Source organism: Gopherus evgoodei, chromosome 3 (assembly GCF_007399415.2).
Source record: "Gopherus evgoodei ecotype Sinaloan lineage chromosome 3, rGopEvg1_v1.p, whole genome shotgun sequence".
In the NCBI taxonomy this organism is placed as follows: domain Eukaryota; kingdom Metazoa; phylum Chordata; order Testudines; family Testudinidae; genus Gopherus; species Gopherus evgoodei.
In genome coordinates this window covers 37,016,843-37,088,931 of record NC_044324.1, presented here as the reverse complement: position 1 = coordinate 37,088,931, position 72,089 = coordinate 37,016,843, and the positions used below count along the sequence as shown (strand labels likewise).

At 42.3% G+C, this 72,089-nt stretch overlaps 1 protein-coding gene across 1 annotated transcript; it reads left to right on the top strand.

Moving 5' to 3' along the window:
* Positions 1-41,933: 41,933 nt before the first annotated feature.
* Positions 41,934-63,603, top strand: TRIB2 (tribbles pseudokinase 2). The gene is made up of 3 exons (XM_030555401.1): positions 41,934-43,514; positions 47,793-48,085; positions 62,050-63,603. Exons 1-3 carry the CDS (start codon positions 43,245-43,247, stop codon positions 62,516-62,518), a joined length of 1,032 nt encoding a protein of 343 aa, XP_030411261.1. The 5' UTR covers positions 41,934-43,244; the 3' UTR covers positions 62,519-63,603.
* Positions 63,604-72,089: the final 8,486 nt, after the last annotated feature.

The following is a 72,089-nucleotide window of genomic DNA, read 5'->3' as shown; positions in this document are numbered from 1 at the left end:
AGAAGTCTGAAGGAATGTCTAGTACAGTGAATGCTTACGGGAAGAGGGTAGGTTTAGAAGATAAAATAAAAAAAGAGCAAGTAAAAAATCACTTAGAAAAGTTAGATGCCTGCAAGTCACCAGGGCCTGATGAAATGCATCCTAGAATACTCAAGGAGTTAATAGAGGAGGTATCTGAGCCTCTAGTTATTATCTTTGGGAAATCACTGGAGATGGGGGATATTCCAGAAGACTGGAAGGGGGCAAATATAGTGCCCATCTATAAAAAGGGAAATAAAAACAACCCAGGAAACTACAGACCAGTTAGTTTAACTTCTGTGCCAGGGAAGATAATGGAGCAGGTAATTAAAGAAATCATCTGCAAACACTTGGAAGGTGGTAAGGTGGTAGGGAATAGCCAGCATGGATTTGTAAAGAACAAATCGTGTCAAACTAATCTGATAACGTTCTTTGATAGGATAACGAGCCTTGTGGATAAGGGAGAAGCGGTGGATGTGATATACCTAGACTTTAGTAAGGCATTTGATACGGTCTCGCATGGTATTCTTATAGATAAACTAGGAAAGTACAATTTAGATGGGGCTACTATAAGGTGGGTGCATAACTGGCTGGATAACCGTACTCAGAGAGTAGTTGTTAATGGCTCCCAATCCTGCTGGAAAGGTATAACAAGTGGAGTTCCGCAGGGGTCTGTTTTGGGACCGGTTCTGTTCAACATCTTCATCAACGATTTAGATGTTGGCATAGAAAGTACGTTTATTAAGTTTGCGGACGATACCAAACTGGGAGGGATTGCAACTGCTTTGGAGGACAGGGTCAAAATTCAAAATGATCTGGACAAATTGGAGAAATGTCTGAGGTAAACAGGATGAAGTTCAATAAAGATAAATGCAAAGTGCTCCACTTAGGAAGGAACAATCGGTTTCACACATACAGAATGGGAAGAGACTGTCTAGGAAGGAGTATGGCAGAAAGAGATCTAGGGGTCATAGTAGACCACAAGCTTAATATGAGTCAACAGTGTGATACTGTTGCAAAAAAAGCAAACGTGATTCTGGGATGCATTAACAGGTGTGTTGTAAACAAGACACGAGAAGTCATTCTTCCGCTTTACTCTGCGCTGGTCAGGCCTCAGCTGGAGTATTGTGTCCAGTTCTGGGCACAGCATTTCAAGAAAGATGTGGAGAAATTGGAGAGGGTCCAGAGAAGAGCAACAAGAATGATTAAAGGTCTTGAGAACATGACCTATGAAGGAAGGCTGAAGGAATTGGGTTTGTTTAGTTTGGAGAAGAGAAGACTGAGAGGGGACATGATAGCAGTTTTCAAGTATCTAAAAGGGTGTCATCAGGAGGAGGGAGAAAACTTGTTCACCCTAGCCTCCAATGATAGAACAAGAAGCAATGGGCTTAAACTGCAGCAAGGGAGATTTAGGTTGGACATTAGGAAAAAGTTCCTAACTGTCAGGGTAGTTAAACACTGGAATAGATTGCCTAGGGAAGTTGTGGAATCTCCATCTCTGGAGATATTTAAGAGGAGATAAATGTCTATTAGGGATGGTCTAGACAATATTTGGTCCTGCCATGAGGGCAGGGAACTGGACTCAATGACCTCTCAAGGTCCCTTCCAGTCCTAGAGTCTATGAATCTATGTACTTTGAGGATCTGGGCTTAATCGCTGTTGAATTATATAGGCTACACCACGGGTTTGGGCCCTGGAAGGTCAACATCAGAACAAATCCATTTGTTCCTATTACAGCTGCACTGAAGAGGGATATTCTAATAATTATTTAAATCCCCTTAAAGTAGCACTACCCACATCCAATCTTGTAGATTCTAAGTTCTAAAATGATTTGGAACAGAATACGGAAAGCAAAGTATAGAAATAGGGCAACAGCTAAAAAGAGTGGCAGTTTTGTAGTATTTTTTGGCATGGGGGTGCTTAAACAGAGGGAGGGAAGCAATAACCTCTATTATGTAGACTTCATTAACAAAGGCAGTCAATTATATTAATAAAACTTAACTCTTATCTAGCACCTCCCACTTCAGATCTCAAGAAATCTCATGTTAAGTATATTTATCTTCATTCTATGCACTGGAAAAATGAAAGGTGAAGTGACTTGCCCATTGTCAAACTGTAGGTCACTAGCAGAACCTGGAATGGACCCCAAATCTCTAAATATTAAAGATAGCAGTAAAGGACTTGTGTGTGTATACACACACTCACACACAAACAAAGCAACATATCAGAACCCCCAATTCATCATGAGCCACCATATAAAGTACCAATGAATGAAAGCAGACAGTCTGACAGAAGTTAAGTGACTTTCCCAGTTGTTTTGTTTTAACTTCAAGCTATTTTCTGTAAAACTTTGTTATTTATTTTTCACGTCATTTTTAGAGTTGGCATAGTAACTGCCTAAAAATGTGCTGCAGACAGTTAAGATCTGAGCTCTTCTTATAGTCTATGTTGCTTAATCAAAAAGTTTATAATACCGCTGCTGTAAATACTGAAGCTAAAAATATTGCTGTCTTTTAGAGCACAAACTGTAGCATGCTTTCAAGCTGAGTCTGTGCTTACAATATAACAGAAAAACCTACATTTGTCCCTGCAGACCAATCTATTTCTGCATTTTAGCAACAGGCAGCAATCCTCATGCTCTTGACTGTTTTGCATTGAGTAACTTTTTTCTTTATCGTAGCGCATACTCTTAAGGCTGAGATACGTATATAGGTTGAATGTGTTTGTTGTCTTTACTTTCTAAAAAAGATGCTCCTTTAAGATCATGATTCTGCAAATACTTAGCACGCAAGTAATTTTACATGAGCGACTAGTACTTTGGAGCTCATGAGGGTAATTTACAGTAGTAGCTACTCATATGCATATGTATTTGTAGAACTGGGCTTTAACCGTCATTATTAACTACATGGCAAAATGTTTTCTTAAATGTTTACATCATTATAGTAAAGATTTTATAGATCTTTTGAGAGATAGTATTGAAACTAGAATATTCAATTATAGCTATAAATTGTACTAATATGGAACATAATCCCACAACCTTTACTTGCTTCAGTAAGATTAGTTACATGAGATAGGGTTGCAGCCTCAAATTCAATGGGTTTTGGATCAGGTTTGTAAAGTGATAATCCTGCCATTTGGCCACCTATCTAAAAAAGAATATCTTAATCTGACTTGCTAATGGATAAACCTGAGCTGTACAGGAATATTTCCTAAACTCAATTTAACGAAATATATTCTGGATTACTTGTTCTTTTCAGCTTGTTGTGAAGTGCAGATTTTTAGCTTCATATTTTCCTGTGCATTTATAGACAAAGAGATTCGGGGTGGATAAAAGTAGCTGTGATGATTATTAAAAGACTGGAACTTCTCTTTGAAAATCAAAAGTCATGAAGATGATGCTGATGATTTAAAAAATGTGGTTCACCTATGTCAATCTCCTCCCCTTCTAGCCATGGCAAATGAATGGGGTTTATTCAAGTGGGTCACACTTTTTCTTTCTAGATCTTTATTTAATAATAATGACATTCAAAAAGAGTAGAAGAAGCCAGTGTGATTTTTGAGGTCCCAGGTCTAGTCTGCAGAGCTGGCAAAGTGAAATAGCAAACATCCTTTGATTTGTAAATTGAGAACATTTAATCTGGAAATCATCTAGACACAATGAACATGGTGGAGTCCCACAATACCATATTCTTAGACTCACTTATTTGAGTACAGCCAAATTTAAGCACATGTGCTTGGATGACCTGCACATTGAATAAAAGTCTTCATTGGTGGAGAGCCCAGGCGAGACACTGTGCATTGTGGAGCCCAAGCAGAATCCATACAAGAGAGGTATGAGTAGGATGCTCAGGTAGTGAGTCCTATCAGTGGGTGAGTTCTGCTCTGGCTCTGAATATGCAAGACTGGCAACATGGCTACTGAATCCACACTTAATCCATATCCAGTGGCCAACAGTGCCCCACTCCCCACATAAGAGCAGAAAGAGGTTGTAGCCCCTATCCCAGTTCAAGGGCTGTGTGTGGATTCCATCCCATCAACTCCTGCCCTATTCCAGGCACAAAGACTGTTTACTTAAGATCTGTTTGTGCAGAGTAGGTGTGAATTTCACCCATAGGGAATAAATTCCTTTCTGGCCGTACTAAAGGTGGAACTGTGCAGCCTGACATTGCACCGCTCCTTTCCCAGAGGCTTACTAGGCAGTCCAAGTTCTTCCCACACAAACATGAGTGACTAAAGTACATCTCTTTGCAAAATCCTTCCACCACTCTGAGTTGGAGCTCATCCACTCAGTTTGAGGCCAGTCTCTACATAAACCCTATCAACTAGGCTAGTACATAAAAGATGCCTTTGGAACTTGTCTTCCTGGTTTCTAAGGTGATATTGTGATGGCTCACCAAGCATTTCTCAGGGCACAGTTAAAATTACACACATGGCAGGGTGTGTTATCTTCCTAAGTCACTGGTCTGTCTTCCTTTTCGTCTCTCTCCTTTCCATAAAGCTGTGCAAACAGGGAGCTTATGCCTATGCTTGGGGCAGCTTCCTGTGGTGGAAGCAGGATCTGGAATTATCACATAAAATTAATTGAATAGAATACATCTTTACAATGCAAAGCAAATGAAACTCATTCCAAGATTGGGCTGTCAATTCACAGTTTCTATATGCATTCCTGCCTGTAAACTCATTCACTAGGATAGCTGCAGAAAGTCTGCACAAAAGGGGCATGCACATGCTTTAAGAATAGGCTTTCAAAAATCCAAAAGTATATTTTGGGGAAAAATATTGTGGTACTGACCCAGTTCAGCTACTCACTAGGTGTGAAATCCACTCCAGTCCAGAGGGAATGAATGAGGCCCAAGTACATCATTTGGGTTTGTAGAGAACCGGATGTCAGATGACAGTTCTATTTCCATCTCTGCCACTGACAGGCTCTGGGACCTTGTTCAAGTTACTTTATAACTTTTATCCATCTTTATTTAGTAAAACATGTTCCACTGTTTGGATGAAGGGTGCTACATAAGTACAAAGAACTATTATATACTTATGCTTGACAGTTGTCTTGGTCACAAAATCCACTATAAGTGATGCAGTGTCGGGGCGGGGATGGAAAGGATGACTGGATGGCTCCTGGAATTGGTGGTAATGTACAGAGATAGTTTTGCTTCTAGATCAGTAATGTGCTGGGCATACTGAATGGGCACAGAAACTAAACTACCCTCTCCAGCCCAGAAGTTTTGTACTGAGAGAGAAGGTGGAGAAGCTTCTACTGTCCTTGTTCACTGAGAGCTAGTTTGTGTATTGTAGAGGGGAAACTCAAAAAAACCATAATGCCTTGAGGGGTCTGCTTGAGGGGTAAGAACAGCAACTGTCCTTGAAGGTCTTTACCTCCATTAAGAGATGCAGCTTAGCTCCCACCATGCAGCAACTGCAAAGGGGCATTGGGCCACACCACCACTTATTCTCCTGTGAAGTTTTTCCTTGCATGGGGAGTTGATCAGTGGAAGACCCTGAACTCAACAGTTGAAATTCTGGATGACCCTTGTTCAGGCCACAAAAGGTGAGAGGGAGCAGTCCTTACTCTCTCCCCATTCCTGAGTAGCCAGATGAATCAGAGCACAACCCAGCCCTGACTGAAGAGAGGTTTTGGATTCCAGTGCTGTCAGTCCAGCACCTTTCATGACTATTTATATCCACCTAAAATACAGAAAAGGTTTTTTTAAAGATCTAGCTATTTATATGCATGAATATTTATCAATAATTTTAGAAATAATTGTACCTATTGTAATTGTAATGAGGTACTCTAGGGAATGTATGCATTGAATATTGCATAAGGGAGCTTGCAGAAATCTACTTCATTTCATTCCTTACTGTGCCCCTTATCTGTAGAAATATTGACTCCATAACCCTCTGTCACATCTCACTGCTTAAATAATTAAGAATTTCAGAAACTTTACTCTGTTAAAGTGCAAATGTGCTATGTTAGTTAACTAAACATGTTTCCTTCGGCAGCCCTAGTTCCTGTGAGAGAACCCAAGACACACACAGGCCCAGATCCTGCAAATGCTTACTGATATGCTCAGTTTGACTCTCACAAGTAGTACCATTCCCATCCATGGGATTATTTAAATTTGCAAGTGTGTTTGCAGACTAAGGGCCATAGTAACATCTGAAAAGGACATTTGCCAAATTCTAATTAAGCAATAAGACAGGGTGTATGCTATTGTGTAATCCTAACTGTATGCCTAGGTGTGTTGCTAGACAAAAGTCTAACAGCCCTGTATTGTCATTCAACAAGGTGAGCTGTCATTGCACAGTAACTCCCTACAGTGTATTACAATGATTATATTGTGCTATTTCCAGTGTATAGAATATATTTTATTTATTCTTCCAACATATGGAGTAGAAATAACTGTTTGTTAAATGTCACATTATAAATACAGTTTATTTTTAGATAGCACCTTTTCTATTATTATTGTTGTCTATTATTTTGCTGGCATTGTAGATGAGTAAGGCTCTCTGACAAGCAAGCATAATATCAAGCACCTGAAGATTCTACAGTGTAAGATCCAGATCCTGCAGTGAGTTCTGGATAGGCAGTCCCACCGAAGTCATGGAGAATGGAAGGATAACAAAACAAAGCACACTGCAAGACCAAGTCAACGCTACGTAAAAGAATGATGCTGCTCCTAGGGAGCACAGTTTCTCATGGGAAGTGGTATGAAAATGTTTTCTGTTTCACAATTATCTTGTTTTCTGTTTTTTGAAAAAACTTTCTCATGAAGATTAATAGATGGGTGATGAGATGATGGTGAATCTAAAGGACAGGAAGCAATGACTACATAAAAACATCTGGATTTTATAATATAAACAATGGCTGAGGGGAGCTGAAGGATATCATTCTGAAAATCTGCCGCACTCTTCTTCCTCTCTCAGAATACCTTCCACTTTGTTCTCCAAAATATTTTGAGAGATTTTAAGGTAAAATCTACAATCTTCTCAACAAGTATTTTCTTCATCATCATGTCAAATTCCACAGGGATATGGCCTCCTTGCAGATCAAGTGCCACCTGGATCAATCTCCTTCAATAGTGGTCTGCCTGAATATTCAGTTTATATCCATCACTGGTAATTTTATTACACCATGGAGGTTTTTTGTGCACGTTTGATTGCCAGCTATGTAGTGGCATTGCTTGGTAAACATGCTTTGGAATTTGTTGGTCTTCCATTTTAATAATATGTGCATGCCAAGAAATTAGCCAAAAGGAAAGTAATGCTGATGGAGGCAGTTGCTGGGGTCAGCTCTGAATATCCTCATTTCTGATCTTGTCCTGCCACATCATATGGAGCAGCTGATGAAGATGACAAGAAATGAAAGCATCAATCTGGTGTTCTTCAGCCTTCCTCAGTGCTCACCTTTTGCTTTCATACAACAGAATTGGTATAGATCTGCAACTTCGTAGCAAGCTTGATGTCCTGATGTCCCCACAGAAGTCACTGAAGGGTCCTAAATATGGCAGTTGCTGCTACTACATGAATATCCATATCTTTTGAGTACCCTCCAGAGTCCAGCAGTGTCTAGGATACTTCCCAAATATTTGTATCAAACAACAAGTACCTTATCACTAGGGAAATCTCTGGTTTAGATTCATTCTTGCGTTGGAACATTTCTCAGCATCCTCTTCTAGTAGCTGACTCAATTTTTGGGAGAGATTATAGCTATAACTTTAAGAGGGCCATTTGTGTAGAACTGCTACAAATATTTCATTTTTCTCCCTTCCCTCCCTTTCAGCTTCTGTTTTCTACTTGTTTTTTTTGTTTGTTTGTTTTTTTCTTGTCACCTCTTCCTGAGATGGTGGCATCTCCTACTGGGGAATAGGTGATAGCATTGTGTGGTATGAAAGTTTTAGCAGCAAGAACTTGGAATGGAAGCATTACTCACAAATGAGTTGGACTGCTCAACCCAAGAATACTTATCTTTATACCAAACCACACTGTCACATATGCTGCATATGCCATACCTGTCTCAGAAACATGAAAGAATATCAAGACACTGTCTCTCACAAAAAGGTCTGTTACTGCAGCTCTGTAGTGGTCCCTTGTGTTCTGGCTCAGAGGGAAGCCACTTGGTGACACTGTGTCAGACAACCAACAGTTGGTTAGCTGTCTATAGCTCAAGCCCTCTGGATGAGGCACTGCCCAGAGTAGGCTTTCACCTAAGCAAGCCAGTAAACAAGCAGTCTGGGGCTCAGGCCCTCAGGCAGGGTGAAGCACCAAACAGTTTAGGGGCTCAGGTTGGGCAGAACACCAAACAGCCTGTCATCTTAGTTCTGGTAGATGGCAGACAAATGCCTCTTGGCCTAAGGTGTGGAGGCTGCCACCCCAGGGGTGGGGTTGACAGAGGGTAGGGGAACCCAGGCCCACCCTACACCACCGCATCCCAGCCCAGGGCCCTAACAGTGGCAGAGTGTTCCACCACTGGGTCAGCAGGGATCTGGCTGAAACACGCTGGCTGACGTTTAGGCAACGACAAAATCAAACTACTGTCTGGTATCCCTCTCTACAAGCTACATTCCCCTTGTGGTGTAACTGTAGTTTGGGGTTGTCTTCCATTTCCCCAGGGCACACAGCTAATGGCAGCCTTAGCAGCTCCTAGGTGTTCCTATTGGCAGGCAGCTCTGGCAGCTCCTCTCGGTCCTCAGTGCTTCAGAGGTCTGTGTTGGGGTTCTGCTCCAGCAGCAGGTGGGAGATGTCTGTCTCCCTCAGCATCTTCAGCCCAAATGAGCAGCAGGGCCTGCCTTTTATACTTCCTGTCATAAGTGCTGAACCCGTGGGTGCTCCAGGTCTGGAGTACACATAGAAAAAAGTTAGTGGGTGCTTAGCACCCACCAGCAGCCAGCTCCACCCCATCCCCTCAGCACCTCTTGCCTGCCAGCAGCCCCACCAATCAACTCCTTCCCCTCTCTCCCAGTGCAGGAGATACTGGGGGGAGGGGGAGGAGCAGGGATGGGGGCTGTCATAAACAGATAGCTAAGGGTTAATGTCTCTTTCACCTGAAGCACCTGACCAGAGGACCAATCAGGAAACCGGATTTTTTTCAACTTTGGGTGGAGGGAAGTTTGTGTCTGAGTCTTTGTTTTCTGTCTGCCTGCTTTCTCTGAGCTTTGGAGAAGTAGTTTCTACTTTCTAGTCTTCTAAGTGTAAGGACAAAGAGATCAGATAGTAAGTTATATGGTTTCTTTTCTTTGGTATTTGCATGAATATAAGTGCTGGAGTGCTTTGATTTGTATTCTTTTTGAATAAGGCTGTTTATTCAATATTATTTTAAGCAATTGACCCTGTATTTCATCACCTTAATACAGAGAGACCATTTGTATGTATTTTTCTTTCTTTTTATATAAAGCTTTCTTTTAAGACCTGTTGGAGTTTTCTTTACTTCAGGGAAATTGAGTCTGTACTCACCAGGGAATTGGTGGGAGGAAGAAATCAGGAGAAATCTGTGTGCGTTGGATTTGCTAGCCTGATTTTGCATTCCCTCTGGGTGAATAGGAAAGTACTTTTTGTTTCCAGGACTGGGAACAGAGAGGGGGAGTCACTCTGTGTAGTTTCACAGAGCTTGTGTCTGTGTATCTCTCCAGGAGCACCTGGAGGGGGGAAGGGAAAAAGGATTATTTCCCTTTGTTGTGAGACTCAAGGGATTTGGGTCTTGGGGTCCCCAGGGAAGGTTTTTCAGGGGGACCAGAGTGCCCCAAAACACTCTAATTTTTTGGGTGGTGGCAGCAAGTACCAGGTCCAAGCTGGAAACTAAGCTTGGAGGTTTTCATGCTAACCCCCATATTTTGGACGCTAAGGTCCAAATCTGGGACTAAGCTTATGACAGGGGCACTCAGGGGAGAGGGTGGAACTGGGCAGAAAGAGGCCGAGTGGGCATGGGAAAAGGTGGGGTGGGAGTGGGGGTGGGGGTGGGGACTTGGAGGAAAGGGCTCGTCAGGTGGTGGTGGGACTAAGACAAAGCGGGGGTTTGAGCACTCCCAGGGCCCAGAGGAAGTCAGCGCCTGCGCTTCTTGTTACACCCTTCTGCTGCCTGCGGAGGATCAGGGCTCCTTCTGCCCCCCCCACCTGGAAGTGTAGTGGTTCCTCCAGTTCTGGCTTGGAAGGAGGCCATTCTGCCTCACTACGAGCTCTTACATTGAAAGTAGCCTCATTGAAATGTAATGAGGTTCCATACATGAGCAAGGATTTATAGGGTTGGACAACAAATCCGAAACCATTTCACTCATCACTAAAATGCAGTCACTGCTTGGGATGCAATTCAGCAGCTGTTTAACAGGGTACAGCAATGTTACCCAATGGTTTCGGCTCAGACATAAAGAGTAGCACCATATTCCATTGAAATTGTGGCCAAGCAGAAAAAACATGAAAGAAGGCATTTCGATATCCTTTTCTGAAAGTAATATTGCCAGTTTCTCTGAAAAATTAGTATAACATCAGATCAAAATTCATTAATTTCTCCATTACTGAAGCTTTTGAGTAGCATCATTAGAACACGGAGTGACCTATTCTAGTCTATTGCTTGCAGTTAATAATGTGAGAGCTAAAATTGAGCTTCACTCAGTTCCCTTGTGAATGTGACATGTAAAATAATGTTCCCTGTTTACTCAAACCCTTTGGAATGAATTTTGTGGTGGTTTGAGGAGCTGATGGCTTACTATGGGACCAGATTCTGATGCCCTTACTCACATTGAGTATAACTTACTCCTCAAATAATTACTTCCAGAGACAGGATGGTCCGTCATAGTGGGAGTCAGCAGAAGAGACTCTGTTCCTGATTCTGTGATCTTGGACAAGTCACTTTACCTCTCTCATTCTTTGTACTTCTGATCCATTTATATTGTAAGCTCTTTGGTGCAGGGACTATAGCTTACTATGTGTTGGTACAACAGCGCCCTGATCAAAGTTAGAGCCTCTAGGCATGACTGTAATATAAGTAATTGCATCCAAAAATACTACATTAAAGGAACATTATGCTTTTTAAGTGACATTTTCAGTTTTTAGGAAATGTCAGAATTAAGGAAGCCTGTTCAACCTTAATTCAGCCCCCTTGAACATATTAACTAAGAACATAAGAGTGGCCATACTGGGTCACACCAATGGTTCCTCTAGCCTAGTGTCCTGTCTTCTGACAGTGTCTGGTGCAAGCTATTTCAGAGGGAGTTAATTAAAGTTGGTAATTTACAGAGGTGGTGAGTTATATGGACCCATGGTGCCTGGGCTCCAGCAAATTCAGGGCATGGAAGGCCTTGCTCCACCAATATTCAGGGATGGGTTTCTCATCTGGCCCCACCTGCCATCACGCACCTCCCTGGAGTGTCCCCCGGCGCCACCTGCTGCGCCACACACCTCTCCCATGTATCCCTGCCTGCTCTGGGCAGCCAGCAACTGCCCCCTGCAGCTCCGTGCTGCTCTCTCTCACCAGCTGTTGCCACTGCTGGTTACAAGGGAGCAGTGCTAGGAGCAGGCTGAGGTGGTTGCTGCACCTGTGGAGGGTAGGAGGAGCATTGCAGTTCCCCCCACAGGCGACTCCAAGTTGACTCTGCGGGGGGTGGGAGGGGGCTTATCCTGGCTGGATCTCCTAAGCAGCAGCCCTGGGGAGCTTGGATAAGTGTCTTGCTGAGGAGGGGAAGGGAAGGGGCCCCCTCTCCCCCAAGATCACTGTTGCTGGCAGGGACAGGGATGGAGGGATTCCTCTTCTCTGGCCCCAAGCCCCGGGGCAGCCTGCCTGCTGCACCCCAAACTCCTCATCCCCAGCCCAGCCCCACACCCCATACTCCCTCCCCCACACCAACCCTCTGTCCCAGCCCTGAGCCCGCACCCAACACCCAAAAGCCCTCCCAGAGCCCACATCCAGCATACAAACTCCCTCCTGCAGCTAGCACCCCAAACCCCCTCCCACACGCCATCTTGAACCCCACCCCACCCAGCCCAGAGCTCGCACCCATCGCCCAAGCTCCCTGCCAGAGCCCACACCCCTCCTGCACCCAAACTCTCTCCCAGAAGCTGCACACCAAACTCTCTCCCATAGCCGGCACCCCCTCCTGCTGTTGGCACTCTGTCATAGCCCTTCTGACTCCAGTTCCATTCATCATGATACAGTGCTGATGGCCTCATATGCTGGTAGGTACTTACAGGCAGGTGGGACTTGGACCTGTTCTGGGCATCACCAAAAATTATACAAACCTGCTACGTCTGGAAAGTTAGAGTGATCCATCTCCTGTCAGCCAGTCCCAGCTTCTAGCAGTCAGAGGGTTAGAGACACCCATAGAATGAGGTTGCATCCCTGACCACTTAGGCTAATGGCCATTGATGGACCTATCCTCCATGAACTTATCTAATTCTTTTTTGAACAGTTATACTTTGGGCCTTCACAATATCCCCTGGCAATGAGATCCACAGGTGCTGACTGTGTATTTTGTGAAATAATATTTCCTTTTGTTAGGCAGATGTTTCCAGAGAACTAGCCAGGGTGACTCCAAGATCTCTTCCTTGAGTGGTAATAGGAAGAGAGCTTGGAAGAGATGGGATCCACCTAATGAAGAGAAAGAAGAGCATCTTCGCAAGCAGGCTGGCTAACCTAGTGAGGAGGGGTTTAAACTAGATTCTCCGGGGGATGGAGACCTAAGCCCTGAGGTAAATGGGGAAGTGGGATACCAGGAGGAAACACAAGGAGGGTGCAACAGAGGAGGCCTCTTGATTCATATTGAGAAAGTAGGGCAATCGGCTAGTTATCTTAGGTGCCTGCACACAAATGCAAGAAGCCTGGGAAACAAGCTGGAAGAATTGGAAGTCCTGGCACAATCAAGGAACTATGATGTGATTGGAATAACAGAGACTTGGTGGGGTAACTCACATGACTGTGGATGGATATACACTGTTCAGGAAGGACAGGTGGGGGAGAAAAGGTGGAGGAGTTGCATTGTATGTTGGAGAGCAGTATAATTGCTCTAAATTCCCATATGAAATAAGAGAAAAGACTGTTGAGAGTCTTTGAGTTAAGTTTAGAGGCAAGAGCAACATGGGTGATGTCATGGTGGGCGTCTGCTATAGACCACAAGACCAGGAGTATGAGGTAGACAAGGCTTTCTTCAGACAACTGACAGAAGTTTCCAGATCACAGGCCATGGGGGACTTAAATCATCCTGACCTCTGTTGAGAGAGCAATACACAGTGCACAGACAATCCAGGAAGTTTTTGGAGAGTGTTAGAGACAACATCCTAGTGCAAGTGCTGGAGGAACCAACTAGGGGTCATGCTCCTCTTGACCTGCTGCTCACAAACAGGAAAGAATTGGTAGGGGAAGTAGAGGTGGGTGGCAACTTCAGCAGCAGTGACCATGAGATGTTCGAGTTCAGGATCCTGACAAAAGGAAGAAAGGAGAGCAGCAGAATATGGACCTTGGATTTCAGAAAAGCAGACTGATTCCCTCAGGGAACTGTTGGGCAGGATCCCCTAGGAGGTTAACATGAAGGGGAAAGAGTCCAGGAGAACTGGCTGTATTTTAAAGAAGCCTTATAGAGAGCACAGGAACAAATCATCCTGATGTGCTGAAAGAATAGCAAATATGGCAGGTGACCAGCTTGGCTTAACAAAGAGCTCTTCAGTGAACTTAAGCACAAAAAAGAAGCTTACAAGAAGTGGAAACTTGGACAGATGACTAGGGAGGAGTATAAAAATATTGCTCAAGCATGCAGGAGTGTAATCAGTAAGGCCAAAGCACAACTGGAGTTGCAGCTAGCAAGGGTTGTGAAGGGTAATAAGAAGAGTTTCTACAGGTATGTTAGCAACAAGAAGGTGGTCAGGGAAAGTGTGGGACCCTTACTGAATGGGGGGAGGCAACCTAGTGACAGATGATGTGGAAAAAGCTGAAGTACTCAATGTTTTCTTTGCCTTGGTCTTCACAGACAAGGACAGCTCCCAGACTGCTGCACTGGGCAGCACAGTATGGGGAGGAGGTGAGCAGCCCTTAGTGGTGAAAGAACAGGTTAAGGACTATTTAGAAACGCTGGACATGCACAAGTCCATGGGGCCATATCTAATTCATCTAAGGGTGTTGAGGGAGTTGGCTGATGTGATTGCAGAGTCATTGGCCATTTTCTTTGAAAACTTGTGGCAATCGGGGGAAGTCCCAGACGTTGGAAAAAGGCAAATATAGTGCCCAGCTTTAAAAAAGAGAAGAAGGAGAATCCTGGGAACTACAGACTGGTCAGCCTCACCTCAGTCCCTGGAAAAATCTTGGAGCAGGTCCTTAACGAATCCATTTTGAAGCACTGGAGGAGAGGAAGATGATCAGAAACAGTCAACATGGATTTACCAAGGGCAAATCATGCCTGACCAACCTGAATGCCTTCTATGATGAGAGAACTGGTTCTGTGGATATGGGAAAGAGGTGGACATGATATACCTTGACTTTAGCAAAGCTTTTGATATAGTCTCCCACAATATACTTGCCAGCAAATTAGAGAAGTATGGATTGGATGAATGGACTATAAAGTGAATAGAGAGCTGGTTAGATCGTTGGGCTCAGTGGGTAGTGATCAATAGATGGATGTCTAGTTGGCAGCCAGTATCAAGCAGAGTGCCCCAAGGGTCGGTCCTGGGGCTGGTTTTGTTCAACATTTTCATTAATGATCTGGATGATGGGATGGATTGCACCCTCAGCAAGTTCGCGGGTGACGCTAAACTGGTGGGAGAGGTAGATATGTTGGAGGGTAGACAGAGGTCACTCTGGACCCTAGACAAATTGGAGGATTGGGCCAAAAGAAATCTGATGAGCTTCAACAAGGACAAGAGCAGAGTCCTGCACTTAGGGGAGAAGAATCCCATGCACTGCTACAGGCTGGGGACTGACTGGCTAAGTGGCAGTTCTGCAGAAAAGGACATAAAAACATAAGAACGGCCGTACCGGGTCAGACCAAAGGTCCATCTAGCCCAGTATCTGTCTACCAACAGTGGCCAATGCCAGGTGCCCCAGAGGAGTGAAGCTAACAGCCAATGATCAAGTGATCTCTCTCCTGCTGTCCATCTCCATCCTCTGATGAACAGAGGCTAGGGACACCATTCTTTACCCTTCCTGGCTAATAGCCATTTGTGGACTTAGCCACCATGAATTTATCCAGTTCCCTTTTAAACATTGTTATAGTCCCAGCTTTCACAACCTCCTCAGGTAAGGAGTTCCACAAGTTGACTGTGCGCTGTGTGAAGAAGAACTTCCTTTTATTTGTTTTAAACCTGCTACCTATGAATTTCATTTGGTGACCCCTAGTTCTTGTATTATGGGAATAAGTAAATAACTTTTCCTTATCCACTTTCTCTACATCACTCATGATTTTATATACCTCTATCATATCCCCCCTTAGTCTCCTCTTTTCTAAGCTGAAGAGGCCTAGCCTCGTTAATCTTTCCTCATATGGGACCCTCTCCAAACCCCTAATCCTTTCAGTTTCCCTTTTCTGAACCTTTTCTAGTGTCAGTATATCTTTTTTGAGGTGAGGAGACCACATCTGTACACAGTATTCGAGATGTGGGTGTACCATGGATTTATATAAGGGCAATAAGATATTCTTAGTCTTATTCTCTATCCCCTTTTTAATGATTCCTAACATCTTTGCTTTTTTGACCGCCTCTGCACACTGGTGGACATCTTCAGAGAACTATCCACGATGACGTCAAGATCTTTTTCCTGATTCGTTGTAGCTAAATTAGCCCCCATCATATTGTATGTATAATTGGGGTTATTTTTTCCAATGGGCATTACTTTACATTTATCCATATTACATTTCATTTGCCATTTGAGAAAGCCCTGGCTGGGATGATTTAGTTGGGGTTGGTCCTGCTTTAAGCAGGGGATTGGACTAGATTTCCTCCTGAGGTCTCTTCCAACCCTAATTTTGTATTATTTGAATAGCTAATTTAGTTTGGGATTGTTTTCCAATGTGTATTACTTTTCACTTATCAACATTATGATATAGTCCAGTGGTTCTCAACCAGGGGACTGGGGGCCATGAGAAGGTTTCAGGGGGTCCACCAAGCAGGGCCAGTGTAGACTTGCTGGGGCCCAGAGTAGAAACCAAAGTCCCACTGCATGGGGCTGAAGCCTGGGGCCCTGAGCAACTTCGACTCATGGTGCCCCCTGTTCATGGGGCCCTGGGCAATTGCCCTGCTTGCCACCCCTTAATGCCAGCCTCAGCTTTTATATGCAGAAAATCAGTTGCTGTGGCACAAGTGGGCTGTGGAGTTTTTATAACATGTTTGGGGGGGCCTCAGAAAGAAAAAGTTTGAGAACCCCAATATAGTATTTAATTACAAGATCATATGCTATTTTTTTCCACAGCACCTCTGCTTCATTCAGTGAATGGGTAGTCACTGTTTCTTTTCAATCTTCCTCATTCAGCACATGTCCCAGGTATCATATAACACACACAATCTAAAGTGAATATAATACTATTCATTTCCTCCTAGAGCTTCTCTCCCTATATTTAAATGCTTTACAAACATTAATGACCTTGTCTTCACAGTGCCCCTGTAAGAGCAGTAGTATTATTCCTCTATTTCCATTTCACTAGAGCCCCTTTAAGACAAAATTTTCCAGTCACCTTCTTAGCCCAAAATCCTTTAATTAAATTTTCATTAAAGCAACAACAGAGCTAGTCCAAAGCAGAACTCAAAGTCTCAAAACAAAGTCTCTCTTCAGTTCCAGCTCAGGCTAGTCTCCTGTACTGGGCCTCCCTAGCTCACTACAAGGCTTCCTGCCTCTGGCAATCACAAATAACTCTCTAAACCATCGACTCCCTTTCTGAAGCTTCCCGCTGCCTTTATACCAGAATCCCTAATTCCTTTCAGGTAGTCTTATCTTGTCATCAGGATTGGCTTAGCTCCATGCTCTCCAGCCCAAGCTCAAACCAGCCTGCACACGGGGCAAATTAAAATGGCACAGGCTATCTTATGTCTGGTATTTCCTAACTCCTGAGTGCTTGACTTTGCAACCCTAATGTTTTTAACATAGCTCTTTTGGATGTAAATTCCTAATTTAAAAAAAAAAAAAGAACTTGTGCTTTCTATCATGGTGATCCATACTGAACCCCAGCTTGGCTCATTGGCAGAGGCTGGACTTTTAGTTCCGCAGCACAGTTAATGGAGTAACTGGTAGCAGCAGGCAGTTATCTTCAGTGTGGCCAGCCACTAAAGGGTGATGAGAGAGACACTTTGTTGGCAGCTTTCACACCTATTTTCAGACAGCAGAGGAATGTCAAGATGGGATTCAGGTTCAGTGTCAGATTCTAGAGGGGAGTACTCTAGTGGTTACAGACATTTATGGCCCCTACCATTCCCCCTGTACTTTTATCAAGCCCCATCCCCTGGCTCCTTCTCTTATCCCCTCCTACAACTATGTACCCCATCTCTACTCCTATGCATCTCCATCATGCCACACACTGGCTCTTGGCCCCCTCTGCATTTGAGTCAGGCAGCTTTCTCAGAGTCCTCCACTCTGCCTCAGCACCACCAGAGAGAGCATAGCAGACATCTTCCTTGCTCTCAGTTCCTGTAACTGGCACCACAGTGGTCCCAGCTGCCAGGAGGAATAATTGCAGGGAAAGTCGGGCTCAGCCCCAGCATCCCTGGGTTGGAAAATGTTTACTGCAGACAGAACCTTCCATGAATTTATCTGCCAAACTCTAACAAGTCCCTGTTGAGCATGTATGAGATTTTTTAGAGGTTTGGTAAATTAGGCCAAATTTTGCCATTCCTGTGAAAAAGGCACATCCCTGACAGCAGAGCAATACCTCTTCCCCTAGTCAAATTTCAAGCCCTTGTTCCAAAGGGGAACTAGTGTGTCTCAAGTATATGGTTGTAAAGGTGGTTGATTGGTTGGGTTTTTTTAACATGGGCAAAAGTATTTTTCATAATCTCATTCTCAGAAATGGTTGAAGCATTTTAGCTGAAACTTTTATAATAATAAATTCAGCTGGAAGCAAATATATTGTAGGGAAAACTTCACCCCAAATGATCAAGTTCTGCAATATTATAAGCAACTGAAAACAGGGTCTTACAATGAAAAACATTTGTTAACCTTAATTATAGTGTACAAGCTCCATTGATAATAATTATAACCAACTATTCAATGTAAGAGTGTCAGAATCCTGCTTATCAGATTCTAGACCATAATGTTAAGTCCAGTTAGGTATCTTGAAACACCTTTACCCTCTTATTTTCTGATTTTGGTAAGAACAACACAAATGTTTTATAAATGAAGACTCATTCATTATATAAAACAGCAGCTGAGAGGTAGGTGGAGGAATAGCTGTTCCTACTTCCAAGCAGCTTTTCATTTTCCATTTTTTTTTCAAGTTGACATTTAGTTCTGATTGCATAGAAGTCATCTACATGGACACTTAAGGGATTGCTTACTGTTTAATCAGAAAAATATCTTGAAAGTTTATCTTTAAAAGCTGATGTGGCCCACTCCAATTGTCTATCACATCCATATTATTCTTTATAATCATTTGCTTTCTTTTTCATTTTCTCTTTAACATGTTGAGATCTTAATTGAAGGCATAATATTCTTAAGGTATTGGCAAGAGCCATACAACTTGATAAAATTAAAACCAGCTTCTAACCAACTACCTCATGCAAAGGACTTCCTGGAGATCCACAGTTGTCACAGCCACAGTATGTTGTTCAATATTATTCATTTGAATTAGCAAGGAAACAGAATTTGAGGTGATGGTGTAGTTATTCAGCTTAGCAAAGGTTTTAAGGAGACTCATACAAATAATGCAGTCTTTTGGCTATTTCAGTGTTTGACAAAGGAGCAAATTGATGTAGATTTGGCTCAGATTTGTGGTGATGATGATACTGATGGACCAGGAAAATATCAGATGAATGAACTTGTACTGAGAATTCATAGACTCATAGTTTAAGGCCAGAAAGGACCATAAGATCATCTGGTCTGACCTCCTTTATATCAAAGGCCATAACTGAGCAAAGTTTAATACTTGTAGTGAGCCCAATAATTTGTGCTGTAGAACAGTGGTTTTCAACCTGTTTTCTGCAGACCCCTGGAGGATCCACAGACTTTGTGTAAGATTTCCAAAAGAGTCCTACCACCATTCAAAATTTTTTAGAGGTCTGCAAATGAAAAAAGATTGAAAATCACTGTTGTAGAATGTCGCTTCTACTGCTGATGTATAACCATCTTCTGACCAAGCTTTCTTTGGCCGGGGAGATGACACAAAACATGAGTTCTCAGATGAGGTGGCCATCTATAGTGCCTGAAGTACCTTTCTGAGGTACATCTTGTTCCAAGCCATTATGATCTGAAGCTAAAGTTACTGTGATTTGCTATCAGTAGAGCTATGTAACAAGCTGGAAGTGTTTGCCTGTGTGATGGCCACCATCTTGATTAACATACTGGGGATTGAACTGGAACTCCATAGCTTTAAAAGTATGAGCTGCCAAAGCTCTAAAGCTAGGGTCTGTAACAACTTCTATCCTCTGTGAATCAGCACAGACGGAGACTTGTAACAGACACTAATCAGAGACTTACACCTGAAACACCCCACCTGTTTGGGAAAAAGTAATTGGACAGAAACATTCTGTCCTCCCCTAGAGTGATGATCTAGGACAGGGATTGGCATTATTTGGCACACGGCCCATCAGGGAAAGCCACTGGTGGGCCGGGATGGTTTGTTTACCTGCAGCATCCACAGGTTTGGCAGATCACAGCTCCCACTGGCCGCGGTTCACTGTTCCAGGCCAATGGGGTCTGCAGGAAGTGATGTGGGCCGAGGGATGTGCTGGCTGCCATTTCGTGCAGCCCACATTGGCCTGGAACAGCGAACCGTGACCAATGGGAGCTGCGATCAACCAAACCTATGGACACTGCAGGTAAACAAACTGTCCTGGCCCACCAATGGCTCTCCCTAATGGGCTGTGTGCCAAAGGTTGCCAATCTCTGATCTAGGATGTGGGCTGAGCAGTCCTGAGGTAGGAGCTATTGAAGTAACTGAGCCTGGAGAAAAGCTCTGAACTGAACATTATTTTAATTGCTGTTCATTTCTGTTTTAATAGAGCCAAACTCCAGAAAGTGGAGAGAGTCTGGATTCTCTGTAGTGTGTAGAGCAGTGGTCCCAACACGGTGCCTATGGGCACCATGGTGCCCCCTGGGGCATCTATCTGCGCCCGTGTACAGGCCGGCAGACAAGCATCCGCCGAAATGCCACCAAAAAGCGGCAAAGTCAAGAGGCGTCACCGCCAAAAAGCAGCAGCATCAAGAAACGTCGCCGCCAAAATGCCGCTGATTTTTGTCGGCATTTCAGCGGTGATGCCTCTTGACATTGCCGCTTCTTGGTGGTATTTCGATGGATGCTTGTCCACCGGCCATGGTCCTCGGTGGCTCGTCATCTGGCACCTGGCAGACGAAAAAGTTTGGGGACCACTGGTGTAGAGTATTTCAAAGCAGGTTGGGAGTGCTACTTGCTTACAGGATACCTTCTGAAAAGGCCTCAAGAACTTTAACTACTGCAAAATACATAGATTCATCTCTTTAATAGGATGAGCCTTTATGCTACACAACCCTTGGTACATACTTGTGTCTATTGGCTTCCACGTTCAGTTGAAGGTGTTGGCCACAACATATAGAGCTATACAGTAGCTGGCAACCGTGCAAAGATTAATCTCTTGCTGTATCCTACAGTGGTGACTGTACTCTGCTAGATCACACGTGTCATTTGCTGGGGTTGAAATCTCCACAAGTGGCAGCACGCCATATTTGGGGACCCCATAATTCTGGAAGTCAGCCAGCATCACACTTTGGCAAGTTTCAGGGAGCAGAGTTACACTCAGCCATTCAGCTAGACTCTTAGGACTTATCTATGTGATGGGGTAATGCAGATTATGGGGATGGTGTGATTTCTAAAGTGACCTAACATTCTGTGCATTGACTGCTCCATTTAGAACCTGCTGGTGCACACTAAAGATTCTCTGCTAAGCAGATAACCTTCAGTGAACACCAGCAGGATCCACATGGATCAATTAGTGCGCAGCATGCTAGTGCGCTTTAGAAATCACATCCCCATAGTCCATAATATCTCACCATGTAGACAGGCACTTACTGACTGTTGCATCATTCTTGCAGCAGGATATTGCAAGCTCTTTAGTTTAATTTATGTACATCTTATTCATTGGTAATGATTTTTCCTGCAGTTTTCTCACATCTATAAATAAAAAACAATATTCTTTCAGCTTCAGCGCACTGTGGAAATTCTCCTCTGGCAACTCTCCTCTCTGATATTCTTATTCCCACCTTACAGATGGGAAAACTGAGGAACAGAAGGCAACATAGCAAGTAAATGTCAGCTGGGACCAGCATGGAGGACTAGGTGACGAAAGTCTTTTTGTAATGTCTGTTTGAGACAGACTAAGTTTTATGTTAACTTTAGAAATGGAGTAGTTTGAGGAAGTGAACTGAAAGGGTTCTTGTAATACACAAGTTATTTTAAGAGCCTGAACTTATAGCTCTAACCTCTTCTCCAAGTGCAAAAAGCCACCTGCTGCAGTATCAGATATATGTGAACTTCAGAATAGATACAAGTAAAAAAAGAATACATTCACTACATTTCAATCTAAAAATTTTTCGTATTTTGTCAAGTCAGAGAAAAGTGCCACAGACTTGTCCAGGATCACAAAGATGCGGGGGTGAGTGTGAAGTCTTGTGTATTTAGTTGTCGACTAACTTCTAAACAAATGTTTATTGTGACCTGACCCCTCCAGTCTGAGAGATGGAGTTAAAATGTCAAAACTACGGTATCTTGATCATATTACAGGCTGTCCAATGCTAGAAACATGGGAACTATCACTGAACATTGTGTTGGAGATCACATTTTAATTGTCTGGCATTCCTCAGCTTATGGCAATAGCTGAATGAAACGTTGCTACTGAAGTTGTCTAAGAGAAAATTGTTACAACTTAAATAAAAAGACTTAATGGGTGAACTATTAAAAAAATTATGGGCAAGTCGATATTTAGAGATCAGACACATAACCACAGGAGTGAAACAACTGCTGTAGATGTGATTAGGAAAGTCTGTAGGGCTGGATGGGAAGAATCTTCTATCCAGGTGGTGGTACTGTGCCTGAGTCACTTTGCTACCAGTAACCTACTACAGCTCAGGACTCCTTAACCTCTCCATCTGCTGCACCCACCCTTCACCTTGACAAAGATATGGGAACCCAACCTGATCCCCTCTGCAACAGTGAAGGAGTCCTTTTAAAGCAATACTTAGCAGCACACAGGACCAAACGCCCTCTGTGCAGGTTTCTTGCATCTACCACAGTGGAATTGCATTGGTTCCACAGCATTTGGAGCCTTTTATGCACATGGTAGGGAAACTGAGTTTGTCTTATCTTTAATATATTCATAAAATAATCTTGTAGGACATTGATTAGCAAGAGAACTGAAGCATATCTTAAACATTCAAACATTTGTTTTATATGGCAATGGTATTAGTAATGTAAGTTTTGTGCACTGTTACTTCCTTTCCCACCCACTGAAAACTGTGAGCCAGCCTGTCAAAATAAGAGACTGTAAATTATAGATCAGCTATACTGTGCGTCAGATAGACAGTGTTCCAGTTTAGATGATACAGGATAGTGTAATCCTGCTTTTCCTATGCATGTAACATTGCAAGCAGGGCCTATGGTTCATTGCAAGCAACCAGGAAACTAGAGCTATTCCTGACATGTTATAAAACCTTGCAGTGATATTTAGCTCTCTCTCTTCCACTCTTGCTCATTCTTTTGGCTTCTCTTGGAGACCCTTTAACAAACACTTGCCAATGAATAAACGAAGAGAACATAAGAAGGGGAAATAGAAGAGAAGAAAGGAAAGCCAGGATAAAGCAGCCTCCCACAGAGCCGTGGGTTGTAGTCAGACTAGATGATCACAATGGTCTCTTCTGGCCTTGGAATCTATTAAATGAATGGATTGGTGAAATCTTGAGCCACCTATGCTACCTCAGATAAACTGGTGATAGCACAAGCAGATAGTTTAATCTGTTTTGCTGATGCATGAACACACATCACTGCAAAAAAAGTGCTTCTAGACCTGCTCCATATAGACAGTAAGCTGTGGTCCACAAACACTCCTATATATGCTACCAAAACACTGATGCTGGAGTGGAGGAAAAGCAATAAATCTTTTGTTTTATTTGAAAAGTAGGCCGTATATATTATTAGAAGATGGATGTGATGTTTATAATGCACCTCTACCCCGATATAACGCTCTCCTCAGGAGCCAAAAAATCTTACCGCATTATAGGTGGATTATATTGAACTTGCTTTGATTCGCTGGAGCGCGCAGCCCTGCCCCCCCAGAGTGCTGCTTTACTGCATTATAGCAGAATTCATGTTATATCAGGTCGTGTTATATCAGGGTAGAGGTGTATATAAAAAATCTATTTCAGTGCTATGTAGTAACAGTCCATAGTGGTGGGCTGTAATGGCAGAAGCTGTAAGTTCTCATGCTGGTAATGGGTTCTAACCTACAGGTGAAAGCCTCAGATGATCAAACTCAGCCCATGCCACCAATTAAGAAAAACTACCTGTTCTATTGAAATTAAAGATTCTAGTCACCAGTGCTCTACCCTGACATCTGGTGGTGAATTATGGAGAGTGTGGAAAGGAATTTCAGGTATTTGCATTGGCACACCCACCCCACATAGGATAGTCCATGGCAGCCTGGGATGGTTATTTTGACACCTCTGGGATCCCCAATTTCTTTGTTATTGGGGCAGGAGGAATAAAGTGTTGTCACCCTGATTATGTGAATGAGGAACTATGAGACTGCTTTATGACAGAGAGTCTCACCATCACTTAAGTAGCACTCGCTAGACAAGGGACATGGGTGCCAAAACTCAGTGAATTAAGAGAGATTGGAGTGTGTACCTGATGATATGTGTCCCTTTTGAGGGCCTGGCTCACCAATTGCACATCCTCCTCTCTCCACTGTTAAAGAGCAGAGCTAATTTTGATTCCATTAGGTGTCCATCTAGAGGCTGCTGAGCGGAATTCAATTTGGGCCAATGCTCCCCTATCAAACTGAAATCACTGAAAGAGCTAAAATCACTAGAAGAGCTAAGCTTGCTGAGATCACTGAGTGCTGTGTTAACTAGTGTGGGGGGCCTGAAGATCTATAGCTAAGTGGCTGGCAGAGTGGAGCAATTTGCAGCATGTTGGAGCAGCCCATGGAACAGTGAGCAGAGCAGAGCGGTTTGCAGGAACGGCTGTAGCGGCTCACGGGTCGGCTGGAGGAACGGCACAGCTGGTGGAATGGAGCTGGTCGTGGTGAAGGCTGCAGCAGAACTCCATGGAGAGGTGGAGCAATCAGCCCTGGCCCAAGTAAGATGCCCCTTAACACTCTGTGTGTGCTGCCCCCTGCTCCCATTTCCACCCAGGCTGGGGGTGTAAAACTCTGCAGATAAACTTTTGAACTCTGGGTGGCACTGACGAGAGGCAGAGACTTTTGGGTTGTTGGACTTTGGGGTGATTGCACTTAAGACCCTAAGGGGAAAAGAACATTGCCAAAACTTACTTGGCGGGTCTTTTGCTCATGTTTACATTATGAATCCTGTTTGTGGTGTTTCCCTAATATGATGCTGCATTGTTTCCCTCCTTTATTAAAAGGATTTTGCTACACTCAGACTCTGTGCTTGCGAGAGGGGAAGTATTGCCTCCTAGAGGCGCCAAGGGGGTGGTATGTAATTGTCCCAGGTCACTGGGTGGGGGCTTAAGCTGGTTTTGCATTTGCGTTATTGAAATGGAACTCCTAGATACTGAACCCGGCCCTTGTTGCTGCCAACTCAGAGGGGCAGAAGGTTTACATTAGCAATGAGACAGATGCTGAATGCAGGTTGAGTTCAAGAAGAGGAACTATGTTAAACTCTGTGCATGGTTCTGGCTGAGTTGCTTCCAGCCTAACTCCCTACATTTCCTGTTCTGGTGGTGTCTTGTCTGTAACAGTCTCTCCAGGAAACATTGGCCTTCTGACTCCATTTTCATCGATCATGATAGAGCTTCCCTATTTTACACATATTTTAATATAAATGTTAAAAATAAATAATTGACACCCAAAGCACCCCTACCGGTTGCTAGCACATAGCAAGAGGGAGTCTCATCTTTATCCCAAAGACTGTGTCAACAGGAGACCACACTGGAAGTGAACTACCTCTGTCTCCCTGTCACCTGACTCTGTGAAATATCCTCTCTCCCTGTAGAGTTGGCCTCCAGATGGTTCTCTGTCTCTCCGGTCTGAAAGGATCTATGTAGGTCTTTGCTGGGTGTTGTGCTTACTGGGTTATAAGTGTCTCCTGTTCCTCTGGATGAGTGTCCAGTGAAAAACCTCTGTCGCATCATAGTTTTGTTCTGCTTCAGGAAGCAATAGGTCCCCAAGGCTCCTAGGATCTCTAAGAGACTTGAGGCAGTGTTGAGCTTCATAGTAGTGCAGATCTCTGCTTTGCTCCCCAATAAAATAAAATAATAATTTTACTTTCCTGCAGTTCTCATCCTCCTGCATGTCCAGGTCTGTATACAGCTCACAGTCCTTCCTCTGGGTCTATATCGCTGGGCTAGATTTGAGTCTACAGAATCCAGAGCTCTGGAGGGCTTCAGACTGAGTTCCATGGCTCAGAGCTGTTGAACACCAGATGACTCAAAGCTCAGATGCTGTCCCCATGTTTTGTTCTGAAAAAGAGGGATGCTGAATGCAGGTTAAATTGAAAAAGTGAACATCTATGTCCATGTGGCTAAGCTGCTTCCAGCCTAACTCCTCACATTCCTTGTTCCATTGGTGACCCATCAATAACAGTCCCTCTAGGCATAGGCACTGACTTCATGGGTGCTCCAGGCTGGAGTACCCACAGAAAAAAATTAGTGGGTGCTTAACACCCACTGGCAGCCTGCTCCCCCCACCAGTGACTCCCACCCACCAGCAGTCCCACTGATCAACTCCTCCCTTTCCCTCCCTCCTAGCACCTCCCACAATAAGATGTTCCACAGCAGGCAGGAGGTGCTGGGGTGAGGGGGAGGAGCAGAGGCAGGACATACTCAGTAGAGTGGGCAGAACTGGGATGGAAGAGGTGGGGGGGCAGAACAGGGACAGAAAGAGGCAGGGTGTGGGTGCAGCCTTGGGGGAATGGGTGGAGTGGGGGCAGAGCCTAGGGTGGCGCAGGGATTGAGCACCTCTAAAGCAAAGAGGAAGCAGCTGCCTGTGCCCCTAGGGAACATTGGTCTGGTCACAGGGCTCTCTCTCAGCTACCCAGCATGCCACAATGTCTGGCCCATTTCTGTCACCTCATGGTCATAAACACACCCAGACTGCTCTCTTTTCACCATGTGTATCTTTTACTCCTCCGCACTTCTATGCACAGAATGTAACACAAGCATCTTGTAACAGCAACTTTCCACAGCCTCCCTCCTCAGCACTACTTATTTTCTAAGCTTACCACCTTACTCCCTGTTCCTCCTACTTATAGCCTCCCAATTACATCATTTGTTCAACAATTGCCACACAGGTGCTCATCATCCCCCAACAGAAAGTGCCACCAGCTGGGCTCTTCATGCTGGAGTAATGTCAGTGAATATGTCCCTGCTGCTAGCACTCTGTCATAGGCCCTCTGACTCCAGTTCCATTCATCATGATACAGTGCTGATGGCCTCATATGCTAGTAGGTACTTACAGGGGTTAATATAAGGTAAATGCTTTGTCTCAAACAATGGTGGAAGTGGTTCAGATGGTCAACACTGACTGCTTCTGGGTGTGGTGTAACTTTCCAGATTAGCCCTTTGAAAGCCTTTCACTACATCTGACACCTTCAAACTGAGCAACATATGCTGGGGTTCTTCTGCAACCAGTACCAGTACTTGACAGATAAAGAGGAACTGAGCACAAAACTAAAAGTTACTGGTTCCTTAGATGCAAATGATCAGAACTTGATTACATTTGTTTTGTGCAACGGAATAGAGTCCAAACCAGTAATATATATTCTTGGTGCTTTGAAAGGGTCAGTTTCACAATGCTGAAAACAGCTATGGGCCAGATCAGCCAGGAGAAAGAATTTAAACAAAAACATGTGAATGATAATCAGGAATTGTTCAAGAATATTATATTAGATCCCTCGAAAGCCACAACTGAGAGAGAAGGCTACTCTGATCTAAAAAACAAATAAACAAAACAGCTTTGAGGGAAAGTGAAAGTAGCAATAAAAATAATTTTAAAATATTGGGTGGGGGAAAGGTAAGTTAATAGCAATGAATATAAATTAGAAGCAAAACGCTGTAGAAAACTCATAAAGGAAGCAAAAGGACACAAGGAGAGCAGAGTGGCCAGCAGAGTTAAAGATAATAAGAAGGAGATTTTGAGTATACAGGGAACACTAAAATTTGTATTGGTCAATTACTAGACAGAAATGGTAAAATGATCAATAGTGGAGAAAAGGCAGAAGTGTCCAACAAATATTTCTGTTCTTTATTGGGAAAAAGCCAGATGATATATTTGTCATATACAATAATTAAATACTTTACATTCTACCAGTGACAGAGAAAGATATTAAACAGCAAGCACCGAAGTTAGACATTTTTAAGACCCCCAAAAAGCTACAAACAAAGATGAACAGCTTGGCAAAATAGCAAGCCAATCAGGGCTCAAAATCAGTTACACCAAAATAAACACCCTTGAAACCCAGACATAAAGCATTTACATTATGTTAGACAGTAAAAACATCAAGAAAATGTATGTGGGCAGCACCATATCCAGCCAACTGATACTTCAAGACAGAAGTGACGTCAAGGACAAAGGTAATAATGTTGATATATACTTAGGCTTTATTTACATATATCACATGACATTTTGATTAAGAAACTAAACGATAAAAAATCAACATGATGCACATTAAATGGCTAAAATCTGGGTAACTGTAATTTGGGAATTGTTCAATGAACAGGTGTGTTTCCAGTGGGGTCATGTAGGGATATTGGGGAAGAGCCAACACCGCTTTTTGTAAAGGGAAATCATGTCTCACTAATCTATTAGAAGTCTTTGAGAGAGTCAGCAAATATGTGGATTGAGTGGAACAGTGTACTTAGTCTTTCAGAAAGCCTTTGACAAGATCTCATACCAATGTCTCTTAAGCAAAGTAAGCAGTCATGAGATAAGAGGGAAGATCCTCTCATGAATCTGCACCTGGTTAAAAGACAGGAAAAATTGGTCAGTTTTCACAGTGGAGAGAAGTAAATGGCGGGGTCCCCCAAGGATCTGTACTGGGACTAGTGCTGTTCGATGTATTCAGAAATGATCTGGAAAAAGGAGTAAAACGTGAGTTGGCACAGTTTGCAGATTAAACTAAATTACTTCAAATAGTTAGGTCCAAGGCAGACAAAGCAGAGTTAGGAAGGGATCTTGCAAAACTGGGTTACTGGTCAACAAAATGGCAGATGAAATTCAGTGTTGATAAATGCAAAGTAATGCACATTGGAAAACAATCTCAACTGTACATACAAAATGACGGGGTCTCAATTAGCTATTACACTGAAGAAAGAGATCTTTGATTCCTTGTGAACAGTTCTCTGAACACATCTGTTCAATGTGCAGCAGCAGTCACAAAGATAACAGAATGTTATGAGCAATTAGGAAAGAGATAGATAATAAGACAGTAAATATCATAATGCCACTATAAAAAATCCCTGGTATGCCCATACCTGGAATACTGCATGAAGTCCTGGTTGCCTCATCTCAAAAAGAGATATATTATAATTGGAAAAGGTACAAAGAAAGGCAACAAAAATGATTAGGGGTATGGAATAGCTATCATATGAGAAGAGATTATAAAGATTGGGACTATTCATATTGAAAAAGAGACAACTGAGGGGAGATATGATAGAGGTCTTTAAAATCATGAATGGTGCGGAGAAAATAAATAAAGAAGTGTTATTTACTCTTTCACAAACCAGGGATCACCAAATGAAGTTAATAGGCAGCAGATTTAAAACAAACAAAAGGAAGTATTTCTTCACACAATGCATAGTCAACCTGTGCAACTCATTGGTAAGGAATGGTGTGAAGGCCAAAATTATAACTGGATTAAAAAAAGAATTAGGTAAATTCATGGAGGACCGTTCCATCAATGACAATTAGCCAAGTTGGTCAGGGATTCAACCCCATTCTCTTTGTGTCCCTAAACATCTGACTGCCAGATGCTGGGACTGCACAACAGGGAATGGATCACTGGATAATTGCCCTGTTCTGTTCATTCCTTCTGAATCATCTGGTATTGGCCACTATCAGAAGACAACATACTGGGCTAGATGGACCATTGGTTTGACCCAGTTATGGCCATTCATATGTTCTTGTGTTCGTAGGGATTGCCTTTTGCCTTGATCCTTTGCTATTTAACATTTTTATCAATGATCTGGAAGAAAATGTAAAATTGTTTCTGATAAAGTTTGAAGATGACACAGTTTGGAGGAATGGTAATTAATGAAGGGGATAGGTCACTGACACAGAGTGATCTGGATCACTTGGTAAATTGAGTGCAAGCAAACATTATGTGCTTTAATACGGCCAAATGCATGTCTACCTACAAAGAATGCAGGCCCTACTTACAGTTTGGGGGACTCTATCCTGGAAAGCAATGACTCTGAAAAAGACGTGGAGTCATGGTAGGTAGTCAGCTGAACACGAGCGCTGAGTGTGATGCTGTAGCTAAAGGGCTAATAGGATCCTGAGATGCATAAGCAGGGGAATATTGAGTAGAGAGGTTATGTTACCTCTGCATTTGGCACTAGTACAACTGCTACGGGAATATAGTGTCCACTCTTGATGATCATGTGACTCATTGGGCTTCACCCAGGCCAGTAAGAGGTTCAGTTATCACCTGCTTTGCAGCTCTGGGTACTTAGAATGCTATGCTACTATGGCTCACAGTCCAGACAGCAACAGTCAGCCTGCAAGCCTGGAGTTCTCATCCAGGCTTCCACCACCCAGTGTCTCCTTGTAGAGGGATCTCAACAACCCTTCCACCCCGAGTTCTCCCCAGAAATGTGTTTCTGCCATGTTCAGTCCCTCTGACTACAGAACCCACAAAACCTTATCAAGTTTGCTGCCCCTTTAAAGAGTCCATACCCAGCACCTTATTAACTTAACTGAGGCTAACACACCCTTCCCTTCAATCACAGGACCATAGACTCATAGACTCATAGACTCCAGGACTGGAAGAGACCTCGAGAGGTCATCGAGTCCAGTCCCCTGCCCTCATGGCAGGACCAAATATTGTCTAGACCATCCCTAATAGACATTTATCTAACCTACTCTTAAATATCTCCAGAGATGGAGATTCCACAACTTCCCTAGGCAATCTATTCCAGTATTTAACTACCCTGACAGTTAGGAACTTTTTCCTAATGTCCAACCTAAATCTCCCTTGCTGCAGTTTAAGCCCATTGCTTCTTGTTCTATCATTGGAGGCTAGGGTGAACAAGTTTTCTCCCTCCTCCTGATGACACCCTTTTAGATACCTGCAAACTGCTATCATGTCCCCTCTCAGTCTTCTCTTCTCCAGACTGAACAAACCCAATTCCTTCACCCTTCCTTCATAGGTCATGTTCTCAAGACTTTTAATCATTCTTGTTGCTCTTCTCTGGACCCTCTCCAATTTCTCCACATCTTTCTTGAAATGCGGTGCCCAGAACTGGACACAATACTCCAGCTGAGGCCTGACCAGCGCAGAGTAAAGCGCTGTTTAGTTGGTTTATAGTAAAACAAGTTTATTATCATAAGGACACAGGTTTAAGTAGATACTAAGTAGAAGCAATAGGGATAGAAATAGTGTAGCAGGGTGGTTACCTGCTCCACCTCTGTCAGGGTAGAAGCCAGCCCTGGGAGAGGGCTAGGGGCTAGGAGAAAAAGCTCAAGCTGATTGGGGAAGGTGCTACACCTGGGCCACGCCCCAATCAGGGCAGCTTGACCTTATAAGAAGGCCAGGGTAGCCAGAAGCTGGGCAGAGTCTGTTCTCTAGTTGTAGAGGGAGACTGGCCTGGCTGTTGGGGAGTAAGAGAGTACCTAGGAGTGAATCAGGGCTGGGGAAGAGCCAGAGGAGCAGGGGAGCTCCAGCCTGGTGACTCTCCAGGCTGCAGGGTTTGGTCCCAGGCCCATTGAGATACTGGCTGGTAGAAGAAGGCAGCAGGTCAAACCCCCTAGCCTTGGTGAGTGGCTTTTATACCGCAGTCTGCCCCAGTGAGTGGGGTAGGTGAGGACTGGCAGTAGCCCAGACTAAGGTGAGGTGGGGGTAGTGGATGGGGGCTCCCTGGGGAAGGGAGACTCACAGAGATTGTTGGGGTATTGCCAGGGGGCAGCACAGCAGAGAAAATGGACACTGGGGTCCGGGGGGGTGGCATGGGGCCTAGTTGTGGTGGATCACTGGCCTGCACAGGGCTCTCTGGGCTGGAAATTGAGCTAATTCCCTGAGAGACCAGTGGGAGGCACCGCAGGGGTGAGTCCGCACTCTTACAAATGGTTACAAACAAACAAACAAAAGTAACAACACATTTCTAGAAGTAAAGTTTAACTTAAACTAGAGTTTCTCACCTATATTTAGTTTCCAGAGACTTTCAAGCCCTTTGGCTGAAAGGTTCCACTCTTCTCTCATGTACAAGAGCTATGGCCTCTCATATCTACCCAGTAATGGATGCCAAAATGGCTGTCTATCCTTGCTGGTATCTTCCAAAGTTCAATGATCTTGCCTCTGAAAGCAGAAAGGTTTCCTGGAGCTGCAGCTTCCATGCCCTGACAAGATTGTTAAGAAGTGACTCCTGGTCTGGTTTACTTGATGGCTTTGTCTAACTTGCATTTAAATGTAATTTCATTGTCTCTCTTGCAACCACATTCCTTTATCTAGGACAGAGTGACTTAAGCACCTTTGAAGAACATATTTCCAACACATATTTATTTTTCTTTCTTTAACATCTGTACATACACCACACAATAATATTAATGACCAGCATGTTATCAGTTTGCATATGACACCTTTTAGATACAGATTATGACAATAGTTGAGTTGGGTTGCACTGAGCTGATCAAGCCATCGAAGTGTCACTGCTAGATACCAAGGATGCCTTGTCTTCTGGAGTTAGGGTGTTCTCAGGGTCACAGACAACAATACAAGAAAGCTGATAAATTGCAGAGAGTGCAAAGAAAAGCCACAGAATGATTAAAGTGCTGGAAAACATGCTGTATAGTGGAGACTCAATTAGCTCGATCTACTTAATTTAACAAAGAGAAGGTTAAGGGGTGACTTGATCACAGTTTTATAAGTGAATCAATGACCTACACAGAGGAACATAAAATTGGTAACAGAGGGTTCTTCAGTCTAATAGACAAAGGTATAACAAGATCCAATGTCTGGATGCTGATTCTAGAAAAATGTAGACTAGAAATAAGGCACAAATTCTTATCAGTTTTGGTAATTAACCATTGGAACAATTTATCAAGTTTCGTGATGAATTTTCTATTGCTGGAAATTTTTAAATCAAGACTGGATTTTTTTCTTTAGAAGATGTGCTCTAGCTCAAACAGGAATCAATATAGAAAAGTCCTATGGTCTGTGTTATCCATGAGGTCAGACCAATTAAATGATTGCAATGGCCCTTTCTGGAATTAAAAATCTATGAATGAAAAGTACATTAATTTAAATTTTAAAAATAAATAAAACAAAAATATTTGTATTAGCATTCAGATTTCAGCCATGGATATATTTCAGATATTCAGTTGTTATGGTTCAGCATGGTGCTGTTTGTGCATTATGGCAGTGTATAGTTTTAGCTGTGTGTGCCAGGGAATCCTACCTAAAGATCCTTCAGTGTCACCATGAAATTGAGCATTCACATTCTAAAAGGGAATTTTTTAGAAGTTTACCTAACTCTGAGTCCTTTGGAAATTAGCCTCAAGCTCCAATGATACAGAAGGAGGGAATTAATGCCAGAAGAACCTGCGCTACCTAGGGAAGGACAGTCGGTTGCACAATCTGTTTGGAAAATAGCACAAGGGAATTTATTACCAAGGTGCAAAACCAACAAACTAACTTCCCTGAAAGGAGACAATTGGTCTGAACAGGCTGGAAGAAGGTGTAAGGGTAGACTGAGAAGCTATTTGAGTCTGTTCAATTTACTGTATATATTTTAGAGTTAGATATGATCCATTAAATTGTTGTTTATATTAGCAGTAGTGTTTCATAGTTTGTCCTGTATGTTAAAAAGAAATGGAACAAGCATACAAGGAATTTCCCTTCTGAATTTTGTGCACAAATGTGTTGTGTTCACCTATGCAGTTTTGATAGTAATAAAACAATATCTTTTAATTCCCTATTACCTTGTAACTGATTACTAATAACTATAAAAAGACATGCGTCTGACAAAGTGGGTATTCACCCACGAAAGCTTATGCTCCAACACATCTGTTAGTCTATAAGATGCCACAGGACTATTTGTTGCTTTTTACAGATCCAGACTAACATGGCTACCCCTCTGATATATAAAAAGTATGGCCATCTTATTAGTGAACTGATGTTGATAAGGTTGATAAGCTGATGTTGATAAGATAAGTGTAACTATTACATCTAATATAGAATAAGCAGAGAGTACCTTTTGCTTTCTGAATTTTACACAGACAAACTAGGAGTTTGGTAGCAATATTAAAAATAAAGCCTTCTTGAGAGAAAGTTCTGTCATGTTTGATCCGTCCATGCTGATGCTCTCCAAGAGTCATCAACATGGATCTAGTAACACAGATGATGGTTCCCAAACTATCATATAAGCCGTGATCCATCAGTGTCTCATAGCAGAGCAAAACTCCAGTGTTTCAGTATACGGCAGAACAATAGCCACTTCTAAAATTGCTACTACATCACGGGGGCTAGGACCCAGAGACCACGATCACCAATTCTTGGGCGGGGGAGACTCTTACAGAATAGTAATCTAATGTACTTTGTATATCCATGCTAGATAAATATATGAAGACAATCTCCTGACACTTGAGCAAATAGCTTTTTTCTTTACAATTTCTATGCAACATAAAAAGAAAACCATTTACTGAAATGTTGTACCTGCTTCTCTCTACCTCATTTAACTGGCTGCAGAACATAAATTACTTTGTATATTGTTTCTTTTTTATGCTCTGTAGTCAGCTGTAAATCTTGAACTGAGTTATTCAATAACACACTTTTTATTGTTCAAGTGAATAATGGTGCCTGAGGCTTGATTCTCACTCCAGATATGGTACACAAGTATATATTGTCACATGCTTTGCCCAGTCCTCTACTGCAGTGGTTCTTTACTGCAGCCTGCACCCCTTTGGATCTTAAAAATATGTTCTCGCACCCCTTATCAAAAATCACTGAAGTAGGTCAGTTCTTTAACCTAGATATATTCTAATTATAGAATGAAAGAGAGAGAATTATATATTTATATTAATTTTGCAGTTAAAATTTAACACGGTAATTGTTAAATAATGTATAATGTTAATAAATACATAGGTTTGATTAAACAAAGTAGTTGTACTTACATGCCTGTACTTAATTTGTATTTTCGATGATTTACCTTCTAAAAAATTCTGGCATGTCTCGCACCCACAGAAAAGGTATCTTGCACCTCCAGGGGGGTGCATGCACCCTATATTAAGAACCATTGCTCTACTGCACGGTACCTGATTTGACAAGAAATGCACTCACTTCCCAGTGCAGAGGATAAAAAACCAGCCCTATTGTTTTAAAACTGCTGTTTGTCTCCATGTCTTTGAACGACCTGTTTCTGTTGTAAACTGTGGATCAACAACTTTTTTCATAGTCTTCATCCTTATGAGTAATTAGCATATTAGGAATATACTGCAAATTATTTTAAAAAAATCAAATCTGTTATGGTCTGTAAACAATGAGGATCCTGTATTAAAATTAGCCTCTTGTGGACAGGTGGGCGGTGTTTACTAGCACATTTTGGCCTAGATTGATTTATTCATTTTTGCTGGAATGAACTGCCCTTTTCAATATGCAAGTTTTCAACACCTCCTGAGCACACTGTATGCTCTTAATCATTGCGTGAGGTTTCTGATAGGATCAATGGCACACCTTGTAAGTCAGCAAAAAAAGAAGGTATTTATTTTGCCACTTTAAAAGTTACCATCCTTTCTGGTTTTGGTTTGTATTTCCTTATGGAATATTCGAAAGGGATAAAGAGCAGGTTGACCTGGAAAAGAGAATCTATACAAAACTGTCTTTTGGTCATTTATAAGATTTGTGACCTTATCCAGAACCCACTGATGTCAATTAAAAGGGTTCCCATTGACTTCAGTGGTCTTCTGGATCATGTCCTCAAAGAGTTCCCTCATGCAAATACGAAAGCAGATGCAAAATAAACTTCTCAAGCTGAAGAAAACTGAAAAAGTTAGATGGACAAGAAACTCCTCTACCTCCCTTCCCCCAAATAGCAATTTTTGCTTTTCTGTTGATAAAGCAGCAATACACCTTTTTGCCTAATATTTTAAAATCCAAAATGCTATAAAAATTCCAGTTTCCACATGCATGGTGCTTTCTGTCTGCAGTGATAGAACATTTTTGAATAAGGTCCTCCCCTCTTAAGGAAAAGGAAAGGTGTGTTCTTCCCCAAGGCAAAGTAGGAAAATATAAGTTTCCTCTCACCCCTGGATGGGAATGGGCTCTGAGATTGGGTAGTTGGGGGGGGAGGCGCCAAAAGGAAAACGTTCCAGGGAAATTCCTCGCAACAGCACATTTTTAAAGAGGGCAGCTGCTATGCAGGGAAAATGTAGCACCTTCCTGGAGGAAAAGTTCTACTGGGACACTGCTACCAAAGAAGAAGTCTCCACATGGAGACTATAAGTAGTGGAATAAAGAATTGCAGGGCCTGATCTAGGTAGGGAAACTACAGATGGGAATCTCTCTGCAGGTTAGTTTCCAGACAAAGTAAATCCATAGGATAATGTCCCAAAGATATAAAGCTACTTGGAATCTACCCTATAACAGATACCATCCACAAATTAATTTACTTAGTAGAAGAAGGGACATGAGTTATATTTTTAAAGCATGTTATCTTCAGAATTATTAGGAGATTATGATCATCTAAATATTTTCTTACTGGGCATATAATTTATCAGTTATTTGGCATTATTGTTTCCAGGTGTCATGGCCTAGCGTAATGCAACACTGAAAATCAATGTCCATATTATATTAATCACTAGACATACTGTCTCACTGAATAAAGCAGAAGTTAGGAATTGTAAAAAATTGATAAGGGAAGCCAAAGGACACAAGGAGAAATCTATGGCCAGCAGAGATAAGCACAATAAGGAGTTTTTAAAAATATATTTGGAATAAAAAGAATTCTAACAATGGTATTAGACAGAAATGGTAGAATTATCAATAACAATGCAGAAAAAGCAGAAAGGTTCAATAAATATTTCTGTTCTGTATGTAGGGAAGAAACAGATTATATAGTCTCAACATATGGAGATGAGATCACTCTTTACATCCCAGAAGTATTTTTGGATGATTTAAGGCTAGATATTTTAAAATCAATGGGTCCAGGTAACTAGCAGGGGTGGCTCTGTTTTTTGCCACCCCAAGCGTGGCAATCAGGCAGCCTTCTGCAGCATTTCTGGTCACGTGGATTTGGTGGCAGTTCTGCGGGAGGTCCGCCGGTCCTGCGCCTTCGGTGTACCTGCCACCGAATTACTGCCAAAACCAAGAGACCAGAGGCCTCTGGCAGAAATGCCTCCTCACAGCAACCGACAGGCCTCCCCCTGCAGCTTGCCACCCCAGGCACGTACTTGCTGCGCTGGTGCCTGGAGCTGCCTTTGCTAGCATCCAAGAGTTTTAAGAGTTGGCTGAGAAGCTCTCTGAACTGTTAATGTTGATTTTCAATAAGTGTAGGAGTACTGGGGAAGTTCCAGAAGACTGGAAGAAAGCTAATGTTTTATATCAATTTTTAAAAAGGGTAAATTGGATTACCTGGGTCATTATAGGCCTGTCAGCATGACATCAGTCCTGGGCAAGATAATGTAGCAGCTGGTATGGAACTTGATTTTTAAAGAAATACAGGAAGGCAATGTAATCAATGCAAATCAACATACATTTATAGAAAATAGATCCTATCAAACTAACTTTATCTTTTTTTTATAAGATTACATGTTTGGCTGATAAAGATAATAGTATTGATATAATATACTTAGACTTCTATAAGGCATATGAATTAGTACAGCAGAACATTTTGATTAAAAAACAAGAATGATACTAAATTAATATGGAACACACTAAATGTAATCAAAACCTGGCTAACTAATAGGTCTCAAAATTAAATTGTCAGTGCGGAATCATCATTAAGCGAGTGTGTTTCCAGTGACGTTCTGCAAGGGTTTGTTTTTGGCCCATGATATTTAAGGTACAAAACATAAAATTGTCACTGATAAAGTTTGTAGATGACACATATTGGGAGAGTGGTACATAATGAAGATCTTTGGTTCAGAGCAATCTGGATCTATGGTAAAATGGGCGCAAGCAAATATGTATTTTAATACAGTTGCATGTAAATGTATACATCCAGGAACAAAGAATGCAGGCCATACTTACAGGACAGGGGTGGGAGTGTGTCTATCCTGGAAAACTAACTCTGAAAAAGATTTACAAATTATGGTGTATAAGCAGCTGAACACGTGGGCTCATGTGGCCAAAAGAGTTAATGTGATCCTGGGATGCATAAATGAGAATCTCAGGAAGGAGTAGAGAGGTTATTTTACCTCTATATTTGGCCCTGGTGCATCTGCTGCCAGAATACTGTGCCCAGTTCTCATGCCTGCAATTCCAGAAGGACGTTGATAAAGAGGGTTCAAAGAAGACCCACAAGAATGATTAAAGGATTAGAAAACAAGCCATATAGTGATATACTCAGAGTTCAATCTATTTAGATTAATCAAGAGAAAGGTAATGGGTGACTTGTTTACAGTCTATAAGTATGTACATGGGGAACAAATATTTAATAATGGGTTCTTCAATTTAGCAGAGAGAGGTATAACATAATCCAGTGGGTGGAAGTTGAAGCTAGACAAATTCAGATGGGAAATAAGATATAAATTTTTGTCAGGGGTGATAACTCATTGGACCAATTTACTGTGGTGGATTCTCCATCGCTGACAATTTGTAAATCAAGTATGCAGAGGTGTCGACTTTGGGATTTCTCCGGGAATGCTGGACCCCTGTTCCACCCCTTCCCCCAAACCTCCACCCATGCCCAGCCTCTTCCTGCCCTGTTCTGCCCCTGCCCCCCAAGCACCTCCTGCACACTGCTAAACAGCTGCTTGTGGCGGATGGGAGGTGCTGGGAGGGAGGGGAAGAAGCTGATCGGCAGGGCTGCTGGCGGGGGGGGGAGTCTCTGGGCGGGAAGGGGAAGGAACTGATCCACGGGGCTGTCGTGGGTGCTGAGCACCCACTATTTTTCCCAGTAGGTGCTCCAGTCCCAGAGCGCCCATGGAGTCGGTGCCTATGCAACACTAGATGTTTTTCTAAAAGATAGGCTCTAGGAATTATTTTGAGGAAGTTCTATGTCCTGTTGTTATGTGGGAGGTCAGACTAGATGGTCACAATGGTCCTTTCTGGCCTTGGAATCTATAAACACCAAAGCTGTACTGCTAGAGAAGCAGCACTATCAACCCATGGTTAGAGTAGAGAAATTAGCCAGGAGACCTGAGTTGTGCTGTACTTGCTCTCCAGCATTGGATGACTGTCACAGAGTGGTTGGCCCTTTAAAAGAAGTTGAGGTCAGCTTTACCTGTGACAGATCAACTGCCTCCCAGCTAAGACTGTTTGGCTTGGGATCATGTAATTATAAAAGCCAACAACTAGGCCAGTGTGGGGTGGAGAGCTATAAGAGGCTCCTGTAGGAGACCCTGGGGCCGCTACTAGACCTGGGTTGGTCCCTATGGCATGGGACACAGTCTATAAGAAGATTGGGGAAGAGCTCCTGGTAGTAGGGGATCTCTGACAAGGAAGCCCCTGGGTCAGGGGAAAGGTAGTTGAGAGATTTATGCTGAACTCTTATTTTGGGGGTTGCTACAGATTGTTAGTGCAACCAATAAATGTTGCCCTGAAGAAAGGATATTAATGGACCTTGAGTGTAATGTTTAATCCTTCCTAGACTAAGGAAACAGACCAGCAGCTTACAAAGACACTGAGTCTTCTATCAGTTCCGCCAAGTTTTACATTGATGTTACTCAGTGGAATAACTTCCATGTGAATAGAGATTGAAAAGATTTGATTGTTTATTTAGAAAAGAGACCAATAATAGGAGACATGTTAAAAAAACAAAATAAAAGCATTAAAAAAATGGCCCAGAGGGGAAGTAGGTTGGTAGGTTCAGTTCTTTCACTTTCATTACATAAGAATTAGGGGACTTTTGGTGGATTTGAAGGATGGTAAATTCAAAACTGATTAAAGGAAATATATTTTCATTCAGTGCACAATGAGACTATGGAACTCATTGCCACAAGGTATCATTGAGGCCAAGAACTGTACATATTTGAAGAGATTAGGCATCTGTATGGCCAACACAGCTATTCAGAATTATCCATGTTAATGCTATGTTTTTGAAGGAATATAAAATATCATGCTTCAGGATGTAAAACAATTTCTAATTTCTAGAACTGGATTTTTCAGGGGCAGAGCATCCCACATCTGTCTGCTGGAAGATTTCTTACACTTTCTTCTGAAGCTTTTGGTGCTGGTCACTTTCAAACACAGCACACTAGACTAGATGGATCCCAGGTCTGATTCAGTATGGTTATTTTGATGTTCCTATTATCCTCTTGAGGCAACCCCTTTAGGTCAAGGTTGATCTGTCTTGGCAAGACCTGCAATGCTGCTTCTCACTTCAGCATCTGTTCTGTTCATAGAGGATGCCACCACTGGGCTGTGAATTCAGTACCTTCTCTAAATGGTAAATGAGCTTTCAGGTAACTTTTTATTTATAACAGACCATCTCCCCACGATGCCTGGGGAACCAAACAGTATTCAACACATAATACAAGTTGCTATCATTTAAATCTTCAGAAGAGAAGAAGAAATTGACTAAGGTCTAACAATGGAACATGGAGGCATTGAGAAAACTTATACTAGTGGTGGTTCTAAACTATGCTTGGTATTTCAGGAGAAATGAGAGGTGAACTTCACAAATTGTTGCAAATTAATGGCTATACTCTTTTCTCCCTTACCTCCTCCCCTAAACAAAGGAACTGGTATTTACAAAGGGTTAAGCCCTGCAGTTTCCTCAGCACTGACTCCCTTGTACAGGATTTTGGCCCAACTATAGGCATATTCGTTTTCAATATTATTTTATTATATCCACATTTTTGGCACATTAACAGTGGATAGCTGCAGCTCAGAGCTTTTCTGGGATAACACAAGACCCAAACCACCCTGGGAAGGAATAAGTGAAGCGGAAGGGGTGCTAGCTTAGAAAGAGCCCTTGCTAAAGTGTTTTCCAATCTAAATTTCTCTTTCCCCTGCACATGCCAACACCTCCCTGTGGATTCATTTACAGCCTATGTGCTACATTCATTAAAATGTATTTCTTGTGTGCAAAAGGCAGATGGATTCTCCTATACTGAGATTATTTAATGTTTGTTAGAACACCCCAAGTTTTTGCCAAGAACTGTCACACAGACACAAAGGTCATTGCCCCAAACAGTGGATGCTATCTCCCAGAATTCCAGATAATACCCCTCCCACCTCTCATCTGTCACAACAAAACCCTGATGTGAGCAGTGAATGCCCAGTTTGTATTGCCCTGCCTTGCATCGCCTCACTGCTGCAGGGCAAAACCATTTCCATTTTCTGTTGCATGCGGCTGTCATTCACGCCTGGATTGCACTCTTCTGCTTTTAACATTGCTCCCTTTGCTGGCTCCAGAACTGACAGGAAGCCAAACTCGAGGGAGAAAAACATTGGGCCTGGGGAGCTATTCATTAAACTTTACATACATCCAAAATCAGTTGTAAAAACAGAGGAGTTTTAACAAGGAAAAGGAACCCCACTTGTGCTTAGAGGATGACTCATTCATAGGTTCCTTTATGTAATACAAATGAGTTTGCTCTCGCTACCTTCCCCTCCCCCCTACAACACCTTTTAGGTTTGGAACGGTGATTACACTAGTCCTGGAGTGAGGGCAACTCCTCCCACTTAATTACACTGGGAAGTCACTGCTGGTGCTTGCTTCAATATGTTAAGACCCACGTTGCTTGGAAAAACTGATTTCTTCATTGAGAAGAAAAAAAAAAGCCTTGGGCTCCCATGCCCTCGTCTAACACACACAGCATTCATGCTTGCAAAGAGAAAAAAAATGTTGGGTTCTTATTTTAGGAGAGTTTATTCCATTTTTATTAAGGACAAAATCTATTTAAAAAGGTTAATAAACCATCCCCAACCACAAGGTTCACACAGTTTCCAACCAGAATATACCAAATCCCACGCAAATAAAACGAACGGAAAGCAGAGGTCAGTAAAACTCGACATGCACAGATCCAAGCATTGACAGTCAGCTCCAGTGACTTGCCAGCAGCAACTACAAAGCTCCTATTTCACAGTCTGTGCTGCGGAAGGATATTTCACCTTGTTTACCCTGAAACCGGCTCATTCAGTGTGAGAGTGAGTGGAGGTGGGGAGGGAAGAGAGATGGGGGGTGCAGGGTTGGCAGGCTCGCTCTGTGATTGATGGTGCTTTGGCTCAATGAGGAGGCGTCTCTGTGTGGGGTGGGCTTCTCCTCTGAGCCAGTCCGCTGTGCGGCGGTGGGGATTGTGCAGTCAGCCTTTGCACTGGGGCACAGGGTAAAAGTGTTGCTGCAGCTGCTGACATTGAGTAGTGAGGCATAGAGCGAGCTAGAGAGAGAATCCCAGCCACGTAAGTAACTATTAATACATGGTGGAGGGATGATGTCTTGCTGAAAGGGATCGGCCCGGCCATCCCTTTCTTCCCCCTTCTCTTGCCTCTAGGAAATATATCAGATCCCTGCAATATTTTTGAGAGTGATTGCAATTTGTCGTCCCCCCCCCCTTGCACATTCTCCGACCCTAAAGAAAAGAAACCGCCAGGATTTTTCTTCCTGCAGTTTGTTTTATTTTCTTTTGTGCGTGAATTCTGTTAAAGCGCTTGGAGGCACTGCGGGAAAACACACGAAAAAAAACCTCGTGCAATGGATAGCTAAGACTCTTGATCGTGTCCTTGATTGCACTTTTTCTTTGATTAAAACAACAACAAAAATATTGCGTTGCATAATTGTGTGGATATTTGTGCACATTTGTTTTGGGTTTTGCAGTTCATTCTGTTAAGGCAAAAAAAAAAAAATCCAAGGCAAACCGAAGTATTTGTGCAGGTTTTTTTATAGCTATACTGTATCTTTTGTGGGCTCTGCTGCTGCCGCTGACCGCTCTTTTAAGTTAAATGCTCCCTCTATTTTTTGTCGAATTTCTGGATAGCCCTTGCTATCAGAGGAAAGGTTCAGACGCCATCTACAGTTAAAACGTAGGCAACTTTTTTTTCTTTTGCCTGTATTAAAAAGAGAGAAAGAGAAAGGACAATCCAGTCCTTTATGCAGCACGTTACTTAACCTTTTTGGGGTTGAGCGTATTAAAAATTTTAGTAGGCGTTCAGGGCACCAGAGACTGATACCGAATCAGCCTCCCCCTTCTTTTTCCCCCCTCTTTGCTCTATTTATATTACAGCCTCCCTGCGAGGCTGCGTTCGAAAACGGAACGTTGCAGCTCTCCACGTTCTCAAATTAGTTACTTTGTTGCTGTCTGAAAAAAGACAAAATCCAACAGTCAAACGAGTCGGTTGCCGTACAAGAAACAAAAGGACCTGCGGCTAAATCCTGTTTCTCTGATCACACGGTTCTCAGCACGCTGCTCTGAAGCTGATCCGCTTGCAAAACAATCGCTTTGATATTATTGTGGGTTATTATTTTTGGTACTGTTTATCTACGTAACCCACCCCCTTTAATAACAAAGGCAACTGCCGCTGGACTGGCAAGTGACTGATCTTAACCCAGGGGTTTGGTATATAACTTTGGTTGGTTCTTTCAATACCCATGAACATACAAAGGTCAACCCCTATCACAATAGCGCGATATGGGAGACCTCGGAATAAAAACCAGGATTTTGAAGAACTCTCGTCTATAAGATCTACCGAGCCAAGCCAGAGTTTTAGTCCGAACCTAGGCTCTCCGAGCCCGCCAGAGACTCCTAACTTGTCGCATTGCGTTTCTTGCATCGGGAAATACTTATTGTTGGAGCCTCTTGAGGGAGACCACGTTTTCCGAGCCGTGCATCTGCACAGTGGAGAGGAGCTGGTTTGCAAGGTAAAACCTTTCTCCATTATCTTTTTAAAACCAGATCGTGTATTGATTTATATTTGATCGGATATCGACTAGCTCGATTGTTCGATCAATTTAAAACCAAATCCCAAACGAACGGAATTAAACAGGCACCCTGTAACTTTCCCCCTCACTCTAGACAATGGCCACGTTATAACGGTGGCCTGGAGCCAAGCTGCCTTCTACCCAAGATGAACTGTACTAGGAAGAACCATCTTTAAAATATATTTAAATGTTAGTTTGATCATACTATAACGTGATCCTTCCCCACTCTCTTCAAAATGGAGCCCCCTACTAATTTGAAGATACTGTGTTGTCTTACTTTATTTCTTTAGTTTGAAACCCTGGCAGGTTGTAGACAGCTTTGTCTGAAAAGTGATTAAAATCCACCTTGAATTAATCCTGCTGAGCTGTGAGCCCTCGTTATTGAGGAGGTTGGTTGCAAATAGCATCCTCCCCCGTTGCACAATTCAGCAAGAATAAAAGCTGTACACCTACGTTTTTTAGAAGCGCAGACAAAATACCTAAGCCACTCTTTGTAGACTGCCTGCTTTTCAACGCCCCCTCCCCCATTTTCTTTTAACATCCGAAGGTGACCCATGGGAAAAGGAAACCCACATGCCTGCATCTCTATCAAGCAATGTATTTCCCTTTCGGTCTGAAGGAATATTTTTTCCCCTTTGTTCCTAAACTGCACTGGTTACATTTTTCATTGTCTCTGGTGCATTAGACATATGCTCATTCATGTAAGCAGTAGCAGTGTGACTGTATAGCAAATTGCAACCCTGCAACATGCACTTTAATGCTTGTATTGTTCCCAAAATATATAATTATGCCATTTAGCAATCTTTTGTAAATTTCTGGTGATGAGTTGTCTGTGTAATGAACAGTAGCCAGACACTCATAATTATTCAAAGGATTGGTCATAACATTGTTGGTTATTGCATACTTTTAAATTTGATTCACAAGAAGTTATGGACTAGCACATATTGCAAGGGGGGGTGCTAATTTACTCCTTTCATCTATTTGTAAAAGATTTTGATTCAGAGGGTAATATAAATGGACTCCTCATTTATGAGTCATAAACCCTGATTTTAATGAAGATTTAGTTTACACTTGATTTTTGGGGGGGGGGGGGGGAGAGGGGAGTCTTTTGTCCTTGGAAGCTGAGTGATATTGCATGTTGTACAAATGCATGCATTATGTTACCAAAATAAATACAAGTTGAAATAGAATTTCTAGAATGAAAGCCAAAGAGAGCTACATATTAGGACAGTTGCATTGTCTTATGAACTAAGGCTATCCTGCTGCTTCTCTGCATGAAATTATATAAAAACTTGCATGGTTAGTAGTAACTTAATTGCTGTGCTCTATTTTTAGCAAGTTTTTTCTCCCTTAGCTGCAAGTATTGCAGCGTTTCAGGATATTTTTATGGCAGAGTGCAGCAAAATTTCAGTTCCTCAAAGGGTGAATTTGTTTTGTTTTCCCACTGAGTCATACACTTTTAAGATGCTGCTTGTTTTTTTTTTAACTTTACACCATTCAGTTTCCTTCAGAAGTGTGAGCCACTGCTTGTCATCCATACCCTGAAAATATTTAATTTGCCTTGAATCTCTAGTTTAACTGAGGAGTGATCACATTCCTATATTTTCCTCAATTATCGTGTACTTTAAAACACCCTACAGTAGCATGGCTCCTATTTGACAGATATCCTCCCTATTAAGACAGCTAACAAGTTTTACCATCTGGTATCCTACTGAGACAGTCTTAACTAATTTCTTGCATGAGCATAAGATGAAATAGCACACACATCCTGATGATGTTCAGATCCATTTGGTTGCACCCACTAACTACAAATGCCATTAGTTGCTTCTGGGTTCAGTGGCATTTGAACAATGGTGTCTGCTCCCTTTCCCTTGTTAACAACTAAATCAGACTGCTCGTTATTGAACTTGTGTTGAACTGAATCCAGGGATATTACATAGGTTGGCTACAAAAAAGCCCTTTATAAGAAAAACTTCTGGATAGTGACAGTATGATAGTACTTTAGAGAAACAAAACACACATGGTCTGTTGTCTTACATCAGAAACCTATTTGATCAATGTTCCCTCAGAACTGTGGAGTATAACATGGGTAGTTGGTGGTGTTTTTTTAAGGACACTACAGTTGCATAAGAATTGTGGAAATAGTATTTCAGATGAAGACAGTTAAAATACTGGGAGGTTATGAAAGGCCGTTTTCATTGTTATGGCAGCTACTTTTTAGTAATTCCAACCACTTCTAATGTGTTAGTTATTAAGTTTTTGAGATCTCTGCACAGATCCAAGTGTCAGTGAGTTTCCCTCTGGAATGAATTATGCAGTGGGGTTTTAGCAACAAACACTTTTGAGTTCTGCCTTTGTGGTTTATCATGTCACCAGAACCCCTTGATGCTAATCTTCCCTCTTATAAAATGAGTTGGGTTAGTTGGGCGTCTGCCTGTCTGAATGACTGCTGCCTGTGATGGAGTATAGCAGCACAGGTAAGTGTATTTTGGCCCATTTTGTCAAGTGTCCTGCTATCTTGGAATGTCTCCTTAAGAGGGAATTTTCTCAAAACTGTGCTTTGAAGCATTAAAAACCTTAGTTTGTTTTAAAAGCTTTTTGTAAATTGTTGTTGAACCATGTCAGAAGACTTTAGTCTTAAAAGCTTTTAAAGCTTCAGAGAAATGACAGTGATTGCCCCCCAAGGAGGCAAGCTAGGATATGAAAAGCAATCATATTAATGGGAGTTTGGTTTAAGGACATACCAGCTCCACTCAGTGCTGTTAACTAAACAATACAAAGAGTAGCCAGTTGCATCTCTAGTGGGACCAGATTACTGTTATGAAAGTAGCAGTACACCCCAGAGCGTGTTGGACAGTAATAGTGTTTCTCTGGTGCTGGAAACACTCATCCCTTCCTTTGTACCCTACAGTGCATTTGGTATAATAGTATAACAGTATAATATAATACCCTCTTTGTCATCTGTTGCTCTGCAGTAAGAAAGTGTAAGCATTCTATTATTCTGTATGGAATCTTTCCACTGCTTTAGATTTTTTAATTGACTCAAATACTGATTCATTCATAATCACTAGACTATAGTAACATTTTATATTTGGATTGCTCAGCATCCTTTATGCATTTTTATAGCCCATTCACAAGATCATTGATAACCTGCTTACTGTTTAAAGTGACAGTCAACTTTTAAAGGGATACTCAATTATATTTGCCCCAAGATTTAATTACTTTTTAAAAGAAAGCTTATATAAAGTCTAAAACCAGTATTTCCATAATGTTTTTCTGACCTTTGAAACACAATCATTGCAAAAGTGAGAATGTGAAAGTGAAACTGACTTCTCTGATTTTTCTTAGCAATGAACATAAGTAAGAGGAAGTAAACAATATTAATGGTGACAAATTTGATTTTAAACATGAAAAAATGTTAAGGCTTTAAGGAGTTAGTAAAATAAGTAAAGAGATTTGTTGGCTTTAGTTTGACAAGATCTCTTTAAGCACAACTCTCCACAGATTGTTCATGGTCTCTGAGGTCTTAGCTGGATTTCTTCAAACAGGTTAATTTGATTACTTTTGAGGCCTGACACCTTTATATATAACTATGGCCCTCAAACCATAATGTAGATTACAATTTGAGTTTAGTCACATATTGGGTCTTCAAGTCATTCACACTATTACTTCTGGAGAAAAACCTCTGCTGATGGTATGGCTGCACTTGCAGCTGTACAGCGCTGTTGTGGGAGCGCTCCCGTGGCAGCGCTTTGAAGTGCGAGTGTGGTCGCGGCGCCAGTGCTGGGAGAGAGCTTTCCCAGCGCTGCAGGTACTCCACCTCCCCGTGGGGATTAACTTACAGTGCTGGGAGCCGCGCTCCTAGCGCTGGGGCACTGTTTACACTGGCGCTTTACAGCGCTGTAACTTGCTGCGCTTGGGGGTGTTTTTTCACACCCCTGAGCAAGAAAGTTGCAGCACTGTAAAGCGCCAGTGTAGCCAAGACCTAATTAGTTTAGCATTCCCTTCCAGGTAAGGAGGTATAGTCTCTGGGTTTCCCCCCCCCCCCCAATGGCAGGCATAAATGCACCTGCCAATTCCACATATGGCAAAAAGAGTTGTAAAAGCAATGTACATACACAACAACAAATTTCTGTACAATGCTGAGTGCCAGATATAATTACCGCTTTGTACCTTTATGCTATCTTTAATCCTTGTTTTACTGTCATTGTTTTCTAGGTATTTGATATTGGTTGCTACCAAGAGTCATTAGCCCCGTGTTTTTGTCTACCTGCGCACAACAGTATCAACCAAATTACTGAAATAATTCTTGGGGAGACAAAAGCGTACGTGTTTTTTGAAAGAGGCTATGGGGACATGCATTCTTTTGTTCGTACCTGCAAGAAGCTAAAAGAGGAGGAGGCAGCCAAACTGTTCTACCAAATAGCTTCTGCTGTTGCACACTGTCATGATGGTGGACTGGTATTGCGGGATCTCAAACTGCGAAAATTTATCTTTAAGGATGAAGAAAGGTAAGAACTTTTTGCATGTTGGACTTGGGATTGCTGTTCGAATGGGTTAGTTTCTCTCCTCCTTGCTCTTCTACAGCCAACAAATTGTAGGTTAAGGTTAATATTACACTGTGTGCATTACTGTAACCCTATTTCTCTATGGCTGATGATGGAAAAAACCCTGCAGATCTGTGCATCGATGCCTGGTAAGGGAAATGCTTTGTTTAGGACAGTTTCCCTCCTTTCCTCATGCTCTGCTACCATCCGATCTTTGGAGTAGGGGTGCCATATTTGAAGTGGGCATATTTTTCCTCTACCAACTACGTGAGGATTTTAAATCCAAGTAGTATGGACATTTAGTATTGTTTCCAGATCTTCCACCTCTGCCCTGTGGAATCCCTATTGTTCTGATTAGCGATTGGCTTCTGGAGGAAGAGGCTGGCTGCATAGAGACAGGTTGTGTACATGGAGGAGATAGTGTGTGCAGAGGCCTGTGGCAGATCCCCAAGATCTGTGGGATTTGGAGATTAAAGTTGCTGCCTGTTCCTAAGAGGGGAGGAGGGAAGAATTGGCTTAATGGTTATGGCACTGCACTGGGAGGTCTGTTTTCTCTTGTTTGTGGCACAGACTTCCTGCGTGGCCTGCATTTACATAAAAGGTCTGTGGTGGTTGGGTGTGTCAACTTTTGTGTGCTCAGCTTTCAGATTCATGAGGCCTGATCTTCAAAGTTGCTAAGCAGCCACAGCTCCCACTAGCTTCACTTAGAGTTCAGGGCCCTGAGCTCCCCACGGGATTTGGCCTTAGGAGATCCATCAGGAAGGGGGATTGACGCTGACAAGAACCCTGAACGCTTTGAGGAGAATTCTCAGCATTGTTAATACCATTTATAACCAGAGGTGGCAAGGAGAGTGCAGTGATGGTTCTCCAAAACCAGCAGCACTGACTTTTTTTTTTTCTTCCTATCTCCTTGCTTTTATGGTGAGATGTTTCTGGATATAAATAGATGAAGGGGATATTGTAGCAGACTTCAGACCCTTGAAGGTTAGACTCCTTTCCCTGTGGCTACCAGTTCCTATTAATTGTGTTCCATCATGCATTTCGGTAATGATTTCTGACACATCATTGAGCCCTGCTGGAGCAGTGTGGAACGTGGGAGAAATATTAAACTTGAAGGTGACCTTCAAACAATTTAAAATAAAAGGGAATGGAAAGAGGTGGAGCTTTGTGCTTTTCTGTCCTCTTTTATGATTTGTATTGTTTTGAGGTTGTTTTTTTGTTTTGTTTGTTTTTTTCCGCCCTTTCGTTCATGAAGAAAATTTATGCCTACTTAGCTGCAGGCTGACCCAAAAGATGGAGGGGCCACACCAAAAAGGCATAGAGACAGCAATCTGCTGAGAAGTGCAGCCCTCATCCCCAGCTGCTGGAAACTGTGTGGGGGTGGGAGTGTTATTCCCAGCAGGCTGTTCTTGACCCTGTTTGGGAGCTTCCTCTTTCAAATCAGTCATGGCTGAAAGACTTCTGATCAGTTTGAAGCCCTTTAGCTGGCTCCTGGAAGAGAGAGGGAGTTTTCTTTCTCCACACAAGAGTCACTTCTAAGTTTTCTGTTTCTCTAACCTCCCAGTCCTGTGATTCCATTGAGTGTTTGCCTGTTCTTCTGCTCAAGCTGTATCAGAGTGAAATTGGCATTTTCACTGCTGTGCACAGGATTTTGAATTGCTTTAATGCAGGGGTCGGCAACCTTTCAGAAGTGCTATGCTGAGTCTTCATTTATTCACTCTAATTTAAGGTTTCGTGTGCCAAGTAATACATTTAACATTTTTAGAAATTTTTTTTCTATAAGTCTATAGTATATAACTAAACTATTGTTGTATGTAAAATAAATAAGGTTTTTAAAATGTTTAAGAAGCTTCATTTAAAATTAAATTAAAATGCAGAGCCCCCCGGACCAGGGCCACTGTAAATCAACTCGGATGCCACTTTCCACATGCGTGCCATAGGTTGCCTACCCCTGCTTTAATGGAATAGGTCAGTGTCTTGTCAGTTTCATTTTTGTGGCTGTTCAAGAAAGCTATGAATAGCAGCAGAGGCACTTGAGAGAGCCATCTGCAGGCTGAGGAAGACAGTGCTGCCTCAATTCAGATTTGGAAGTTTCTTCTCAACCATGAGGAATAGAAACTTTCTCTTTTTCTAATTAGAGTTTTATGGGTATCGTCAACTTAAAACTCAAAGTTAAATTTTGTAGAAACAGGCTTTTACTAAAAGCCTAAGACAAACAGAAATATTTTTGTATTTAATTCCCATATAAACAGTTATTTAGAAACAAATAGCTCTTCCCCATTTTCTCCTCCCACTGCAATACATAAGACCTTCTTCTCATCACTGGGAACTTCAGGGAAAAGAGCACTAATGATTAACATTGTACCCAGTCTGAGATAAGTGCAAGATGGAAACAATTAGGTTTTTGCAATTGTCACTGTTAATTTTATTATTAATAAATATTTATATCATGATAGCACATAGAGGCTTGGTTTAGAAGTATAGTAAGAAAACTTGCATACGGTATTTTTAATTGGCAATGTCATTTTTACTCTGTTAATAAACATTTTTGCACAGAGAACATAATATATGCTCACAACATGTGTGGTTATATATTGTAGTGAGTGGGTGTTGATCAACGAGAGCAGAGTTACTGTGGAACTTTGCCCTTTGGAAATCCTGCACTAAATGCTTCCCAAGAGCTGACTACATCATAAGGCACAAGGCCAAAGTATAGGTCTGTGCTGCAATAGCACTGCTTTATTGTTAACATTAATTGGAAAGTCAAAACCCAATCAATTATTAACTAAAAGAGAATGTTTCTTCTGATTTTTAAAATACCATATGTTTAGAGGTTAAACGGCTATTGCTTGTTATTTTTAAGCCAGTAACAAGAAAATTAATTTTCATCCAGGTGTGTCAGAGTGATTTACATACATTAAACCATTTCGTATCTGAACAAATTGAGACCCAGTCAGGTGAAACAGATAGTGAAAGGCAGAAATAGAAGAACTAGATTCTATTTTTATTTTTCTTGACATGATCCAAACCATCAGAAAGCAATCAATCATCACTTTCAGTCTGCTGCTGCTGCTGCTGCTGTATTTACTCTCTGTAAAATTTTCTTGCAACTTCCTAGTTCACTGAAGATGTTGTAGAGTGCGTCATTCAGTGACATCTAAAATACGAGGCATTGCAACAAGGCTGCTGCTGCTTGTGATGTTGCATTCTGAGAAACATCATCACAGAAACCAGCAGCCTGCTTGGAATGCATGGTATTTTGGATGTCACAGATTACTGCTGTCTGTGATATTTGTAATGAACCAGGAAGTAGGAGGAGGCAAATAAAAAGAAGTGTAAAATTGCATGCCTGCTGAATAACTTGGGCTTCTCAGCTCCTGCTCCCCGGGCCCTCGCTATTTAATTGGGGTCCTTCTGCACAGCTTTCTGTTCCTAACTCTTTTCATATTTGTTTTTTGCAATTCATCTTTAATATACACACACACACATGCATGCACACAGCCCTGTTAAACTTTCCTTTAGTTGATGACCATCTGATCTTTATTTCTCTAGAAGCAAGATTGGCACTGTAGCATTTGGCCAGCACTTGAGTGAAAATTCTCCCACTTTTTGGCTGCTTTTAGCTGAGAGCTGCAAAAGCAACTGAGGATTAGGAACCAAATCAATAGATCTATGTATTCTTCAGAAATAATTCAAATTCATTTAAAAAAAATCAATTTCAGGGTTTCTTAGTGCCTACTCTCTTCTTTGGGCCTAATGATGTCTAGGAATATGTAATCAAGTGCTAACATTTGAAGTTGTATTACAAGCGTGCACATTTAGAAGCTTTCTTACCATTTCTGAACCTATATAACAGCTGTAAATTAGAAAGATGTAGGGTTTCAATCCAACAAGGTGTACTGAGTGCCCTTAACTCCCACTGACCTCGGCACATCATAGGTCTGAGCCCTAATTCCATTCATGACAATCTGGTGATATCCTAAAGCAAAGCTAGAATGTGATGGTGCATTAAGTTTCACACTCTCTCTAGTATGCACATGTTGTGTTTAGGATTCAGTTTTAAAGACCTTTTAATCTAAAATTACTGTTGCACAGTTAAAATCAAACAAAAAATGGGAAGAGTGATAGATTTATTTCCCCCCAGTGATGGTTACATCTGTCAGCTTCATTTGGAATTTGGGGGGCTTAGCACGTCTGCAAATCTGGCCCTAGGGTCTTACAGCTGTGTTAATTTATCCAGCTTTGAGAGCCTATGTATTTGAGCATTGTTAATTGAATTCTATGAAAGATATGCACTGTAGTCAGGGTAATGTTACAATAGTACTATTGCGTTTCCTGACTTTGAACTATGCAATCTAACTGTTTTATGTAACATAAGGTTTTTTGCATTTAATTTACCCTTTTTAAATACAAATTGTCAGAGTGAAATGGACTGAGCTTAATGCTGGGATTTCAGAGTTAGACTTTTAAATTCATACCTCATCTCTGAAGAAGTAAAGACCTTTAAGATGTTGCTGTGTGGGTGGAAACATTTTGTAAGGCTGGGTTAGAGAGCAGCTGCGCATCTGTTTACGTAGTGATAGCTGTGACTTTGCTATATAAAATTCAGGGCTAGACTTTCAAAACAGCTCAGCTTCCATGTAGGAACTGACCAGCTTTTTGTTTGTTTGTTTTTGGCGCCTAATTGGGAGCTATGTTGGGTGCTGTGCACTTTTAAAAATCTGCTCCTTACATTTTAATTTTTAAAAAGTTGACTGCTGTGGAATAGTTGACACACACTCACAGCACAAGATGTGCAAATACCACCTCTCCCTTTTACACAGAGAGAGAGAGAGAGAGAAGGAGAGGCAAGTTATTGTTTTATAGGTTTGTGGGGCTTTATGTATGCTCATGTCATGAGATATTTTTCTCCTATAGACTGACCTAGCAGCATACTCTGTGCCTTTGAGCAGAGAAAATGTGCAGTTCTCCCAGCTGTTCCGCCCCCCAATGATGTCACAGAATCTTCATTGAACTGTGCTAAAAATAGCTGTGTACCCAGTATTGCTGTATATATATTAAAGTAATTCATCAGTTTTATATAAAACACAATTGTTCCAGAAGGAGCCACACTGAAGATTTAAGAATCAAATCAGTCTGTGTATGTAGCATGCTCTTTGCATTGGCTTTCCTAACACAAGTATCACTTCTCCTATCAAGGAATTATTAATTTCTTATAGCATTTTAAAGACTTCATGTATATTAAAATATTAGCTGTCGCAATGTTTGAAGCATAAGGACCTTGCACATTATTTTCATTTTCCCTATCAAGAACGATTAACGTTGATATTCCAGATATTGTAATTTTTCCTTGTTCTTCTAGTAAATATGGGAAATTGCATGCAGGTGAGAGTTAATCAAAATAAATATAACTTGACACTTCGTCCTATGCCAAGGCAACACATCCAGCACAATCCACTAATTTAGAAAGCCTGTGGTAGTGTAATATGTATTTATTTGGTACACTGAGCAGTTTTGTTTTGTTTTCTGGAACTGCTCAGTTCCTTAGGGCTAATGTATTCTGCTTTAAGGTAACTTAGTTCTGTTCTTTGGCATCCTTACCCAGTAAAACAGATCCCACAGAAAATTGGAGCGAAGATTTAATTTGCTGCATATTTACTGGCTATTAAGGCAGGTTCTACACTACAAATGTACATTTGGTATAATTACGTCACTCGGGGCATAAAAAATTCACTCCCCTGAGTGACGCGGTTATACTTACCTAGCCGCCGGCGTAGACAGTGTTGTGTTAACCGGAGGGCTTCTCCTGTCAACATAGCTACCATCTCTCCCGAAGGTGGATTAACTGTGCTGATTGGAGTAGCTCTCCCATTAGCATAGTAGCATCTTCACTGAAGCGCTACAGCACCACAGCTGTCCCACTGCAGTATTTTAAGTGTAGACCTGCCCTAAGTGACTATTTCTCTTATTTTGGGCAGTGCTGTTTCTCCCTCCCTCCCCTCCATCCACCGTGCGTCCTCCCCACATACTCCTGTATTGTATTGCAGTCCGCTGGTTGCATTCTGATGTTAGCAACCTTTAACCTTGCTTAGAACACACAGTGAACAAACAAGCTTTCTAGGAGTTAGGGAAACTGTTCAAAGAGCTTTCAATTGTAGCAATGGCAGTTGTGTAAACAGAGCTTTCTTAAAATAAAGATGCAGAAACAAAAGTAGGTTTCTTTTCTAGACCGCTCTATCATCCTCTGTTAACCTAATCTCAGAGGAAAGGTGTAGCATTAAACAGTATAACTTAAAATGTGGAGGGTCTAAGCATAGATCAAATCTCAATCCAGAAACTGAGGCTCTTTCTCATTATTTTGCCTTTGACAGTGTGTGGGAAGGCTGGATTGTGTCTTCTCAGGCAGTAAATCCTCATTCATCAAACTTCAGATATAAAACAGAACAGTTAAGTAACTTTTGTCAGCAGCCAGGTTCATGATCCCTTTGCTGTCTGTGTCGTTCGATTGCAAAGCCTCCTTTTTGATTCAGATTTTTATACGGTGCCTTTTTGCCAGAGTCCACGAACCAATCGACAAACCTTAAGCCTCAGAATGTCCCTGTGAGGTAGGCAGATATTCTCCCCATTTTATAGAGAGGTGAATGTGGTCATTGTGGTTAAGTGATTTGGCCAAAATCACAAACAAGAGAGTAGCAGAAGCTGGGAATAGAAGCCAGGAGTCCTCTCTGCTGTTCTAATCCCAGTACTGAAGCACTGGTTTCTGGGAGAGCATGGGAGCTCCAAATTGACCAGACAGCAATTAGAGAAGACTGGGTCCTCCAACAGGAGTTGACTATGCCTTGTGGAATACCTGCACCACTCCCACCTCCCTGGAAGGGGTTTTCCCCCTTCCTCTCTCCCGCTTCCTGAGACCACCTTCCATCATTCCCACCTCCATAGCTATTTACCGCTTTCTCTGAGGGGTCTGTTACTCTTTAGTGCCTAGGTGTCTCCACACTCTGCTGTGCTTGAAGCACATAAATGATGCTTCATTCAGTCTATAGGCACTCTCCTGTGATTGGCACTCCTCAGGTGTTTCAGACAAGTCAGCAAGTGGCATGCACCATGTACCCTGAGAGGGCTGCTCTCCCTCACCTTGTGCTGAGGCGGTAATATTGCATCAGCAAATTCCTGAATGAACTGTGTAATTCTGACCATGCTCAGCATTTTGTTTTGAATTCAAGTCAGTCACGTTCTAGTTGCATTGCTGACTTTCCGCAGGGTTTTTGTTGATGATGGTAACTAATTTCCCCTCCCTCCCATCCCCCGCAAGTTTTGATTACTGGACATTTGTTTCACTTAACCAAAATAAATATTTGGCCAATATGCATTGCCTACATTTTCAGAAGTGGCTAGTGTTTTTTTGGTTGCCCAGCTTGAGATACCTGAAAGGTGCTTGATTTTTTCAGGCCGCCCGCAGCGCCCAACATTTTGTGAAAAACAGCCTCTTGTAAAGTGTCTCAAATTGAGCACCCAAAATCTAGCCGTTTTTCAAAACTCGGATTGTTTTCCATAGATCCAGTTTTGCGCAATGTAAGCTGTGGGTGCTCAGCACCACTGATGATCAGGTTGCTTATTTAGTGTGTCTCCTGAGGCTGTAAACTTGGGGTTAGTTCTTGTATTTCTTGTGGACAGCTATCTTAACTAAACCAAATGCCTGTCTTTGTTCCTTCTGCCACTCCTGGTGTAAAAGGCTCTGGAGAACATGGTGGATACAGGTGCATAGAGTTGCAAGTGGAGCCTTTTAAAACCATTGATCTCTAATGTGATCTAAGGAAGATAAGTGAGTTCAGATAGCCACCTTATCCCAGATACTTATCAAATAATGGAATCCTTGTGGTCTTATCCGTCACTGAAAAAAACTGAGACCTCTTGAGTTAGAGAAGTACAGAACCGGAACTACATTAACTTTAGTGAAGGTCTTGTGTCCTAAACCTATAAGGACACTGATGGATGCATTATAAGGTACTTCTACTGCAGCATGCACTTACAAACAGTACCATTACATGGAATTCTGTTCAGATGCTGTACAAACAAGATAGTGGGGGACATGTCGTCATCCCTCCTGTGGGTTTATCCTGAATGCAGGGCAGTCTGGGCCGGATTCTTGGCTGATGTGAGCTCAGATGATGTCAGTGGAGCTATGTCACTTTACACTAGCTAAGGGTCTGGCCCTAAATTTCTAAGCCATGCTCATCACACTGGAGTCTAAGGCCTTGGCTACACTCACACTTTACAGCGCTGCAACTGGGGTGTGAAAAAACACCCCCCGAGCACTGCAAGATACAGCACTGTAAAGCGTCAGTGTAATCAGGGCAGCAGCGCTGGGAGCACGGCTCCCAGCGCTGCACGCTACACCCGTAAGGGATGTGGTTTACATGCAGCGCTTGGAGAGCTCTCTCCCAGCGCTGCCGCTCTGACTACACTCACACTTCAAAGCGCTGCCGCGGCAGCGCTCCCGCAGCGCTGCCAGGGGAGCGCTTTGAAATTCCAAATGTAGCCATACCCTAAGCAACTGGGTTGAAGTTTGCACTTGCAGAGGCATTCTTCTAAGGATGGTGAGGGAATCTGCACAGTTCCCATTACTGCATGATAGTGGGGTGGTGGAAGAATCTTTCCATTCCTTTGGTAATACGTATCCTCCAAAGCTGCGCTCTTTAAGCCACCTCCCTCTTGCTCCTTGCCTTTGGAGAACTGCCTGCCTGTGCCTTCACTGTGGAGCCTAATCCCTACCGAAAGGGTTCTGTGACATAGGGGAAGGGAGGATTAATGCTGAGAATGCAGCACTTCCCCCTTCTGCACTCCATTGCTAAATTGTTGCAGGGGGAGGGAAGGGGTTGTCCCCTTTGCCCTGGGTAAGATAGCATGGCCCTTGGAGCAGAGATGAATTTTGAACTAAATTATTTTATGTTCATTTTAGCAAATGTTGGGATTTAATAGTGTGTGTATCTAAAGTAGACGTTCACTTCAAACTGCTGTCCTGGTTTGTTTAGAAGAGGTTCTTTTCTCTTATTTACAATAGTCAGTTCGCGGCAAAGAATAGTGAGCAGTGCCAGCATTTTCTCACAAATCTGATGGCACAGTCAGTCTGTGCTCAATTTTTACCTTTTAGAGTGAGCTGCTACTAAATTACCCTGATTGGACTTGATTATTGGCTCTGTAGGAGCAATTCTTGATCCTGCCTGAGTAGTCTCTGTCCCTGGAGTGGGGAAAGAGTATGGCTCAACAACAGTCTTTGTCCAGCGAGAGCCAGGTCTGTGGGGGCCAAAGAAAATGCCATTCTGTTCTCAGCCAGAATGATGTTGCCTATGACATGGTCATGTGGATGTCTTGCGTGTGTGGCTTAACCTAGGAAGGAGTCTTAGGATGGAAGGGGTAATTTTTTCTCCTCCTCACAAACTGTCATTTGACATTGGTTTGCTCTCTAGTGCATAACTATAGAGATGTTAACAAATGACTATAGAAATTGATTTCTAGTCTCTTGGAGCACAGGGGTACTGGCTAAATTACTGTCATTCCTGAACACTCACTCCCAACAATGCTTGACTAGCAAGTAGGTAATGTACCTACCAAGTTAGACGTGAGAGTAGTTTCTTGCCCCTTTCTTGGAATCAGCTGGTATTGGCTACTGGTGAACCACTGGTCTGGTGCAGTATTGCAGTCCCTATGTTCCTAAAATGTTAACCCTACCTTCAGCTGCTGCAGCCAAGAAGTCAGTTTCCGTATACACTGTATCGGAGAAATGTAAGAAACAGATGCTGTTACTAATCACCTCTTCAGTTCATGCATGGCCTTCCTAACTAGCACCTCAGAAACACCCTTTCATTCACACTGTATCTGTTGAATGATCAGTTTTTTCCCTTAGTGGTCAAAATGAGCTTTGAGGCCTCTGAATAATTCCACTGATTCTAGTTCTGGAAATCTTGTTTGCTTTTTGGAGAACATGACTGAAGCTGGAGTGTGATTGCAGAGTTTTTGTGGCTCTGGCTTCTGTGTGTTAAAAGGCAGTGCAGTAATTTGTCAATAATCCCCAAACTCTGCAGGGAGGAATAATGTGAATCACTGTGAAAAAGTGTAGGCTGTATGATAACAAAGCTGTCTGCCAGGAACTGATGCCAACTCAGGAGGTTACATTGAAGAATCTTCTAGAAGAGGTTTAATTGATCAGGTTTTGTTAGATTACTGAAGAGCACAGTCTGAATGCAGTCAAGTAATGAATGGCATATTGATAAGAAATTCAGAGTGGTATTGTTTTTCATGGGTTTCCCTGACGGTTTCTATGGGGACAAAGACGCATTTCCCGTCTGAGTACCACTGCTGCCCTCTGATTGCACTTCTGTGGTTTCATTCACCAGTAATGGGAAAGCATTCACAGGCAGAATAGCTTCCCCTTTTTAAATAGCCTTGATTCAGGGTTGTATTTTTTTTTAATGCATTAGGCTAATGCAGTGTTTTATCAATGATCTGATAGATGCATAATGTTCTTTTTCCAAGTGCTTATTCAGTCTCTGCATTTAAACTTGAAATTATGTACTGTAATTATGCAGGCCTTCACAAAAGTCTTTGTTGCACTACAATATATGTATAAAGTGACTCTCATCTGGCTTTGGCAATTGTGTACATCTGAACTTTAGGGATTAATTTTGCATCAGCCATTCCTATAGTAATTTTTAAACACTGTTCCTGTTTCTGTCATTAGTGGATTTATTGGGAGAAAGGAAGGATTTTAACTGCAAAATTAATTTTTTTTAATTTTCTTTTATTCCAAATTGGTAACAACACAATGTGAAGAGTTTCAAAACTGATCATGAATTCATTTTAAAATACTTGCTCTAGCCTGCTAAGAATCAAATTTAGGCTTGTCTGTTTACTCTGAAACTGTATGACTTTTCCCACCCTTTACACAGAAACCTACATTTTCAGGAATGACTGGACAGCCCAAAATTGCTAATGTAACGTGCCTTAAAAGGGCGAGTACTCATGCCTTCTGAAAATCAGATGTTTTAAGTTAGACACTCCAAAACAGAGGCATCCAAAATCCCTTGTCACTTCTGAAAACAAAGGCCAGATTATTTTTCTCCATTGCTTTAAGTGCTAGGGAGGTTGGGTTTCTCTCTTTTCTCCACCAAACTCACTGAATATGGGTCTTGGCATCTAAAGCGTTTGGAAATACCTGCACATATTCTGTGTCTGTGTGTAGACAGCTTTATCATATGATTGGTTTCCTCATACCCTTAATGTTGTTCCCCAACAGGTAAAAATTTTTCATTGTTGTAAATTCATGCTAGTCTTAGTGATCTTTCACAAAAGCAGCCTAGCTAACTAAAATGTCCAAGCAGTTCATGGCGCATGAGTAGGTACTAATTTATATTCAGTACACCTGATGTGTAAGAACTTAAGAAAGCAAGCTACTAGTTTTATACAAAATGAAATGCAAATATACTAGCTTGCATGTTTAGTGATCACCTTCACTGAAACACTGCCTCTAGCAGGGCCACCATTTCCTTGCTTTAATCGATAAATAAAAGAGAGAGAGAGAGAGTTTGTGTGTGTTTGTGTGTTTGTAAAATATATATATAAAAAAGATTGGGGGTGGTCTGTTTGTGTTTCCTCAAGTCCAGTCAGAAGGATGAAAACATGGCTGTTTGCTTCATTCACTCATAGATTACAGTGGAGCAAGCAAAAAATGGCCGGCTGCTCTTCAGTTTACTGGCTTAAACCAAACTTGCAATAGCATGCATATAGGGCTTGATCCTGTAATGCAGGGCACCTTGCATAAGGCTCAAGGTCATAGCAAGGTTTTCCGTTTCCAGTGTGTGTGCGCGTTGCTTGCTTTTATAACAAAGGAAGCCTCTTCTCTCATGGATTTCTTAGGAATCAAATAGTTTTAAAGGGAGAGGAGCAGTCTTTCTGGTCCCACAGCGTCAGTTTTGTACAGCACCACTCAGTCACAAGAACATAAATGCTTGGGATTTCAAATAACTTGATTATAAAAGTAAAAAAACCACACACACAAAAAATACTCACTAGTCCGTCTTTCTCTTTTTAATCCACAGCTCTATTGGAAATGTAAAGTATAAGGGAATAAATACCATCTGAGTGTCAACAGCACAGGGAAATACATAGGGGTGCATGTATTGGATTCCCTCCCACAAGTTGTTTATAAATAGAATAGTCCTCTCCAGCCTGTGTGTGTCTGGGGGGGGGGGGGGGGGGCGGGAGTGTATTTTACTCGGTTAGTTAACAAAGGTGAACTGATGACTTTGCTGCTTGGCAGTTTAGTGACCGAAGTGCACATCTGAGTAACTCTGCTCTACATCTTGGTGGAAAATATGACGGGCTACAGTACTGGGACCACCACTTGTGTCTCTGCCTTCAGTTTCAGTCCCACTTTGCCCTGTGCTTTTCTCTCCTGTCCTTTGTCCTTTTCTCTCTCCTCTCTCATCTTCCCTCCTTTTCTATTCTCCTGTGTAGATAGAGGAACAAGTGTATATTTAGGATTGCAGAGGAAATTCTACCAGCATTCTTAGTCGGCTTCCCTCTTCAGCCCTTTTGTGCATAAAGAGGTTCTGAACTTGGCACAGAAGGAAGCTGACCGTGATCTTGTAACTTTTCCTGTTTGAAGTATAACTGCACTGGATTATTATTTGGAATTCTGAAGGTTGGTTGCCTGTCCATCACCACCAGAGGTGTCTATAAGCCGGCAATGGGTAGTTAATCAGGAAGCTAATGCCTGGCACAAATCTCATCACTGTGCACTAAGGGAGAAGACATTGGCCTATTTAATCATAGAATGAACTGCCTTTATGTACTGTATTTGGGAGCCAGGAATTCTGAATTAGGTATTTATGACTTCCTTATTCAAGGCACGTTGCCAAAAGGGCTTTGACCTCGACTAGTAAATGTCTGTAGATGTCGAAATGGTCTGAGGGTGGTTGGAGAGTTTATAGAGCAGTCTGCTATGTAGCACTTTACAACAGAATGCCCTGATTGGTTTTACAGGTGTCGCCCTGAGCCATCCTGGTTCCAGTTCTAAAGCCAATGTGGGTCATGCTTGCCTTCACTACTTAAGCCCAAGCAAAGTTCTCAGTAAACATTTAAGAAATAGGACTCCCTTTTTGTGTCTTAATACTTAGTAACAAGGTGCTTTCTAATGAAGGGCTGTGGCCTGCAGTCTGTTCACAGCCCCACCTATGAATTTATGGTTTTGGAATACTGTCTTGTACAGGGCCTGTTCTGGTCCTGGGGCCTACTAGGGATCAATGATGACAAGAGACTGGGACCATATTAGCCAGTGTTGGGTTATGATCCCTGATGTGAATGTTTTACATTGAACACTCTGTCTTATAAAAGAAAAACCTGATAAATGTCATGCTTCTTTTCCATTCAGAGAAGAAGGGTTCCAATGTGCTTGCATTACACTAAAATTGTTCCTAAAATACCTGTCATTACTGGCGAATAAAATCTATATGCTAAAGGGTAACTAGTGTCAGTGTTCCCTCTGTCAGTGAAAAGGGGCCTCAACTTTAAATGCTATATAGATATATACAGTTAGACTGTACTAATGCAGTAATGTAACAAGGAAGCTTGGAATCATTTTTCACGTTAGTTTGAAATAAAAGAAGTCTTGTTACCAAAAAATGTAGGCACGTATGATTGGGGTTATATTTATTCTCTTAATAAAATCAAATGTCTGAGTGGGAAGGAAGAGACAATGCACGTGTTACTATAAGTAAAGGAAATCTTAGCCTGAGAATGGGGATTCCAAACTGATGCACCTTTTTAGGATTATTGATTTTTCTGACTTATTATTATCATAATCGTATAACTGTAATAGTCTGCAATTCATCAGTGGGTTTAATGGTTGCCTCTGTTTTCTTGCTCTACAGGACTAGAGTAAAATTGGAAAGTCTAGAAGATGCGTATATTTTACGAGGAAATGATGACTCTCTTTCTGATAAGCATGGATGCCCGGCCTATGTGAGTCCAGAGATCTTGAACACAAATGGCAGCTACTCTGGCAAGGCAGCAGATGTATGGAGTCTAGGTGTCATGCTTTACACAATGTTAGTTGGACGCTATCCTTTCCATGACATTGAACCTAGTTCTCTCTTCAGCAAGATCCGTCGTGGGCAATTTAACATTCCAGAGACTCTTTCCCCCAAGGCAAAGTGCCTTATACGTAGCATACTGCGCCGGGAGCCATCGGAACGGCTGACTTCACAGGAAATTCTGGACCATCCCTGGTTTTCTACAGATTTTAATGTCTCTAATTCAGGATATGGTGCTAAGGAAGTATCAGATCAGCTGGTGCCTGATGTCAACATGGAAGAAGATTTGGACCCATTTTTTAACTGAGCACAAAGACTGGTGTTCAGAAGGTACAATAACCTAGAGATGGTCACATGAAGGAGTCCTTCCTGACCGTGTTAAATCACATCCTGCATCAGCCTAGCTCGGTAGCAAAAGACACTTGGAGTTCCTTGGTTTGAGAAGGAATCTCCACAAGGAGCTAATATAACAAATGTAGCATGGGGACAGATTTTGGGGGGAGGGAGCCTTGCTATCTGGTTCCATTGATTTGGAGGGCTGGGGGGGAGACAGCATGGAGCAATTGTAGCTTCTTACCTTTTGGAGCCAAGGAGACTGACTGCACGTGCCAATTCCAGTGCAGCTGTATCACTCCTATTTCTGTTTCATTAAAATAGTTGCAGTTCACAACAAGTAGAGAAACTTTTTGCCTCAACACGCATCTTGGCATCGCACTGTTAAATATTTAACTTCAGCCATTATTCAGGGAAAGTACAATTGGCTAACTCTCTCTCTCTTTTTTTTTTTTTTAAATCTGATGTCTAATAATTAACGGGATTCATTTAAGAAAAAATTAGATGCACATAGACATGAAAAGTGGGTGCTAAAAAAATAAACAAAAGTTCAGTTCATGTCTCTTGATAGCTATTTTCAACTCATATTTCTTCTAAATATACTACTTAATATTCTTGTCAGGAAATGACATTTTAATGCTTTGTTCCCTTAAGGGGAAATAACTGTCATTTAACAAGCTGTTCTGTTTTGTGTCAAATGGTTTGTTGCAGGAAGCTATTATTACTCAAACTTCCAGATGCATTACTGCTATAATAGTAAAAGAAGAAAAGAAAACCTGTATTATTTTTAAAGGGTTTGAAATACTGGCTGCCATGTTTGCCATGCTGCATGTATGTGACTGTAGAGGGCAGAAAGCCCTTGCATCAGTTCTAGATTCAAAACCAACCTTTTGTTTAACTGACTGGCCCACATGTAAATAGAGGGCTCTTTATTGAAGAAAAACATTAACATTTTTCTTTTGAATTCCTCTTGAGAAGGCAACTGTTTTATTTCTTTGGTTTTGGGGGGTTATTTTGTTATGCCCTGAATAAGAAATAAAAGGGTATTAATAAGCTGAACATTATTATAATATGGATTCTTCTCCCGAAACATACGCAGTAATATGCACCTTTTGTATTGTCAAGACTTACTCTATTTATTGAAGAAAATGTCACAGTAGTGATGTATTAAGCCAGTACTTCAATTACGGGTTGACTTGGGATGACATGTTACATGCTGTAGTTAACACATTTCTTTTCTGTTCAGGTATTTCTGTCCCTGAATAACTTTTTATTTAGCTTTTTTTCTAGATAGCTTTATTTGATTTAGACTGGCAAATGGTTTTTAATTACTGCTTTTATATTGCTGTATGATATTGAAATCTCTTGGCATAAATATTTGTGTTTCCAGTACCTCAGTTGTTCTGATATTACTGCCTGTATACGTTTTGTGAAGTGGTCATGTTTTTTGGGTAGGTACATGTGGACTCTGTAGTATGTAAATGTTACTTGAATTTGTGCTCAATTATAGTATGTGGCATGTGCGTACAGCTGCTTGGCATTTGACGTATGGATGCTATTTGCCTGCCCTGCAGGGAAGTTACGATCCCACTCTCGAAGATGTTTCACGGGCCTTTATCAAAAGATGAAGCTAGCTGCAGCTGACCTGCCTTGGTTCTATTTTGGTAACTAAGAATATAAAGGGAGTATGTTTTTACACTCTGAAGATGGTGCTGTGTCAAGAAGGACTTTTTTTTTTTTTTTAATTTTATAAGTACCTTGTAGGAGGAAAGATTGGTGATGTGCATGGTGGGGTTTTACTGCCTCTGGTGCTTTGTCATGTATTTGGTTTAATGTTTTTGTCCTAATCTCTTCAATAAATAAAATTGTGCATATTTAACTAAACCACAGTTGTGAAGGATTTTTTTATATGTTCCACACTTCTGCAGCAATCTTGCCCATTTCTCATCATTTAGCTTATATCATCTCCAAACTGCTGCTAAGTGCTCATTAAACCTGTAAAGACAGGCCTCAAATAGCTTATCAAAGAATCCTTAAGTCTTCAGACCTAAATGTCACAGTTTTACTTTTGCGAATGAAATTAGTTTTCTTGAGACCTGTTAGGATGTCAGGATAAAACAGTTTCCTCTTGGTGCACCTGAATAGTGTCAATTAATGAGAGTTATGCTTCTCCAGTGAGACAATATAATTTCTTTGCAGGATGAATGTGCTGTCTGGCTCCTCAAGTCCAGAGGAAATACCAGTAATTACCAAAGTCCAACATGTCATCGTACCCCTAAATTCCATACCACAGGAGCTAAAGCCATGGCTGAGGAAAGCACTGTCTTTGTTTTGCACTTGAGTCTCCTACTCTTACTCATGTTGATTAGTACTTTACTCCTCAAATGCTTCAGTTGTTCTCAGTGGAAGGTGCATTTCAGGGTGTACGAGTAAGGGTGTTGGAATCTGAGCTTTCATGTAAAAAATAGTGCAGAGTTCTGAAAAAAGCATTCTGTTCTGGGCATGTCTGCTGGCATGAAGAGCCACTGCAAGACCAGAATTCACACTTAGAGTAACTCTTCAAAATAATGGTACATTCTGTGAAAATCCACTCCTTGGTACATATTACAGCCATTAATACCATGTTGGCTAATTCTGTACCATGCTGGTTCATCCTAGTTTATTTTCTGGCACACGTCTTGTATGCTGGGTGGTTGTTGCTTGAGAAATACAAATTGAACTTCGCAATGCCATCCTACAATGTCATTAATATGTGGAAACTCCTAGAGAAATTAGCTTTTAAATGATTTGTGTGTCTGCAGCCAGGGTTTAAATTACTTGAAACTCTTTCAAATCATACTCCTACAATAAATGTGCTTTATAGGAAAAAGCAGATTGTGATCCTGCACAAAAGAGGAGATTTGGGAGAGGGGACTGTCTCTTCCCTTCCCCTTCTTCCCACCCAACACTCCCATAAACACCCACCAATCTACCCCGAAACTTATGCAAACAGCTTCTGTTCTGTTTGGGTGGAAATAGTTGGATTTAATTTTACAACAACCTGTATGCTTTCTTTTTCAGTGCCAGTAATTATATGAAAAAAAAAATGTGGCTGACTAATGACTGCTCATTTGCAGTGATTTATATTAAACAATAAAGTATGCTTGATGCTGCTGTGAAGGAAGCCTTTGGCACTGGGAGTCAATTTCTTTATGCAATGCTGATGGAGTGCCTTATCCTTGTAGCCTGAGCTCTGAACTTTCGGGAACCCAGAGCTTAACTTTGGAAGGGCTGGTTTTCAAATAGTTTGTCTTTGGTTTTTTTCAATTTAATCTTATAGGTGCATTTAGTGTTCCTGAAAGTACTAGTAGTTAGGGATCAGGCATCATGGTATCTTCCCAATGGCTTCACTAATACAGGTCAAGCCTGACTTGGATGCTTACTGCTATCCCAGACTTGGTACACTCCTGAGCAAAGACTGCCAACCTTGTTCAGTGAAGCGTTGATTCATTCTATGGGCAAGTGTCTAACAAACTAGAATGAAAAGCCTCCTTCACAAATGAAATCATTCATCAGGACACAACCCTATAGCCGGTTTCAGACACAAAAAGCTACCAGTATTGCAGTATTTACTGTGGTGGTTTTTAATGCAGGCAACTTTTCTTGTGACTTTCTCATCCCAGAGGACATAAACAACTTAGTCATTCATTCACCACAGTTGCATCATGTATGCTGATCACATTGAAATATGGAGGTGCACCAACTTTGTGAATAAACATTTAAATTAAAAATAATCTCTTCATGAAAAAACAGTAAAACCTGTCACTTGTGCGTTAAAAAAAAAAAAAAATCCCACACTTTCCTGGCAGGCAGCAAAAGGAAGGGTATGCAGTGTGATGCCAAGGGAAAATTATTGGGAAGGGAAAAAAATACCATTCACCCTGAAATGATTATATAGAAATTGGAAATGCGTGAGTGAGCTTTGTGACTAATAGCATAATGAATACCAAAAGAATTACTAATGATTGATTCCTTATTCTTTAAAATGTCTCCTAAGCTTTCTATGGAAGAAACTCGCTAATTTAATAACTGTCAATATAGCCAAAAACTTGACCAACTTTTAACTGTCCTGTCCAAATGTTAGAGATTATTACTAATATGATGAGGCAAATTCAGAAGCAAGTCTGTGAACCACAGTGTAAGTCACCTGTAATGTGGTATAATTCTACCTGTAACACAAAAAGCATTTTACAAGAGGGAATCATAAATTATAGGTTAAAATAGACCACTTCCCATGTTAACTTGCATCCTTCTTAACATCCCTCTATTAGGTACTTTTCCTGTTACATCCTTGTCCTCCAGTTCCTTGACTTTTGAGTTAAACCAATATAGATAGACTCATTGGTTGAAATCCTGACTATTGAAGTCAATTAGTTTTTCTATTGACTTCCATAGGATCAGGATTTGGAAACTCAGTGGACCAAATTAAGGGGATGTGTAAGTTTGATTATGCTGGCAAATGGGTGTGAATCTAAGGGACAAACTCTGCTCAGAGCTATACCAGAGTCAATCCTTAGTAATTCCAATTAAATGACTTATGCCAGTGTAACAGCACAGAAATTTGACTCTTAAGAGTCTAAGTTGGTATACCTGACATTCAGAGTGGGCAGGAAGAAGGTGTTGGTTACACCAGCTTATACTTCTCTAAATTCACGTAGACTTGCTTCTGAATTCGGCTTAGTGTGGCCTTGGTAGAGCAACGGACCACAACTTCCTGACACAAGTGTTTCCTTAGCATAGGGGTCAGCAACCTTTCAGAAGTGGTGTGCCAAGTCTTCATTTATTCACTCTAATTTAAGGTTTTGCCTGCCGGTAATACATTTTAATGTTTTTTAGAAAGTCTCTCTCTATAAGTCTATTATATAACTAAACTATTGTTGTATTGTAAAATAAACGAGGTTTTCAACATGTTTAAGAAGCTTCTTTTAAAATTAAATTAAATTGTTGATCTTACGCCGCCGGCCTGCTCCGGCCGCTGCTGGTCTGGGGTTTTGTTCACCTGGGCCAGCAGCGGGCTGAGTGGGGCCTGCGGCCAGGACCTCAGCTGGCAAGGGTCCGGCAGCCAGTACCCCAGACTGGCAGTGGGCTGTGCGGGGCCAGCAGCCGGGACCCCAGACCGGCAGTGGGCTGAGCGGCTCGGCCCACTGCTGCTCAGGGGTTCCATCCGCCGGCTCCTGCCAGCCGGGATCCTGGCTGCCAGACCCTCTCAGCCCACTGCCAGTCTGGGGTTCTGGCCCTGTCCACATACAGCGGGTACCTACCTTCTCCCTGGTTCTGGCCCATTCTCTTCCTCTCTCTCCACTGAGCTGAGTGCACTGAGCACAGGGCTGGGGGTGAAGGGTCTGGCCAGGAACTAGAATGAGAGAGGGGGCTCAGGGTTGGGGGAGGAGGTTTGGGTGTGGGGCACTTATTTGGGTAGCTCCCATCTGGTGCGAGGGGTGCAAGTGGGAATGTGGTGGGGAGGTGCAAGAGCTCCCATGTGAGGGATGCATGGAGGGTTGGGGAGCTGGGTATGTGAGGGGGGTGCAAGAGTCAGGGCTGAGGGTATGTGAGGGGGGTGCAGGTGTCAGGGCAGAGGGGCGCTGGGTATGTGTGCAGGTGCCAGAGTCAGGGCTGGGGTTGTGGAGGGGGGGTGAAGGAGTCAAGCAGAGGGATAAGTGAGGGGGGGGGTACAGGGCTCAGGGCAGGGGCCTGGGAGGTGTGTGGCTCAGGGCTGCGTGTGGGCAGGGGGCTCAGGGGAAAAGGCTGGGTGTGTGTGTGTCGCGGGGGGGAGAGTCAGGGCAGAGCCTCCCCCCACTATTCCTGCGGCCCCCAGCCAGCTCACCCACTCGGGGCCCCGTGGCGCACGGCACGAGCGCAACTAGCGCCCCCCGGCGAGAGAGTCCCCTCTGACTGTCTGGAGGAGCCGTTCCAGACGGCGCATGACCCCACGGTATGCGAGCTCCTCACCCCAGGGCTCTCTGCCCACCACCGATTCCTGCTCGCCAACACCTGCTACATGCTGAGCGCCGCCGGGCTCTCCGCTCCTCCCAACTCTCAAACAGTAGGTACCGGGCCCTGGCCGCTGCTGGGCACCTCCTCCCCGGGATGCTCAGCAGCTGCCGCCGCCAGCTTCTCCCGCCTCCACCGGCCCCGCATACTGCCGCCGGGAGTCGGGAGCAGGTCCCGCCGCCAATCCGCCATGGCCAGCTGTACCAAGGCGGCCCAGGTGAGCAGGCCCCTCTGCGCCCCCAGGCAGGGCTCCTCGCCGGGTGAGGGGACGTGGGAGCCCAGGGGCAGGCCGCTGAGGCGGCTCCTCTCTCGGGGGGCGCGGGCCTGCTCCTCACTGGCTGTGTGTCCTCGGGACTCCGGCAGGCAGCAGGGTGCAGTTAAAAATTGGCTCGCGTGCCGTCTTCGGCACGTGTGCCATAGGTTGCCAACCCCTGCCTTAGCGCAACATCTATCGCCTCCAGGGGGAAAAACTGATCTTGATATAGCAACTTATGGAAAGTAGTAGGTCAGTTGACAATCTATTTCCTCTCATGACATTGTTTCTCTCTTCCACAAACAAGCTGGTCCAGTAAAAGATATCTCCCTGCCAACATTCTGGGATGCAGTTCGGACTAGTGAGGGGTTGTCACTGTCTGCCTTATAATCCCCAGGGCCTGAAATGAGGCGGGAAGTGTGACCCTAAACACACCTATTATATTCACACCCAACATGCTATTGTAATAATCTTTGAACAAAATATGCCTTGTGTGGTATCACTGGAAAAACTAAACTCACTGATCATTAATATTCTTGTATGAAGTATGTATCTGGTGTGTGTTAAGAATTATGGATCTATGTTGTAATTATGAGTAAAGTGTGTTTAAACCAGGCATGTCAGAGGGATTTGTTAAACAGGTCTATCCTAAACAAAAGAATGTAGGTTTACCTTAATTTATATATAAACAGTAAATAGGGCCATCAAACTAACAAGGAGGGTGAGAGGTGGAATTGCAGGAAACAGAACGATTTGCTGTTTAGCAAACACCAGCAGGGGAAGAAAGAGTGTAGAGTTTCCTTCATCACCAGACTCCAGGTTACCTCCCTCACAGCTTGAATTAACTTTACTTTGAGGGGCAACCTTCAGAAGAATCAAAGGTTTGCACATTTATAAAAGAAAGGGGCAGAATACCCCAAGTTCTCTCTTTCACCTAAGAAAACAAGGAACCAGCTGTCATAATATAACTCCCAATTCTGAACCTTAGCGTCCAAAATATGGGTACTAGCATGAATTCCCCTAAGCTTAATTACCAGCTTAGATCCCGTAGTGCTGCCACCAATCAGGACTTAGAGTAGAGTGCCTGAAAAACTCTGGTCTCCCCCAAAACCTTCCCTGGGGACCCCAAGACCCAAATTCCTTGAGTCTCACAACAAAGGGGAATAAACCATTTGCATTCCCCCTCCTTTCTTCCTCCCAGCTCCTTTCCACCCTGGGTACACTAGGAGATCACCGTGATTCAAACTCCTTGAATCACCACTGTCATAACTTTAGTCCCAGATTTGGACCTTAGCGTCCAAAATATGGGGGTTAGCATGAAAACCTCCAAGCTTAGTTACCAGCTTGGACCTGGTACTTGCTGCCACCACCCAAAAAATTAGAGTGTTTTGGGGCACTCTGGTCCCCCTGAAAAACCTTCCCTGGGGACCCCAAGACCGAAATCCCTTGAGTCTCACAACAAAGGGAAATAATCCTTTTTCCCTTTCCCCCTCCAGGTGCTCCTGGAGAGATACACAGACACAAGCTCTGTGAATCCAAACAGAGTGACTCCCCCTCTCCGTTCCCAGTCCTGGAAACAAAAGTACTTTCCTCTTCACCCAGAGGGAATGCAAAATCAGGCTAGCAAATCCAACACACACAGATCTCCCCCTGATTTCTTCCTCCCACCAATTCCTTGGTGAGTACAGACTCAATTTCCCTGAAGTAAAGAAAAACTTCAACAGGTCTTAAAAGAAAGCTTTATATAAAAAAGAAAGACAAATACATACAATTGGTCTCTCTGTATTAAGGTGACAAAATACAGGGTTGATTGCTTAAAAGAAATACGAATAAACAGCCTTATTCAAAAAGAATACAAATCAAAGCACTCCAGCACTTATATTCATGCAAATACCAAAGAAAAGAAACCATATAACTTACTATCTGATTTCTTTGTCCTTACACTTAGAAACAGAAGATTAGAAAGCAGAGACTACTTCTCCAAAGCTCAGAGAAAGCAGGCAGACAGAAAAACAAAGACCTCAGACACAAAATTCCCTCCACCCAAAGTTGAAAAAATCTGGTTTCCTGAATGGTCCTCTGGTCAGGTGCTTCAGGTGAAAGAGACATTAACCCTTAGCTATCTGTTTATGACAACCACACAGAGAGGAATGATAGCTTCCCCCCTCCTCTTTTCTCTTCACCCAGAGGCAATCCAGATTCAAACTCCGTGAATCTAAAACAAAGAGGAAATTCACTTTTCCCTTCTCCCCCCTGCTCTCTTTCCCTTCTCCCCACCAATTCCCTGGTGTGTACAGACTCAGTTCCTTTGAGCCTTAATTAGGAGAAAAAAATCAGACAGGTCTTAAAGCAAAGCTTTTAATAAAAGAAAGAAAAAAGGTATAAGTTTATCTCTGCAATTTAGATGGTAAAAAGTTACAGGGTCTGTCAGCTTATAGAAACTAGAAAGAAGCCTCTCCCCCAGAAAATACAATTTAAAATACTTCCAGCAAACTACACATTTGCAAATAAAGGAAAACAAATAAAAAGACTATATCACCTTTCTACCTTTGTACTCACAAAATTGGAATAGAAGATTAGAGAGCCTGTAGGTCCGTGTGGTCACTCTCAGAGCCCAGAGAGAACAAAGCAAAACCCAAAAAACACAAACAAAGGCTTCCCTCCACCGAGATTTGAAAGTATCTTGTCTCCTGATTGGTCCCCTGGTCAGGTGTTTGGTTCCCTGTTTGTTAACCCTTTACAGGTAAGAGAGACATTAACCCTTAACTATCTGTTTATGACACGCCCCCCAAATCGCAGACAGTGGGGAACCTCACTGGCGGTGATTCTTCCCAGAACTTTAGAATAAACAGATTAATACAACACATGCACCTTTACATATACTACTAAGTATGTAAACTACAAGACTTTCTACATTTGAAGGACTAATTTTAACCAGTGGATTCTGGGAAACTTTCATGAGAGAGTGCATCAGCTACTTTGTTAGAAGCTCCTGAAATGTTTTGAATTTCAAAATCAAAATCTTGGAGAGCTAAACTCCATCAAAGCAGTTTTTTGTTGTTCCCCTTGGCAGTATGAAGCCACTTTAGCGCAGCATGGTCTGTTTGTAGCTGGAATTGCCATCCCCAAACGTATGAGCGTAGCTTTCCCAGGGTGTACACAATGGCGTAGCATTCCTTTTCACTGACTGACCAGTGACTTTCCCTCTCAGACAGTTTCTTGCTGAGAAACACGACAGGATGGAAGTTGTGATCCAGTCCTT

What these genes read in the sequence shown, in the direction of transcription:
- TRIB2 (XM_030555401.1), top strand. Translation starts at nt 43,245, where the DNA reads ATGAACATACAAAGGTCAACCCCTATCACAATAGCGCGATATGGGAGA. An exon ending in GAGAGGAGCTGGTTTGCAAG is followed by an intron (nt 43,515 to 47,792) that starts GTAAAACCTTTC and finishes ATTGTTTTCTAG; the next exon opens with GTATTTGATATTGGTTGCTA. An exon ending in ATCTTTAAGGATGAAGAAAG is followed by an intron (nt 48,086 to 62,049) that starts GTAAGAACTTTT and finishes CTTGCTCTACAG; the next exon opens with GACTAGAGTAAAATTGGAAA.